This window comes from Salvia splendens, chromosome 1, assembly GCF_004379255.2.
Source record: "Salvia splendens isolate huo1 chromosome 1, SspV2, whole genome shotgun sequence".
NCBI classification, from domain to species: domain Eukaryota; kingdom Viridiplantae; phylum Streptophyta; class Magnoliopsida; order Lamiales; family Lamiaceae; genus Salvia; species Salvia splendens.
Window position 1 is genome coordinate 9,659,075 of NC_056032.1, and position 58,585 is coordinate 9,717,659.

The 58,585-nt window shown below is 38.3% G+C and overlaps 8 protein-coding genes, 1 long non-coding RNA gene, 1 other non-coding gene and 1 pseudogene across 11 annotated transcripts in view; 8 read left to right on the forward strand and 3 right to left on the reverse strand.

Annotated features, from left to right (window-relative positions):
- Positions 1 to 4,016: 4,016 nt before the first annotated feature.
- LOC121780562 (fatty acyl-CoA reductase 3-like) lies at positions 4,017 to 8,619 on the forward strand. Its single transcript, XM_042178507.1, has 11 exons — positions 4,017 to 4,181; positions 4,273 to 4,327; positions 5,285 to 5,333; positions 6,083 to 6,285; positions 6,426 to 6,526; positions 6,604 to 6,802; positions 6,926 to 7,087; positions 7,309 to 7,390; positions 7,904 to 8,188; positions 8,257 to 8,384; positions 8,463 to 8,619. The coding sequence occupies exons 1-11, from the start codon at positions 4,103 to 4,105 to the stop codon at positions 8,617 to 8,619; spliced, it is 1,500 nt and encodes a 499-aa protein (XP_042034441.1). The 5' UTR covers positions 4,017 to 4,102.
- A 1,201-nt stretch (positions 8,620 to 9,820) lies between these two features.
- LOC121795551 (60S acidic ribosomal protein P2A-like) lies at positions 9,821 to 11,633 on the forward strand. The gene is made up of 4 exons (XM_042194092.1): positions 9,821 to 9,976; positions 10,098 to 10,187; positions 11,110 to 11,339; positions 11,453 to 11,633. Exons 2-4 carry the CDS (start codon positions 10,100 to 10,102, stop codon positions 11,477 to 11,479), a joined length of 345 nt encoding a protein of 114 aa, XP_042050026.1. The 5' UTR covers positions 9,821 to 9,976; positions 10,098 to 10,099; the 3' UTR covers positions 11,480 to 11,633.
- A 1,473-nt stretch (positions 11,634 to 13,106) lies between these two features.
- On the forward strand, positions 13,107 to 14,530 carry LOC121781415. Its single transcript, XM_042179369.1, has 3 exons — positions 13,107 to 13,663; positions 13,757 to 13,931; positions 13,991 to 14,530. Exons 1-3 carry the CDS (start codon positions 13,107 to 13,109, stop codon positions 14,528 to 14,530), a joined length of 1,272 nt encoding a protein of 423 aa, XP_042035303.1.
- A 2,509-nt stretch (positions 14,531 to 17,039) lies between these two features.
- On the reverse strand, positions 17,040 to 17,111 carry TRNAG-UCC. The gene has a single exon. It is a non-coding gene; the product is annotated as a tRNA-Gly (tRNA).
- A 4,389-nt stretch (positions 17,112 to 21,500) lies between these two features.
- On the forward strand, positions 21,501 to 27,849 carry LOC121741436 (pleiotropic drug resistance protein 2-like). Of its 2 annotated transcripts, XM_042134198.1 has the most exons (20): positions 21,501 to 21,956; positions 22,026 to 22,146; positions 22,224 to 22,312; positions 22,401 to 22,485; positions 22,651 to 22,941; positions 23,022 to 23,112; positions 23,215 to 24,115; positions 24,218 to 24,378; positions 24,489 to 24,592; positions 24,686 to 24,842; positions 24,933 to 25,010; positions 25,089 to 25,213; positions 25,296 to 25,628; positions 25,710 to 26,000; positions 26,093 to 26,176; positions 26,267 to 26,400; positions 26,478 to 26,705; positions 26,788 to 26,959; positions 27,062 to 27,316; positions 27,395 to 27,849. In XM_042134198.1, exons 1-20 carry the CDS (start codon positions 21,589 to 21,591, stop codon positions 27,665 to 27,667), a joined length of 4,341 nt encoding a protein of 1,446 aa, XP_041990132.1. In that variant the 5' UTR covers positions 21,501 to 21,588; the 3' UTR covers positions 27,668 to 27,849. The 2 variants fall into 2 exon arrangements, with proteins under 2 accessions (XP_041990132.1, XP_041990122.1); XM_042134188.1 differs by having other exon boundaries at positions 27,062 to 27,849.
- Positions 27,850 to 31,606: 3,757 nt separating this feature from the next.
- Positions 31,607 to 31,912, reverse strand: LOC121782242. Its single transcript, XM_042180338.1, has one exon. It carries the CDS (start codon positions 31,910 to 31,912, stop codon positions 31,607 to 31,609), a length of 306 nt encoding a protein of 101 aa, XP_042036272.1.
- Positions 31,913 to 33,502: 1,590 nt separating this feature from the next.
- Positions 33,503 to 34,465, forward strand: LOC121741455. The gene is made up of 2 exons (XM_042134219.1): positions 33,503 to 34,236; positions 34,309 to 34,465. Exons 1-2 carry the CDS (start codon positions 33,561 to 33,563, stop codon positions 34,389 to 34,391), a joined length of 759 nt encoding a protein of 252 aa, XP_041990153.1. The 5' UTR covers positions 33,503 to 33,560; the 3' UTR covers positions 34,392 to 34,465.
- Positions 34,466 to 35,596: 1,131 nt separating this feature from the next.
- On the forward strand, positions 35,597 to 36,433 carry LOC121741447 (annotated as a pseudogene).
- Positions 36,434 to 44,965: 8,532 nt separating this feature from the next.
- LOC121795553 (pentatricopeptide repeat-containing protein At5g13770, chloroplastic-like) lies at positions 44,966 to 46,989 on the forward strand. Its single transcript, XM_042194093.1, has one exon. It carries the CDS (start codon positions 45,063 to 45,065, stop codon positions 46,920 to 46,922), a length of 1,860 nt encoding a protein of 619 aa, XP_042050027.1. The 5' UTR covers positions 44,966 to 45,062; the 3' UTR covers positions 46,923 to 46,989.
- A 10,484-nt stretch (positions 46,990 to 57,473) lies between these two features.
- Positions 57,474 to 58,585, reverse strand: part of LOC121741474 — a 1,819-nt gene continuing 707 nt past the window's right edge. The window contains exon 2 of the long non-coding RNA XR_006037880.1: positions 57,474 to 57,950. This is a non-coding gene — a long non-coding RNA (uncharacterized LOC121741474). The remainder of the gene's footprint in view (positions 57,951 to 58,585) is intronic.
- Positions 57,836 to 58,481, forward strand: LOC121741466 (putative phytosulfokines 6). The gene is made up of 3 exons (XM_042134230.1): positions 57,836 to 57,977; positions 58,044 to 58,117; positions 58,198 to 58,481. Exons 1-3 carry the CDS (start codon positions 57,890 to 57,892, stop codon positions 58,306 to 58,308), a joined length of 273 nt encoding a protein of 90 aa, XP_041990164.1. The 5' UTR covers positions 57,836 to 57,889; the 3' UTR covers positions 58,309 to 58,481.

Genomic DNA, 58,585 nt, shown 5'->3' on the forward strand with positions numbered 1-58,585 from the left:
TATTTTTATCAATCAAGAATATATTTGAATAATAATTTTGTTTATATATATCATACAAAACATGAAGAAAAGTAGAAGACAAATGAAAGTTTTGTATCCCACATTGGAAAAAGATGAATGAATGCTCTAAACATGTAGTTATAAAAGAAAATACTTCAACATATTTTGTCCCACATCGAAAGTGAAACATAAAACATTCAAGGATATCTCTATAAAAGAGAAACATCCAAGAATGATATTTTCCCACATCGAAAGTGTAACATAAAACATTCAAGGATGTCTCTATAAAAGAGAAACAACCAAGAATGATTTTGTCCCACATCGAAAGTGAAACATAAAACATTCAAGGATGTCTCTATAAAAGAGAAACAACCAAGAATGATTTCATAAATTTGCAAGCCCATCAAATATATATGGGCTATTATGAATTTCTTGTATTCATTTATTTGTAAAAGTTGTTTTTAAATATAAAAATCAATTTTTATAAATAAAAAATATAGTTTTTAAATTTCGGTTGAACTGCTGAACCGGCCCGGAACCGGCGGTTCAGGCCAAAACCGGCGTTTTTGAACCGGCTGGTGAACCGGCGGTTTTTTTGAACCGGAACCGGAACCGCCGGGACCCTTGGCTGGCCGGTTCCAGTTCATGCTTATGATGAACCGTGAATCGCCGGTTCGGAACCGTTGGGCATGCCTAATTATATGTACTCCATCCGTCCTACAAAGATTGTCTCACTTTGACTGGACACGAGTTTTAAGAAATGTAATGAAATGTGAGTTGAAAAAGTTATTAGAATGTGAATCCTACTTTTATATATTAGTTTTATAATAAAATGTGAGTAGGAATGAGTTAGTGGAATATGAGTCCACTACCAAAAATGGTAAAAAGTTAAATGAGACAAATTTTATGGGAATGACGAAAATGGAAAAATGGGACAATCTTTATGGGACGGATGGAATACTATTTAGTACTACTATTTTTAAAAAATGATAAGTTTCACATGCTTATAGAAGCACAAATATTCACTTAAAGAGTTGCACACATCAAATTACATATTCGAAAAGTTTCTATTTTCATTTGGATGCTAATCGAATTAAAATTTATTCAAATTCAAATTCAAATTCAAATTCAAATGTATTCAAACCAAATTTATTAGTAATAGTATTTAACAATTGAAATTATTTACAAGTCTTCCTTAAGAAATATCTATGATTGTAGTGTGAGAATTGTGCGATCAGTGATTCAATGGATATAACTAAACAAAGGACACTGAAGTTGAGGTATCAACTGTTACTTAAGACATATCTGTAATTATTATTAGACTAAGGCTAAATGTGGTCCTAAATATATAACATTTTTATGATTTTGGTCATGAACATTACGTTTTGAATTATTCGGTTCCACACCTTTAAAAACGGGCTGGATTTAGTCCTTTTCGGACGGCTCCGTTTAAATTGACGGTCAACGGTTGTTTAAGCTATTTTGACTAAATTAAGGGCAAGATTAATTAGATTTTTTTCTTATGTTTGAAGTACAAATTCTCTCTCAACACAAAATCATCTTCTCTAATTGAAGGCTTGAAGCAAACACAGTGGATCCCTCCACCAGATCGCCGATAACCCAACTCACAAACTCATCTTCAAGCAGCGGCTCAAAGAGGAGGAGCTCATCCTCAACCACCTCTCCCTCAAGGAGACCCAAATCGACGCCACCCGCAAGGAGATCTCCCACCTCTACTGCATCTTCTTCTTCTTCCTCTTCCACTCCACCGCCCTCCTCATCCCCTTCTCCTCTGCCGCCGCACGCCCTAATCTCTGTCGCCCCTCCAGATTCCCCCCCCCCCCCCCCCCTCAGCTCCTTGCTCTTCTCCTTGGGTTTCATCTAGGCCATCCGGTACAAGACTGACTCCGAATCCCATCTCAAAGAAGAAATAAGGCCTGCAAAAAGCAGAGTCTCCTTCCTAGAATCCCCTTCTATATCGTGGTGGTCACGTGCATCCACCTCAGCAGCACCCCCTAGAACTCCAGCATGGCGGCGACAATCGCCACCCTCCTAAGTGATAGCACCCCCTCCCCTTGTATCTCTCTCTCTCTTGAACTCCATAGATTTCCCCAATCTCAGATTTAAATCTGCCCTTTTTCTATCCAAGAATCCTCTTTTATGAGAAGGAATTTTTAACATAAAAGGGAAGGGATTTTGTAGATAGAGAGAGAATGAGGGAAGATGATTCAAATTGGTTTTCGAAATGTAACGAAGAATTACCGTCGCCGGAGGATTTGTGCCGCTATCCCAATCCCTAAGAAAAAAATTAGAAAAAATTAGAAAAAAATTAAATATTTTAATCTAACCATAATCCAGTCAAAATAGCTTAGATGGCTGTTGACCGTTAATTTAAATGGAGCTGTCCGAAAAGGACTAAATTCAGCATGTTTTTAAATTTGTGGGACTAAATAATTCAAAAGGTAATGTTCATGACCAAAATCGTAAAATCGTCATATGTTTAGGCCACATTTGGAGCATTAGCAATGGGGCGCCCTAAGGCGCGCCCTATGCACCGCCACGTCATCATTTTTATCCTCCTACCTCCCACCTGCAGTGGGGCGCCCTAAGGCGTGCCCTATATGTTTTACTATTATTTAGTTAATTAATTTAAATGTTTTCAAATATATAATGCAAACTAATTAAAAAACACAACGAGTAGCTAAAAACCGGCGAAGACTGCATTGATTAACAAAAGTTACATGATTCAAGTTGGCTAATCTACGCAATTCCCAACTCCCGGCGCAACTCATCGATCAACCCCTGGAGGTATTCGGCTATGGCGGGGGTCCGTACACTTCTCGAGGGCCTTGTGCGTCTGCAACAACGTCCGCGCCATCGTGGCTCTTGCCAACCCCACATACGCGGCGGCCGTCTGGCTCGGGGTCGGGACCGGGAGCGGCGATTGGGTGGCGGCGGTCGAGGATGATGTCGCCGTCGCCTTCCCCTTGTTCTTCGCAGCCTTGACGCCTATGGGACGTCGGGAGGACATCGGTGTGCCGGAACTCTCCTCCTCCGTGTACGTCCGGTTGAGGTCCACCGGACGAGTTCTGCTTTCGCTGCTCGTGTAACCACCAGCGGCGGTGGTCTTCGTCCTCTTTGTCGCACGTGTGCAGAATCCCGCTTTGGAACTTCTGCTTGTCCCTCAAGAGCGCCCAGATGCCCAAATGCTTGAAGTCGCCGTACAGGGACTGATACGACAACAACGCTCTATCGCGCACGTCGCTCAAGCTCTCGCCGCTCCCCTGCTCCCTTGCGCACTTCTCGTACTCCGACGCAAACAGGTTGACTTGCTTCTTCACCTGATCCCAGTGCTTGCGGAACTGCTCCCGTTGGCGCTTGCACGTGCTCGGCGTGCCATCGTCCGCAGAGCCCACAATGGTGCCCGATGGCGCGGACGATAGGCCATCGTCCGCGCTTCTTCCGCGCCCGAAGCTTAGGGCGTGGGCGTAGGGCGTGCCATCGAGCGGGCATCCACAATGAAGCCATCGGGCTCGCCCGAGGATGATGGCACGCATCGGGCATTGTGGGTGCTCTTACTCTTATTATTACAGTGTGAAAATGTGTTGGAGAAAAATTTATCATCGTACGAGTAACATGCTGCCGCCTGCCACTTATTGGTTTATACACGTCAGAGTAGATTTGAACAAAAAAACACAGTTAAATAGGCCATCTGTATTGGTGGGGAATTAAGAATTTCATATAATATTGCACTACTAATTACTAAAACGCAAAGGAAAAGAAAAGAAAAGGAATAATAACTGTCCATGTAGGTACTTGTCGTGATTGTAGTAGCCGAACTGCATTGTATTTCTTAATTTCTTGAAATTTATTACTAGTATAAAAGATTAGATTTTGGCAGCATTTATTGGGTAGGTATACATATCAACTGTCGCAGCTACTATTAAAAGAGGCAAGACTTACATGTACAGCTTACCAAATCCTTAATCTTGGCATTAAATTGTTCAACTACGACTCTGTATATAAGGGAGCATCAATTTTCCATATTTGGCACCTCCAAATTTAATTCATTTCAAGCACTTGGTATTCTTTTTTTTTTGCAATGGAAGAAAGTAAAATTATCCAACATTTTGAGGGCAAGACCATTTTAATCACTGGTTCCACTGGCTTTCTAGCAAAGAGTACTCTCTCCCTCCCTCTAGATTATTCTCAATACTTCTTGATTCTAATGTTTCTCTTTTTTATTTGGCTTGGTGATTTAATTTGATTCAGTATTTCTTGAGAAGATTCTTCGGTTGCAACCTAATGTGAAGAAATTATATCTTCTAATGAGAGCATCTCCAATGGTCGGCGTCACCACCGGAGCGCCGATTTTTCGCCCACGCCGGTTTGACGCCGAACCATTGGAACCGGCGTGGGCGAAATCGGCGTCAAAATCGGCGTCGCCATGCCGATTCCCGCGCTGACGCCGGTTCCCACGCCGATCCTCACGGGCGCCATTGTGGCTCCCGGATCGGCGCCAAACCGGCGTCGGATTTAAATATTTTTTTTTTTTCCGCAAAACACAATATATACGCGCGTTGAACCTCATTTTCATTCGCACCACTTGTTTTAACGAGTACTCTCTCTCTACCTTACTTTCTGAGTTCCCAGGATGTCCATTCGGCATCCCCCCTCGGCAGGTCTACCGAGGAGCTCAAATTCTTCGCGCGCCAACAAACGCGCGCTCAAATGGTGAAGACCTTAGCCGACTTCCAAGCGGCGGTGGACCCCGAGGTGAAGGATTTTCTTCGCGTATTGCTCCAGAGCCAGCGTGAAGAACTGGAGGCGATGAGGAGGGACACCGGCGGGAATAGCCGCGGCGTAGGTGGCGACGGAGGCGGCGGCGACGGCAGTGAAGAAGCGTTGGGCGACGACGGAGACGAGGACGGCGGCGATGAGTGATTTTGTTTTACTTTTTTAAATTAATGTACTTTTTACTTTTTGTAATTTTTTTAAATTGTTGTACTTTTTTTTAAAAGTAATGTACTTTTTAAATTTTAATATTATTATTCGAATTTTCCGTATTTGTCTCGTAAATTAAATTATGTATGTTGATACAATTGTAAATTAAATTATATAATTGTTATTAGTGATGTGGATAGGTAGTGTGAAGGCTATTTGATGGCTATTTGATGTCCAGTTGATGTGGCAAGCTGATGTGGCAGGAGAATTGTAGTGCTGATGATGTGGCAGTGTGAAGGCTATTTGACGGCTATTTGACGTCCGCCAGCATTGGAGATGCTCTGAGAGCGAGCCATAAAATATCTGTCCAGCAACGTTTGGAAGAAGAGGTACGAAACCTTTGTTCAGAAGAAATATTTAATTGCAATAAGAGTTACCTGTATGCAGACATCAATTAAATACCTTTTCACCGAATACAAACTTCGATGCATGCAGTGCATGTATACAAGATCCTTTATTTTACTTACTAATGTATGTATTTGAAGTTTTTCATTATTATTTCCTTTAGACCATGATGCAAACTGCATATAAAAAATGACTGAACTAAAATTAGAAAATTAATAATAAGTAGAAAAAATGGTTAATTGTGCTTTTCGTCTTTTAAACGATGTTACAAAATGTTTGTCAGCGTCAACTTCTAGAACTGCATCAGATCAGTATTCATGCATGCACCATAAGTTTAGTTGTTCAAAATTTTATTAGTTTAGTTGGATTTGTAAAACTAGTATATAGGTTATTCTGTTTAATTGTTTTATTCATTAAGAAGTGAGATACGCTAACATGCGCTCTGCGTATACTAGGAGTAAGAGTTAATTAATCACCTTAATTAAAATTTATTCACTCTAATTAATGAAATTTAATGACGCGGAGTCTTTATCTTAAGAAAATAGGGCCTTCGATATGCCCCATCAACAAGTTAATATTACCAATGAAAATATTTTCAGAACTACACTATCATTACATAACTAGACTTCGATAGTTTTTGGAGACATCGTGTAAGAAGTTTTAAACCATTTCTCAAATTTAATTTCTATTATCTGTTAAGATAAATTTAATAATTTAGTTAAATTGTGTGTAGGTTGTGGGAACGGAGCTCTTCGGAGTTCTAAGAAAAGAACTTGGGGGAGATTTCGAGTCAATGATATCCTCAAAAGTTGTTGCAATATCGGGCGATGTTGGTTATGAAAATTTAGGTATAATTGATGTACAACTTCGACACCAAATGTGGCGAGAAATTGATGTTATTGTCAACTCAGCCGCAACTACCAAATTTGATGAGAGGTGCGTGGGATATTTTTAATAAATCGAATTTAATAACGGAATTTTTTAATTAATTAATTTTTTTAATAGTTGAGCTAACTTCCAATAGATACTAGATAGAGTAATAAACTTTGACTCTAGAGTATTATTTTGAAATATAGGTACGATATAGCATATGGAATCAATTCGTTGGGAGCCATGCATGTTCAAGACTTTGGCACTAAATGTTCGAAATTAGAGATGCTTCTTCACGTCTCCACGGGTTCGCTACCTTCCCAAAAATTCCCATTTTTGGCTATAAAAATATAAATGTACTAATTTAGTTTTGAATGCATGTAGCTTATGTGCATGGCACAAAGGTGGGATTGATGCCAGAAAAGCCTTTTCGAATGGGTGAAACACTTCCTGGCGCCAAAATACCATATTTAGATATAGAAGCTGAGAAGTCTGTAATTCAGGAAAGATTAAGGTTTCTTCAAATGCAAAAGTTGTCTGAAAAAGAAATCACTCGAGCTATGAAGGATTTCGGCATCGAAAGGTTTCTTTAATTTCATCTACTGGAACAAAAAAAAACTATCAATTTGACTTTTAAATTTCCAACCAATATTTGAACCCATGAACATATAATATTGAAAATTTGAATTTTGAATTGTATGAGCAGAGCAATGTTGCACGGGTGGCCTAATACATACGTATTCACAAAGGCAATGGGTGAAATGCTGTTGGAGAGATCTAACCAGAATTGCAATGTCGTTATAATTCGTCCCACTATTATTACAAGTACTTTCAAAGATCCATTTCATGGTTGGATCGAAGGTCTAAGGTACCATATACATGTACTTTTCCTGTATTTATATATCTCTATGAACTAGTAATTAGTATTATTTTAATCTAAGAGTCTATGACAGTTTAGCAGTATAATGAAATTGTGAGGATGTTTTTTATACTGCTCTTGAATTCGCATGTAGTTTTATACTATTATTAATTTTGTTCTCCTAACTCTGACTAGAGTTTTTTTTGTTGGTGACCAATATTTGACAACAGAACTTTGGATAGCATCTTCGTTGCTTATGGTAAAGGGAAGATCAAATTCTTCGTAGGTGACCCAGAGTCGGTAGTTGACTTGGTAAGATATATACAGTACTACTATAAAATAGTATAATAGTACTACTGCTTCACAAAAATGTTGTTTCTAAAACGAATTTTATTACCATAAAATTTATCTATTGCAGGGTATAATTTCCCTAGTAGTAACATGAGATCACATCATATCATATCATCATCCGAGTTTTACCTCCACGCCTAATGTCAATAATGACTAACAACTTAGTTAATTTTGTTTATTCTCATTGTTCTACATCAAAACTAACATATTCGAAATTATTATACTCCCTCCGTCCCTACAAATATAGACTAGTTTACCCTATTGGGTCTTCTCCAAAATTATACAAAGTCTAGATATGCAAAGTTTTTAAGCAATTACACATCATTAATAATGTGGACCCTACAACCCACTAACACTACTTTCTTACTTTACCAATCAATTGCACCTTATTAAAACCTGTATCATATACAAGTTTGTCTACTTTTTAGTGACAGAGAGAGTACTAACTATTATTGTTAAAAAAAATAATTACAGGTACCGGGTGACATGGTGGTAAACTGCATGATTGCAGCAATAGCAATAGCATCACATTCAAATTCAATTAGTGAAAAAGAGGGTATAAGAGTATACCAAATAGGCTCGTCGAGGCGTAATCCAGTGAAATACGATAAGCTAAGGTGGTTAATGCATCGTTATTTAAATAATAATCCATTGAGTGATAGCTGCGGGAAACCTGTCAAAATTGGCCCTCCAATTATTATGAATACAATGACCAGCTTTCACAACTATATTTCTTTCCACTATTTGCCATTTGTACAGGTTAGTTATTTCATTTATTTATTATTTTTTACACATAATTAACTAATTATATATGTGTGGTTTTTCAGATGCTTGGACTGGCAAACATGATATGTTGCAACCTTTTTGAAAGTTCATACACCAATGCAAAACGAAGAATCAATCATGCCATGCGACTAGCTGATCTATACAAGCCTTATTTGTTTTCACAAGCAATGTATGTATTCTTCATAAATCCAAATCTCTATTTTTTTGTACTTAGAATTTTAATCACATGTTTATGTTTTATTGGCAGCTTTGATGACAGTAACACTGAGACTTTACGAATGAGAATGAGAGGAAGCAAAATCGACACAGAATTGTTCAACTTTGATCCCAAGTGCATTATGTGGGATGACTACATTTTGAACACACATTTTCTAGGAATAGCCAAATATGTCTTGAACTGCTAGTTGTGTGATTATATATGCATTACACTCTCAACTTGGACAATTTGTATCATTGTTTTCATGTAAGGATAAGTGAATGATATTTTTATTATTTTGGGCTAATACTCCATTTTTAACATGAAAATGATCCACACACCTCACTATTGGTACTATATGTATCTCAAACCATCAATTTTATCCTTTTATTTAAGACACGTTAGTTTTTTCTTGGATGGAACTATTAGCGAGGTTGAAGGATTGGATACAGAAACAAAGCTTGCAAAAGCATGCTACTGACTTGGTTGCAGTGGCAAATCCAAGAATTTCAGATATCAGATCTATTTTTCTTCTATTATATTAATAAAAAATTCATTAAATAACTTTATTGTAGATTAAAATGAATTATTTTAATTTCTAGTGTCACTACTTAAAAAAAGTCACTATATAAAATGGAGAATTATATTTACTTAAGCTAACCCAAAGTTTGAATTATTTCAAGAAACAGAAAAAAACAAAAACAAAATGTGTAATATTTTATATGATTTCAAATATGATTATAAAATAAGAGCCATAAATAATAAAGATATGATGTGCCTCGCAATCAGATCAAAGCTGCACATTTAGTTGAGCATTGCTCGTGCACTGGATCATTTGTTTGCAAGAAAGAGTCAGCTGAATGTTAGGATTGTCGACTGCAACATTAGTGCAGTAAAATGCAGATATTCCAGAATGTGGTAGTGGATCACAAAATTTTCAGCTCATCCAAGTCAAATGGCTGTGATCTGAACATTCCTATATACGCTTTGGAAGAAATTTGAAGAGAATTAATCCGATACTCTGCTTGGAAGCTCAGGTTTGATTTAGATGAATACAACTTGTGTATAAAAATGTCATTTAGCATTGTTGAGGATAGAATAGGATAGATATTATTTCGATTTTAATTGTGTATAGAAATGCCTTTTAACACGCTTGTCAGTCTTATGAATGTAAAAGCATCATATTGTAGTAACTTTGTGCCTGTATAATAGTAATGCATAAAATATTGGTGTATACTCCAACAATAAACCATTACCATATTGTACAAGTTTTAGAATTACTAATAAAAAATAGCATTATAGTAGTAGCGTGGTGTGTCATTTATAAATTTATGGAGTAATCCAGAATTGAAGCACCCGTCCCAAAATGACAAGGCTTTAGAACTACTAAGAGAGAATAATCCCAAACTATCGGCCCAAAACATAAGCCCAATCAACCTGAACCCTAAACATCAAATAACTATCATCGTCTATATAACACAAGCCTGACGTCGGAACTCAAAACCCTAGCTCTACCTCTGAATCTCTGATCCACGCCTCCACCGTCCCGCCCTCAAAATCTCCAGGTAATTCTCATAATTAATCTTCTTCAGTTTAATTTCGATCCTTTTCTTGCTTCAGTGTATATGTATTTTCTTCCTTTGGGATTCCAAGCAATAATTTTCATCTTGTTTGTGATTCTGATAGATATGAAGGTTGTAGCAGCTTACTTGTTGGCTGTGTTGGGTGGCAAAGCCTCCCCCTCCGCCGATGATATTTCCGACATCCTCGGCTCAGGTTGATTTCTACTCTCTTCGTATACATATTTCTCTTTCCTGCAACTCTACTTTCTGGTTCAACCACCGAGTTTCTGAAAAATACTCGTATTTTCCCCACAAAATTACCTATTTACTCCTGGAGTCCTGGAATTGTTTATATTTACATGGCATCTTCGTCTGTTATAGATTTTGGATCTTGTGTTCTTAGCTGTAGATTTTGGAGCTTGTGTTCTTAGCTGTATACTCCCTCCGTCCCAAGGAAGATGACCCCTTCCTAGAACGGCATGAGATTATATGCCGTTTTATTTTGTTTGTTAGGTAGAGAGAGTAAATAAAGTAGAGATCAATGGGTTTCCATTTTCAGTAATGGGTCATCTTGGGTGAGAAACTAAAAAAGAAAGTGGGTCATCTTCAGTGGGACTGAGGGAGTAGATTTTTGTGACAGACTAGATTGACGATTACTCCTCTAATAGCCTAATAGGGGCGTTGTTGAGTTGGAATAGTTTCGTTTGTTCTATTTGCATTCATTAAGGATTCAAGGCATTCAAGGTTTACCGTTCCTTTAAACATTTAAATATAAAATTCCTCCGCAATTTCTCCGTACTAATTGTTGAACGTGTGGTCTCTAAGTAAAAACCATTGATGTGAATCATGATTGTTGCTCACTTTTAATATGGCTATCCTTGTGTATGTCAAGTTGTTCATATTGGGTGAGTGGTGTGGTTATGAAGCCTTCAATGTTTCAGATGTTCTGTTTATGAATTCTGGAGATTTGCACTTGCCAATTAACATTTGTAAACAAAAGCAGTATCAGTACTTATAAAATTGGTATGGGATGTTGTCATTTTTGAAACATTTTTCAAAGAATGGATTTGGGGACTGTGTTAGATGTTGTGTTCCATTTATTGGGATGCTGTAATTATCTATTATTTTTGTTTTAGTTGGAGCTGAGTTTGATCAGGAGAGAGTTGAATTGCTTCTATCCCAAGTTGCCGGCAAAGATATCACTGAGCTGATTGCAGCTGGAAGGGAGAAATTGGCATCTGTACCTTCAGGAGGTGGTGCAATTGCTGTGTCGGCATCATCTGGGGGAGGTGGTGGTGCAGCACCTGCTGCAGCTGCTGAGTCCAAGAAGGAAGAGAAAGTGGAAGAGAAGGAGGAATCTGATGATGTAAGCTGCAAAAACTTGTTAACTTTTTCCAACTACATGGATACATATGGATTCCTTGTTTGCAACTTGCTGGAATTTTCATTCTTGACTAATTTTTACTATTTCTTTTGCAGGATATGGGTTTTGGTCTCTTCGATTAAGAAATTTGCAAACGAAATGCTATGCCAATTATCAGTCTTTTAACTTGTAGTAGAATATGTATTGTTTATGGTTTCGTTTGTTGGAGAAGATTTTGTTTACTTGAAAGAACCAGTTTCACAAGGAAAATATTATACTCTCTATTTTGAATTTCAATTGTTTTTGAATCAATGTACTATGATTCGTATTGGTTCACTTAAAAAGGTGAATATAAAACATATTTACGACCTTAAAAGTAACTGCCCATGCCCTTATTAACTTGGTTTGAAGGAATGGCTTCGCAAATTGAACATAAGTAAATTGTAGGCTTGTATTGTGGTTTGTTGTCATGTAGCTCTCGGCAATTTTAGTTAAATAAATTCATCATCAATGGAGATGTTTTTGTAAAGTTGTCCAATTTGTCAAGTAAATTCCATGTATAAATGAGCTTTCACATGTCTGAACTTATATATTTTGTTATTTTTGTTACGTAATTGTCGTTTATTTTCATTGTTATGATATTAGTTTATGTCATTATTAAACCAAGTTTGTATGTGTTTCCTTCAATAAAACATGGTATTTCAAATCATAAAAAGGGGTCATTTTCGGAGGTAATTCAATTCATTTTTAATTTTGGTCAGCTGGAGACCTTTTTTTTGGGTTTAACCATAGGTGTACCGAATCCGCCTTTAGCAGAATTTGACTACTCCTGCTCATCCGGAGAGATTTTTTAATCAAACAAATATAGAGAATCACGATAAAGAAATAAAGGGCGCTTTAGAACAAAATGATTCATTCCAAAGTTATACTCCTAGCGTTTATCCATTATACCAACCAACATGCCACCATCCATAAAAAATAATACTCCCTCCGTCCCCCAAAATTCGTCCCGGTTTGACCGGGCACGGGTTTTAAGGAGTTATTTGACTTTGTATTAAATGAAGGAGTGTAGTGGAGTTTGGGTCCCACATGGATGTATTTCTTTTATTGTTATTTACATGAGGGGTGATTAAATAATTATTGTGTTTAACTAATTATTGTTATGAAATGATTAATGCGAAATTAACTTGGTTAAATAATTAATGTGATTAATTAATTGTGTGCTTACAAAAGTAATGTGCTTAAAAAATCTGTGATTGCGTAGAAGTAATGCGAAATGAAATTGTGATTACTTAATGTTGTGATTAATTAATGTTGTGATTAAAACTGTAATTACATAAGTATTGTGATAAATTAATGTGGTGATTACAAAATTAATGTGATTAAAAGGCTTAATACGAAAATTACTGTGGTTAAATAAGTAATGTGATTAACAATGAAATTTTTGGGGATATCACCCTGCAAATGTGTAAGCATCCAGTGAAGTGAAAATTCTTCAAAAACACACAAATATGGCTCACATACATTCAACCATGTATCTGTATTTCCAAATTATAGGGCTAGCACCCTATTCCATACATGTTGAGAGGCCATACCTCAACTACCTACTCCAAAGAGGGAAAATCAATTGAAACTAATGGAGGGAACACAATTTACAACACACAATATTGGAGGGAATTTCAAGCTACACATAGCTATAATAGGAGTACATCTAACTACAATTTCACAATTTTTGAACTAGTGCCCTCAGAAAATTTTCATCACTGGGCTATGGAGGAGGAGCCTGCTGGAAGAGACTCTCGTATAATACCAACCAGCAAAAAAAATCTGCTAGCTCAGACACTGCTGCAATGGAGCAAGGCAGGAGTAGTACCACATGGAGCTATTCAAAAGGCAGCAACACAGTTTGGTGTTAGCAGGAAGACAGCCCAGAGAATTTGGGCAGAAGCAAAACTCCAAATTCAGAGTGGAGTACCTGTCAACATAAGAGGCAGAGTTAAGGGATATGAGCACAAAGACAAATTCCAGCTTGATGCTGCAAAGGTAAGAGAGCTGTCAGTTCTTGAGAGATCTAACATTCGTAAGCTTGCTTATAAACTTAATGTAAGCAAGAGCACAGTTGGTAGGTTTGTGAAAAAACAACACCTAAGGCCACACACAAATGCCATTAAGCCTATACTTACCTCTTCAAACAAAGTGGCCAGAATTAGATGGAGTCTAAGCCATATTCAACCACTCATAGCCAATGGTATGCTAAAATATCACCCAATGCACAATGTGGTGCACATAGATGAAAAATGGTTTTACATGACTAAGACTTCAGAAAGGTACTACCTGCTGCCAGGTGAAACAGAGCCATACAGAGCATGTAAGTCAAAGAGGTTCATCACAAAGGTAATGTTTATGTGTGCTGTGTGTAGGCCACATTTTGCAGAAAATGGAGAAGTCATTTTTGATGGAAAAATAGGCATATTTCCATTCACAACTATGGAGCCAGCAAAGAGGAAGTCCAAGAACAGACCAAGAGGCACTATGGAGACAAAGCCAATTCAATCAGTTAACAAGGAAGTAATGAGAGCATGCCTAATTGAGAAGGTACACTTTCTGTTTTCCTTAAGTATACATTCACATAGTAACAGATTGTATATGTGTAGATCATACCAGCAATCAAGGCAAAATGGCCACATAATGTGAGCAAGGAGATTTTCATACAACAAGACAATGCCAAGCCTCATATACACCACAATGATGCTGACTTTCTAGCAGTAGCATCCACAGATGGGTTCAAGTTTCACATCAGGTGCCAACCTCCACAATCCCCAGATTGCAATGTGTTGGATTTGGGATATTTTAGAGCAATCCAATCTCTACAAGATGATAAGGTGGCTAAGGGAGTGGATGAGTTGTTGAGGAATGTGCATAGCTCCTTTGATGAACTTAGCCCATACACACTCAATAATGTTTTCCTTACTCTACAAGGTTGTCTAACTGAGATTCTTAAGGTGCAAGGGTGCAATGGATACAAGACCCCACACATGAATAAAGAGAGGCTAACAAGGATGGGGACACTGCCACAAGCTTTAGAGGTTGAAGAAGGAGTTGTTAAGGCTGCTGTGGCATACCTCCAACTGCCAGAGCATGATGTGAGTACAAATTATGACATCTCAGGTGTCACAGCAGCTGTGGGCTTCTAGTTAATCATGTAGGAAGCATATTTTTTGTCAGTTGGTTGAGTAAGCCTCAGAATTAGGTGTGGCTTATGCTATTCAACTGTTTTTGTCATTTTGTAAAGCCTCCAAACCAATACAGGGGTGGCTTTTAAAATCCTAATCCCTCAGAAAAGTTTCATCATAGGGCAGCCTCCAAACCTGTATAGGGGTGGCTCCTAAGGCAAAATGTCACACATTACAACCTCCTAACCATATAACAGGGGTGACTTGTAATGTGCAAGTGTTTATATCATGAATGTGTATGGTTTTTAAGCTTTAGCCCTCAGATAGCATGTGTGAATCATGGACAGATAAGCCTCCTAACCATAGAACAGGGGTGGCTTATTAATAAGAACAACTCAGCAACAATCAACACAAACAAAATCATCATAGGGACCACACAAGCATCAGCAAACCATAAAGCATCATAACACAGAACACATCAGCCACAGCAAACATGCAAAAGCCTCAGTATGAGCAACACAAGCAGCATAACCATTAATCACAACCAACAACAGTAGCATCATGCATCAACCATGGCATCCAACCCCACAGCCTCCAGTGTACAGCACAACCAGAAACCATAATTCAATCCAAAACCCCAGCCTCCAAAACCATCAATACCCACAACAGCAAGCCTCCAAAGCCATTTTTAGAAACCCTAAATCAACTCAAACCCCCAGCCTCCGACCCCATCTGAACCCCCAGCCTCCAAACCCCAAATCCATCAGCCTCCAAACCCTAAAAAAGCCCCCTGCCTCCAACCCCATCTCAGCCTCCAAAACAAATCATTAGCCGAAATATATGAAATTGAGGGACAACATACTTAGATTAGATCCAAAAACTTAGGCAGCAAGATCGCAAATATTTCTCTCTCAACAGCCGAATACACGATGGGGGAAGCTTGAGGTAAGATGTCAGAGTTGGATGGTGGTGGTGGTGGACCGTAGTAGGGGGTGGCTGGGGGGTGGATCGTAATAGGGGGTGGCTGGGGCGGAGGTGGACCGTAGTATGGGCTTTCAGAGCCATAGGACACAAACATCTCAGGTGGGGGGAGGTTCTCCGGTTCCGTTTCGGGGACAACGGTGTCGGTAAAGGTACCGGTGTGATAGGGGGCGACAATGGGGGGGTATGAAGGCCACAGATGCTCTGGCGTGTCTGGGACGACGATGTCGTCCAGATCGTCGGCCGACAACCCATCCCAGGAGTCGGGATCTCCACCCTCCTCACCAAAATTAGGGTTTCCATGAGACATTAGGACGGAGGCGAAGTTGAGAGAAAATTAGGGTTTTCAATCGGGGCTATAACACAGAATGAATGTCGATGATTTAAATTAGGGAGGCAATGGAGGTGGTTGCGTAGCATTGATGAAGGAGGCGGTGGGGTGGTTGTGCATTGATTAAAGAGGCAGTGGGTGGTTGTGTAGAGTGAAGGAAGCGGTGGAGTAATGAGGGAGACGAAAGGGTTGAATGCAAAATGCATTCACCCGATTGAAGTGGGAAAGGGCCAAAAATGCAAATAACAATAATGTGGAGGAGTTAATAGATATGTCCATTTTTAGTAAGTTTGAAGTGGGACAAATTTTCAGGGACGGACCGAAATGGTAAGTTGGGACAAATTTTCAGGGACGGAGGGAGTATTATTTTGTCATTTTGAAATATCCACATAAAATAATCTCATTTTTTAAAAATAGAAAGTTTCACTCTCATAACTTATTAACTTTTTCTCTCATCTCTTACTTTATCTTTCGTGTCGTCCACAATGGAACTATTTGTTTTTATGGACGGGGGAGTATTGTTTGTAATGGATGTTGGATACCAAATCATCTAATCCTAAACATCCTCCTTAATTTTTATTTTTCTTAAACAAATTGCTTAACCGATTTTGTCATTGCATATATCCTTTGATGCCCTAAATATGATTTGAAAATCTAAATCTACCAAGTACAGTCCCATTTATAAGCCATCAGATTTGAAAATCAATGGTTGGGAAGTTGGGATTTGATTTTGCGAACGGCAATATGATTAAATTTGTGGAGTTATTTTTGACTTCTTGGAAATTGGTAGGATTCGTATCCCATGATCCATGCGATTCATCCTCCATAAAAAATCGAAACTACTCCTCATCTTCCTCACTCTCTCTAGTTTGACACTCTTCACAGATTTTTCCTCTTGAAAACTCTAGGTCGACTTCTTGATGCGGTACAGATATTACATTCCATGGCACGGTCTTAATATTAAATAGAAGAATCCTAGGTCGACAAATTTTCAAGCCAAAAGATCTCACAAATATATAGGAGTAGTACTTTTCCTTCTATTCTTCTTCGAAATGACGAGGGTAAAAAGAGAAAGCAAGTTGTCTTGGATGAAAAAATGTATGCCAATTTCTGTTCTTTGATGTCCATTTTACATCAAATATATAATTGGATTGATAATTCAACGAAATCAGAGCTCTTAAAATACCAAAAACCAAAAAACAAACACCAATCAACATTTGCGTTTGCCGGGAGTCGAACCCGGGTCTATTGCTTGGAAGGCAATTATCCTAACCGTTGGACTACAAACGCTGCATGTTTTAATTTGATTTTTCTTCTATAGGATTACAAAATAAAAAGTGCTAGTACAATTCATTCACTGGCGATCAAAACATGCAAAACTCGAAATGATAATTAAGGAGTTCTTTTCAATGTGAAAAATAGTCGTCTTCGGACACTCATTCAACGGGTCTCCGTGGGAAAATTTTATCTTTTGTTTCTCATTATAAATAACGAACCTAATGTGTTCTCATCCGAAGGTACCACCACTAAAAACTTATCTTTTAGGAACAAAAAAATTGAGACAGTACTACTATCGTTTAGAAATTTTTAAAAACAACTATAATTTAGGACAATAGAAAGCGTCCCTAAGTTGATGGCACATTATCTTAATCCTTCGCTTTTTTTAGGACCCTTCTATTTGTGTTCCCTAATTTTAGTTGAGACACTAACAATAAAGATACTTTACGAAGCGTTGGTGGTATAATTAGGCACACAAATTAGGTGTAGATTTAAATAAATTACTACCAGTACTCCATCCGTCCCAAGGAAGATGACCCCTTCCTTGGGTGGCACAAGATTTTATGTAGCTTTATTTTATGTGTTAAGTGGAGAGAATAAAGTATGAGTGTATAAATAAAATAAAGATAAAAGGAGTTTTTATTTTGTAGTAGTAAGAGTCATTTTAGTTGGAACAAACAAAAATAGAAAGTGTGTCATCTTTGATGGGACGGAGAGAGTATTAACTTATTGCTAGTCTAGACGAAGCGGATAAATAAAGCCCAATAGTATTCATCAGAATTAATGTAAGGACCAACGTCTGAGTTCTTCTTTCCGACTCCGGCCGGCTGCGCCACCTCCGTCTTTGTGAGGTAATTATATTCTATTTTTTTAGTAATCCATACAGCGTTATGATTTGGTTTGCATAATGTCTATGATTTTCGTGATATTTACCCTCTTTTATTCTATGTCGACTATGCACGTTAGTGGAAGTGGATGGGTTGAAATTCAGGCATTCAATTTTCTTACTCTATTAAAGAAGATCAGAGATATTATGCACATTTTTTTATAACAGTGATTTTAGATATGGAACTGGAATGCATGCTTGTCCTTCATTAGAGTCACATTTGCTGCGACCGTAAATTATATGTCTCCAATCGATATATAATGATTGATTTGAAGGGGATATTTAGTTATTAAAATTGGTGTGCAAACTATACCTCATTAAGATAGTAGTAGAAAACAATTGTTTGTCATCAACTTGATTTCCATAATATTAGGTACAGAACAAAACTTGAGTACTCCCAGATAATTATGAAAATAATTATGGGTTTATATATTAATTAAAGAAATCAAGTAGTAGTATTAAATAAAATTTAACCTGTGTTGTAAACCGCGCGCATGTTGGGGTTGGTGTGCCACATAGTTCGAATTTACCGTAAGTAGGGAGCACCCAACACAGGCATTGTGCTTTGGTACAGGAGGGGTGGTGTGGATTACTAATACGTAAGTTGGATGAAGAACGTATATGCTTATACCATATAGTTGCTGAAAGATCATTGTTGTTTAGGTGAGGAGGGAGATATTGGTGAGGAGAAACAGTCAGGTTTATGACAACAGTGGATGAAGATGAATGATGCGACACGTGGGCCATCACTATGGTTTCAACCACCCTCAAATCGTCAAATCTTGGACCAAACCTTCCTTATGCATGCATAGCTTTACGTTGAAAAAGGAAAATAATCCACAAAATTGCTATACCATCTCAATTTTTATGCTACTGACTAAGTTTTGGAGATAGCTAAGTTTCATCGTTTTGGCGCATGAAGACATTCACAACCAGTGATCTATGTCAAAGGGGTACAATTTTATCCCAATTTTTCAATTGTATTTTTAGTTATCAACTACGGATTTGGATCCCATGCTGTGGTAAAATGCACAGCAGGGGATGCTGTGCACATCACCAGTATTGATTGGAATTCAAAAAATTGTATAACTTCATAAAAACAAATGGAGGGTGATGATGTGCACAACAGGGGATCCAAGTCTTATGAACTACTCTATCCGTCTTGCATAAAGAAGTCGGACTCACACTCTATTAAGGTTTTCATGATTGTGTGTTTACCCTTTTTGGAACTGTATAAAATGATTCTATAATCAATTCCCACACTTAAAATCTAAAATTGTAGAATGGCAGAGCAACTAGGTGAGGGATGCAGCTCCGAGAATAGCACGACGTCATAATTTAAAACAAGGCCGGCGGTGGGTCGGAAGTATTAATTTCAAGTATGTAAATATGCAACTCTCTAATTTTGTTCTTTGTTTTTTCTATCAAAATTGTTCGTTTGACCTACAGTCATACGGCCGGCATTAATTGTCGTCATTTGGAAAGCGAGAAAGCAGAATAATAAATCATGTAATAAATACAACACCGAATTGGGATTCTCATTCTCATAAGTAAAGGAATTATACTTTATTTTGTGCCGTTAAACTCAAATGTGACAACCACGTCTTGCAAGGCAATTTTAGCCAACCTGTATTCCTTCTAGAAGGTCTTACTATATCTTACCGTAAATATACCCCTTAAGCTCAACAGAATCTTCCAAATTATTAATTATATACTATATTTATATACACATGATTAAGGCTAGCTAGGTGTAAAAGTGATTGCACCGAAAAAACAATTGAAAATGATATAATTAAGTTTCGTGGTATGAATGAATGCTTCCTCAATCTAGCTGTGTAAATCGTGATATTGTCCAAATAAAAATTATAATCAACATAAAATAACGCAAACGATATTCTTATGGTGATTCTGGAGTTCTGTATATATGTGCATATTGAAGTCAATTATCAAAACATTTGGAGATATTACTCCAAAAAAACACTACCGTAGATTCTCACAACATAATTATATGAAAAAGATCATATCAAATTGCAAAAAGAAAATAAAAATGACTGTGATTTCAATCGATTTATAAATAAGATATAACCAAATGTATTATTAAATGAATACGATTCAATTCGGCCGCGACACTGTATTGGCTTAACAACACCCAGACAAATAAATATTGTCACTCCGGCACTCCCTACAGTTAACGTTATTTAAAATTTGAAGGTGAATATTATAATAGTAATGCAACTAATTATTTGTACAATAAACTATCGCGGGATCCATTTTCCAATACCTAATCATATTAAATCCTTTATAAAACTCAGCCCATGTGACTACCACAAAATCTGGAATATGATCTCTTAATTATATATATATATATAGTTTTATGATATAGTATATTATTAGTTTATCAGAATATTAGTTACAAGTTAATCATTTGACCATAAACACGCTTTAAGCATACTCTTACATTACTTTGAACGTTTCTATGTTATTTAAAATATGTTAACAAATTAAGTAGTTCGTTCCAGGAAAGAGGTGACTTGGCACTCTTTTTAAAATACTACTACTATGAGATGTAAAGATATTATCTTTAATTCTTTAAAAGCACTAACACGTTTTAAACGAAATTAATATCAATTAATTCGTTGTAGATATTTACCCACCATTTGACATTTTGTGAATTTGGACGAATCATAAAAGGTTCCCCTCACATCTGTAAATGCGAACTCATTAACTACTTAATTATTCTGTCTACATAGAACGCAGTTGATGACTTCTATCATCGTTATTAAGATTTAAGAAGATCAATAATTCACAAAGTTGTTTCAACAATAATATGTCGATCCAATCATATTATTTGTTTGATTCCAATTGATCAAATATGGACAAGGATGAAGAATACTAGTAACAGTGAATGTCACGATTTATTTACACTTTCAAATTATTTTAAGAGTCTAGATCGAATTCGTTTGTCATGAACAAATTAAAATGAAGTCATATATAGGGGTCAAAAGCATGTAGAAAAGCCAATGAGAAAAAGGTGCTACTAAACTTATAAAATTAATTCTATTTTTCGTAGAGAAATCAAAATAAGTTGACGAAATCTACATTTGAAATACAATGCCTAGAGCCTAGTGTTTAAGATTTTAAAAATAATACACAGACATTATGAAATAATTATATTGAAATAAGACGACGAAGCGCTTAAAAACAAAAAGCGAACGTGGGAATCTTGAGGTTGCGTTTAAAATAATAGGACAACGTGAAGTAAGAAGTTTGAGTGAGCTGGTAACCACTGTGGCAAACTCTATATTCCAATTCTAGATCGCCACGTCATCGTTAGAACCCTTTTACTCTGAAGCTTACAGTGGCGTGCGAAGCACCATATGACTCCACCGTTAACGTTTTTAACAGCTTTCCATATTTGACCAGACTTAAGCGTTTGGCTACACGCGCACACATGCATGTATATAAATATATGTTCAAAATGCGTGGGATCATCTCTCATTTTTCTCAATCTCAGACTAAAAAATTGCACATCATTTTTCGGTAAATTCGTCTACATTTTTGAAGCTTACTTGTTAAAGAGAAGAAGGTGGAGTAAAGTGGTTGATGGCGGCGGCGTTGGGGAGGGATGATCTGGCGGCGTCGTCGAGCAGCCGGCGGAGCTGGCGGTCTCAGAGCATAAAGGAGATATGGCAGGGGCCGGGCGACGTGTTCACACGGAACAGCACGCGGCGGCAGGACGTGGACGACGAGGCGGAGCTGAGATGGGCGGCGATAGAGCGGCTGCCGACTTACGACCGGCTGAGGAAGGGGATGCTGCAGCAGGTGCTCAGCAACGGGAGAGTGGTGCAGGCCGAGGTGGACGTTACCAACATGGGTGCGCAGGATAAGAAGCAGTTGCTGGATAGCATTCTCAGGGTTGTGGAGGATGATAATGAGAAGTTTCTCCTCAGCCTCAGGAACAGGACTGACAGGTCTCTTCTCCTTCCCCTTCTCTCTCTTCCTCTCATATACATATATCAACTCATTTTTGGTTAAAACAGGGTGGGGATTGAGATTCCTAAGATCGAAGTGAAATTCCAGAATCTGAGTATTGAGGGGGATGCTTTTGTTGGAACAAGAGCACTTCCAACTCTGCTCAACTCAACTCTCAATGCATTTGAGGTACGATCACGTTGACTTTTTGTGAGATCCAAGTCCAACCCCACTACATTACTGAGTTTGGATTAATGATGCAATAGGCTGCAATTGGGATGATTGGGCTCTCTCGGTCAAAGAAAAGGGTTGTTAAGATACTTCAAGATGTTAGTGGTATTGTAAGACCATCAAGGTACTTGCATATCACTTGAATTTCCTTTCCTCTGCCTATCCAATTTCGAACACTATCTCAAATAAGCCATGTCAATACTTGTTTTCAGGATGGCATTGCTTCTGGGACCACCAAGTTCTGGGAAAACAACGTTGCTAAAAGCTCTAGCTGGGAAACCTGATGATGATATGAGGGTATGCTGCTGCACCCTTTTTACTGCTTCTTTCAGATTTCAGTATAAACTGCACATTTTCCATTTCATATGCAAACACTTAGTAGTAGTATTTGTTTAGTTTCAAGATTTATTACCTTTGTCTATCTGTTTGTGGTCTGTTAACTGATCTTGAATTCTTGAACAGGTGACTGGGAAAGTCACCTACTGCGGCCACGAGTTTCATGAATTTGTTCCCCAAAGAACTTGTGCTTACATCAGTCAGAATGATCTCCACTATGGTGAGATGACGGTTCGTGAGACATTGGATTTCTCAGGTAGATGCTTGGGAGTTGGGACGAGGTATGATCTGCTGACTGAGTTGTCAAGAAGAGAGAAAGAAGCTGGCATCAAACCTGATCCTGAGATCGATGCATTCATGAAAGCCACTGCTGTAGTTGGCCAGGAAACGAGCTTGATCACAGACTACTCCCTCAAGGTTTGTTTACATCCTCCATTGTAGTACCTTAAAATGTCATCTCCAATTGAAAAGGCCTAACTTGAATGTTGGCTTTTCAGATTCTTGGATTGGATATCTGCGCGGATATCATGGTTGGAGATGAAATGAGAAGGGGCATTTCTGGTGGACAAAAGAAGCGTGTCACTACCGGTAAGCAGCAGTATTTCTTTCATTGCTTTGACATATTATAGTGCGAGATTTCAAACCAAGACTTCATGTCTCTTAATGGGTTTACGTTTCTGGCAAATGCAGGGGAAATGTTGGTAGGACCAGCAAAAGCATTCTTCATGGATGAGATATCGACTGGATTGGACAGTTCCACCACGTTCCAGATTGTAAAATTCATGAGACAGATGGTTCACATCATGGATGTAACCATGGTGATCTCTCTTTTGCAGCCTGCTCCAGAGACATTCGAGCTTTTTGATGATGTGATCCTCATCTCGGATGGCCAGATAGTCTACCAGGGGCCACGAGAGAATGTTCTCGAATTCTTTGAGTTTATGGGATTCAAATGTCCAGAGAGGAAGGGAGTTGCAGACTTTCTGCAAGAAGTTACTTCTAAAAAGGATCAAGAACAGTACTGGTGCAGAAAGGATCAGCCTTACTGTTATGTATCAGTACCTGAGTTCGTAGAGGGCTACAGCTCATTCCACATTGGGCAACAGCTCGCTGCAGAGCTTCGTGTCCCATATGATAAGACGCGGATGCATCCTGCAGCATTGGTGAAGGAGAAATATGGTATCTCCAACTGGGAGCTCTTCAGGGCCTGCTTCTCGAGGGAATGGCTCTTGATGAAGCGCAGCTCGTTTGTGTACATCTTCAAGACAACACAAATCACAATAATGGCAACCATTGCCTTGACAGTTTTCTTGAGGACTGAAATGAAGACTGGCCAAGTCGAAGATGCTGCTAAGTTTTGGGGTGCATTGTTCTTCAGTCTCATCAACATCATGTTCAATGGGATGCAAGAGCTTGCCATGACTGTTTTCAGGCTTCCTGTGTTCTACAAACAGAGGGACTCTTTGTTCTATCCTGCGTGGGCCTTTGCTTTGCCATTTTGGGCACTCCGGATTCCTCTCTCCGTGCTTGAGTCTGGACTGTGGGTTGCCCTTACATACTACACCATCGGCTTTGCACCTTCTGCAGCTAGGTAAGACATACAAACATCACATGATTTGGATATAATGTAATTGATAAATGGTAGGCCATGCGTTGTTTGGCTAATGCTTGATATGTTGTTACACGATCACAGGTTTTTCAAACAACTCTTGGCGTTCATCGGGGTGCACCAAATGGCTCTCTCTTTGTTCCGTTTCATTGCTGCAGCTGGAAGAACCATGGTTGTTTCCAATGTTCTTGGAAGCTTCGTTTTGCTGCTGGTTTTCGTGCTGGGAGGCTTCATTGTCTCAAAAGGTCCCAAACAACTTATATTGTTTGATGATGAATATAACTGTTTTCAGATATTAGAACTATTTATTTGATGCAAGTGTTATCACTAATGTGATCTTTTTAAAAAATTTCAGATGATATCAAAGATTGGATGATTTGGGGATACTACATATCTCCTATGATGTATGGACAGAATGCTATTGCAATTAATGAGTTTCTTTCTGAGAGATGGAGTACAGTAAGTTTCAAATAATGTTACATAATATTCAAAGAAATATGATTTTCCAAAGCAACACTAGAAAAACTAACCACAACTTTTGATTAATTTCAGCCTACCAATGGCACTGAAAACACAGTTGGAAAGACCCTTTTGAGGGACAGAGGTTTATTTACCACCGAGTCGTGGTACTGGATATGCATCATAGCTCTCTTCTCATTCTCTGTTGTGTTCAACATTTTATTCATCCTCGCCTTGACATACTTGAAACGTAAGCATTTTTGTCCATTTACATCAGACCATTCTTCGAGTAGCTTATGAGGGAGGACGCCTATTCATGTCATTTGGTTATCTTTCTCAGCTATTGGTGATAATAAGGCCATCATAACCGATGACAACAACAAGAGCGGAAAAAAAAATCCAAGTAGTAATGTTGAGGGTATGCAGCTTGTTATTTGTAAGATTTATGAATAAATCATATCATAAACTGTCAAGAAACTAAAAGTGTGTGTTTCAGGTTTGCAAATGGCCATTCGAAACCCTAGCAGAGGCACTAGTGAGCCACAAAGAGGGATGGTTTTGCCATTTGAGCCCCTCTCTCTTACATTCAATCATGTGAACTACTATGTCGACATGCCAGCTGTACGTTCGTCTCAGAAAACCACTGTGTTCTTCTTCATAACAGCGTATTCATTGCTAACTTATGAAACTATTGCTTGTTCAGGAAATGAAAACTCAGGGGGTTGAAGAAGACAGGCTTCAGTTGCTGCGAGATGTTAGTGGTGCTTTCAGGCCGGGCGTGCTGACAGCTTTGGTAGGCGTCAGTGGAGCAGGAAAGACAACGTTGATGGATGTGTTGGCCGGTAGAAAGACTGGAGGCTACATTGAAGGAGATATACATGTCTCGGGCTATGTAAAGAACCAAGAAACATTTGCTCGAGTTAGTGGTTACTGTGAGCAGAACGACATCCATTCTCCTTATGTTACTGTCTATGAGTCACTCCTCTACTCTGCATGGCTGCGTCTATCTGCAGATGTGAAGAAAGAAACTCGAAAGGTGAGTTGCAAAGCATACATAACTCATTGTAGTCGGTAAAAAAGAGCATCGTTATCTGATAGTGATAGCAACTTGTTTCAGATGTTTGTGGAGGAGGTGATGGACTTGGTGGAACTTAACCCTTTGAGGAATGCAATTGTTGGGCTTCCAGGAGTAAATGGCCTTTCGACTGAAAGGAGGAAGAGGCTGACCATTGCTGTCGAGTTAGTAGCCAATCCGTCCATTATATTCATGGATGAGCCCACATCAGGGCTCGATGCACGAGCTGCTGCTATTGTCATGCGTACAGTGAGGAACACGGTGGACACGGGGCGAACAGTTGTTTGCACCATCCATCAACCTAGTATCGATATCTTTGAAGCTTTTGATGAGGTAAAATGATGTTCCTACTTTGTACTATCATGGTATTAATTTCTTCAGAGATGGGTGTATTGATAGATAGTTATGGTGAAACTTGTTTGCAGCTTCTGTTGATGAAGAGAGGAGGGCAAGTTATCTACACTGGACCACTCGGCCGCCACTCTCACAAACTTGTTGAATATTTTGAGGTGCTTTTTTCTGCTTCTCTTAGGCTCACATTACTGTAAAATCCTTTAGTATTTATAGGGATATGTATTGATATATGTTGGATGATGTAGGCCGTGCCTGATGTTCCGAAGATTAAAGAGGGACAGAATCCAGCTACTTGGATGTTGGAGGTCAGCTCTGCTGCTGCTGAAACTCAACTTGGTGTTGATTTTGCAGATATTTATGCCAACTCTGCCCTTTATCAGTAAGTGATGAATGAGACTAGCTTCCTCACATATACACAGATAAGTAACAAGTGAATTTGTTGTTGAAATTTATCAGGAGGAACCAGGAACTGATCAAGGAGCTAAGCAGTCCAGCACCGGGGTCAAAGGACCTCTACTTTCCCACACAATATTCGCAATCCTTCACAACGCAGTGCATTGCTTGTTTCTGGAAGCAGAATCAGTCATACTGGAGGAACTCCGAGTTCAATGCCATTCGTTTCTTTACAACAATCGTCATTGGTGTTATGTTCGGTGTTATCTTCTGGAAGAAAGGGAATCAAATGTAAGCCAAGTTCTATGATCTCAATCACGTCTAGTGATTTTCAGTGCACTTGTTTACCAACAACACAATGTTTTTGCAACAGATATCGGCAGCAGGACTTGCTCAATCTGCTCGGAGCTACTTACTCTGCTGTGCTTTTCCTCGGAGCCACCAATGCCCATGCAGTCCAATCTGTGGTGGCGATTGAGAGAACCGTGTTCTACCGCGAAAGAGCTGCAGGAATGTATTCTGAGCTGCCCTATGCATTTGCACAGGTAATTATAACCTGAAAACAAACTAACATTCTCTGCTTAGTAGTAATATCTTGCATATGTTGTAATCAATATCATCGCGGTGTGTGTGTTGTTGGTGCGCAGGTCGCGATAGAGACGATCTATATCGCCATTCAGACATTTGGCTACTCTCTGATATTGTATGCAATGATCGGATTCCCATGGAATGTGGAGAAATTCTTCTATTTATACTACTTTATATTCATGTGCTTCACCTACTTCTCAATGTACGGCATGATGGTTGTGGCACTGACTCCGGGCTTCCAAATCGCGGCCATTGTCTCCTCATTCTTCCTTAGCTTCTGGAACTTGTTCTCCGGCTTCATGGTCCCACGTCCGGTATGCATGCATTTTCATAACACTCCAAATATATTTACTTGGAATTTTTCACTCAAATATTTGTTGTATCAATGTCAGCTTATCCCAATCTGGTGGAGGTGGTACTACTGGGCTTCTCCGGTTGCCTGGACTATCTACGGCATGTTTGCTTCTCTGTTAGGCGATCTGAAAACCGAAATTGAGCTCCCCGGATCCCTTACAAAGATGAGGGTGAATGATTTCCTTAAAAATAACTTAGGCTATGATTATGATTTTCTAATTCCTGTTGTGATTGCCCATGTTGGTTGGGTTCTGCTCTTCTTCTTCGTCTTTGCCTACGGCATCAAGTATCTCAACTTCCAAAGGAGATGATCAGCTTTTCTTCTCCCCATTGGAAACACTAGGCTGCAGTGTGCATATGTTAGGCTTTTCTTCTCTTGTGTTGTATAGCTTTGCTATTCTTTTTTTGTTTTGGTGTTACCAAATAATGTTCTGTATTTTCTTTTTGTATCACATGGAATCGATTTATTTATCCAAGTTTTGGTATTGATATAGTTTTGCTGCATTCTTGTCATGGTGCGAAGTGAGATGCGGAAAGAGAATAGGAAACTATTTCACAAATATTATTGCCTTCAAAAGTAGGAAGCTTTAGGTTGTGCCCATGAATCCATGATTAAACTTTTTTATGTGATGATTATAAATGACAAGGAAAAGGGACTGCTGATAGCCAAACTAGTTTAGGTAAATTTTTATGGACTACACTTTTTTTTTGTATTTTAGCTATGATTTTCCAGTCATTTTTCTTTATGATGAACCATGGTGACTCAAAGTGAGAAAATGAGACTGAAGAAATTGGAGGAGCTTAGCAAGAACACAGATTCCGTGTACTAAGAAATCTTAACTACTTTCTTCAAGAACCCAATGCTGATTTTTAGATTTTGTTGTGCATCATTCAATTGTTTCAAGATTGTATGAGCCAATGTACTATGGATGTTTTACTTGAAATTTTCTACATTCTTGTACTAGAAGTTTGTTACACAGTCAATCATGGGGCTAGGTCTTACATTCATAATTAATGTGATACAGTTATATATTGATTTTTACATTCATAAGTTAAGTTGTAGATTTGATGAATGGTGATAATTTGGAGAGATGTCATGTTAATATTAAAAATTAATTACAATATCACGAGTGAATCACTTTTTATTTATATTATAAATTGACGGTACAATTGTAACAGACATAGGTGGGGAAGAATATTTTTTCCATATGGATTAATAGACTAACTATAGATATAACTTTTAGCGATACAAAATATTGATAAAAAAAATTTACACGTATGATTTAAAAATAGTGATTCAAATCATTCATTCACAATTAATAGTCATATTTCTTCAGTTTAATCAATCACAAAATTGATTATCTTCTACTAGTATTTTTGTTAGTTTTTCTCAATTAATAGTATTTTTGTTAGTTTTTTCCTAGCGCCAGATGCGCCACCTTCAGTTCAATTTTCGGGTAAATCGGGTTTATAGGGTACTTTACGTTTAAAATAACGTAAATGTACTCATTTTGTTATCTCTTCCATATATGGGAAAAATGCCACCCACATTGGCGTTTTTTATTAGTGAAGACGCCACCCACATTGGCGTTTTACCATTTAGAACCGTATGTCGTCGTATTTTATGTATGTATAGGTAAGTTCAAAAACGCCGATGGGGTTGGCGTTTTAGCTTTTAATTTGGCAATTTTAAAAAAATATGGTATTATTAAAACCCGCCAATGAGGAGGGCGTGTTTGGCATAATCACGCTAATGCGGAAGGCGTGTTTGATGAAGTAGAAACGCCTAGGATATTGGCGTGTTTAAATTAAAACGGCAATTGGAAAAATTCTCGAAACTGAATCCAAATATGTTGAGGCATATAGCAACCACGAGTCTCGGCGTGCGTCTCCCGTGCTCCGGGGCTGCCGGCGGTAGCGGACTGCGGCGGATGTACCACGAGAGAGTGGTGGACCACTACGACAACCCGAGGAACGTCGGGTCATTTGACAAGAATGATCCGAATGTGGGAACGGGTCTCGTTGGAGCGCCGGCGTGTGGTGACGTCATGAAATTGCAGATTAGGGTTGATGAGGAGAGCGGTAAAATCGTGGATGCCTGCTTTAAGACTTTCGGATGTGGTTCCGCTATCGCCTCCTCCTCCGTGGGTATGTCGATTGAATTGAATCGTAAAGTTCTATGCTTTCCGTAATATCACCTAAAAAATTGAATTTATGATTTGACATATTTTGTGGATTGGTTTATTGATAAATTCGGAGCTGGTATTGAGGAATTAAAGATACCGAGCGAGAGAGAGTGGAGTTTGGTATGTTTTAGATTATGTGAATTGACCAAAGAATTGTACAAGAGGAATTTGCTTCTCCATAAAAATGCCAATGAAGGTGGCGTGTTTCAGAAAAGGCATTTTTCAGTAAAAACGCTAACCAGGTGGGCGTCTCTTATAAAAACGCCAATCGGGTGGGCGAGACAATACAGAATGAGTCTTTTCTGTCGGCAAAAATTTGAAGGAAATAAAGAAGAATAAAACGCCAACATGGTAGGCGTTTTTTAGAAAAGACACCTTCCACGCAGGCGTCTATATATGTTAAACATGCCAACACCATAGACGTCTATATCTGTTAAACACGCCAACATAGTTGGCGTTTTTTCACGTAACACGCCAACCAAGTTGGTGTGTTTTAACTTAACTGTATTTGGAGAAAATACGACTAAAATACGACGACATTATAAACGCCAACTATGTTGGCGTTTTTACTTATAGACACGCCAACCACGGTGGCGTTTTTTCCATTTATGGAAGAGATAACAAAATTGATACATTTTCATTATTTTAATGGCAAAGTAGCCTATAAACCCGATTTCCTCTCAATTTTCCCTGCCTGACCAAGTAAGTAACCATACAAGCGGTTTGGGCCTTTGAATACTTCTTTTGTTGGTACCACCAAATAATGCAATTAAATCCCTCCACTGCACTTGGAATCCTATTAATATTTTATAATTAAGGCAATATTTTTACACTAGTATACGTAAATGAATACATATTTAATACATAACATTTATAAATCCTTCTTTTTTTGTTCCTCTTATCAAGCAATATGAGATTAAAAAAAATCGATATAGCTCAATTAATATTTGAACCGAGAATCCTATTACCATCAAACTAGCTACTCAAATCAGAAAGAATGTAGTTAGGACTTAGTACTAAAGGATAGGGACTAAATTAGGAACTAAATGTAGTTTATGGACTACAAATATAAAAAAATGCTGTGAATTAATATGCAAATACAATAATAATGGGCACTAAATAGTTCTCCCATATTGAAATAGAGTTGTTGTATAAGTAATATACTAGATTTAGTTGAAGTTCCACAAATATCATGTGCTATACCTATACATATCCTAATATATATGGAATTGAATTTACGCATGCACGTTGTCGACGGTCGACGAAGTAATAAGATCATGCATGCACAGTAAGGCCGCTGAATACAGCAGTTGCAGCAGTCAAATTTTGTGGTCGGTGAGCAAAATTTCTGGCCACCCCATAAAATAGCCGCAACCTAGGCTGCAGACTGCTTTTTTCTGCTTATTCAGTTTTTTATTTTTATTTATTACTTTTTTAATTTAAATACATTATTTTATCTATAAATATTACTCTAGTAACAATTTATCACCTAGTGGTACTTACTACTTTTCTTCTACATCTCTTAAAATTAGTAGTAGAATGAATAATAGTACTAATTATGATGGTTCACCAATGATGCAAACACGTCAAATCTTGGTGGTTCACCTATGAATTCCATGATTCCGGCAACTCAAAATGTCTTCGTCTCATACTGTCTTTCAATTGGATGATATCACAACAACGCAATAACATGGGATCTCAACGTGAAGGTGAAGACCTCTGCGCCGATGCAATTTTAGCTGTAATGTTTTCAATCTATGTAATAGGATTCTTATTATATGTATTTTGCAATTTATCAGTTTAATAATTCAAAGTTAAAAAAAATAACATGAAAAATGATAAAATTTGGTGAAATGAGCTGTATATATAAATTTTTTTGACTTGGCAATAGAAAAATTGTTGTAGCTGAAAATGGGACTGATTTTGGAGTCCTTATTGTGAAAGCCCTAAAACATGCTTAATATTGCATGGCGTCTAACAGATATTTTAATGTTTCCATAGAAAAGAAAGAAAGTTTGAAGGGGTGGAATTTGCAGAGTTAGTTGGAAGTTGAGGCAGAGTTCCCTAGTCTTGTGTCCATAGATTGAAGTCGAGGATGGGATGATGGTCATTGGTCCAAGTAAAGCCGTTGCAGAGAGCTGGAGGTGTAAGAAGCATCCCTTGGGCCATGCAATCAAGCAGCAGCGGCATGTTATACATGGCCTCCTCGTCCACGAACTCCACCTCATCAATATGCAACCGAGGCCTTTCAATGTCTGATTCCGCCTTGGCACTGGAGAATGAAGTTGAAGTTGAAGTTGAAGTTGAAGTTGAAGTTGAAGTTGAAGTTGAAGTTGAAGTTGAAGTTGGAGTTGGAGCTTCCGAATCCATATGTTTGCAAATATACAACTTTACCTGCGCTGCTCAAATGGGATGTGTGTGTATTGCTTTGTTATGCATGTAGAGTTATATGGCTATATATAGGAGAAGGGAGAGAGGGTTGAATCATTGAATGGGATCCCAGTGTCGAATTTGAGAATGTCTCGGATCAGCACAGGTGGTGGATAATTGATGTGACCAGCGTTGACCTGAGCCAATTACATGTTTTTCTTAGGTCTGTGGCTCTTACGTAAAGCTTGGCTGCACGTGATATATGTTGACTTTGACTTTCAACACCATAAACTAGGACCTTTTCTTCATTTTCTATTTTATTCTTGAATTATATACTCCATATATTTATAAAAAGCTATGAATCGAATTGGCATAGCATGGGCAACATTCGCATTAAGAAATAAGAATAATATAATTTCTATAAGATTGAGAATGAATTTGTAACAATCATTAAATATTCATTTTATTATTACATAGAATAGAAACCATCACTATGGAATATTTACCTTAATGAGGTTACATATTGTTGATCATTGGCAAAGAAAGTGTAAATTGTCTTGTTCGATAGCGATTAATTAAGTATTCAAAAAATTAACTTGGATATGTATAATGAGGATTAATTATTGATCAGATAAACATTCCTTATAAAAGACGGTTGTGTGTCTTTGATCAATTTGTTAACACAAATTAAGTACAAATTATATATATAACCCCAATCGCTAGGAGAGGAATTCAAATTTTGTCGCAATCATATTGAATAAGTCGGCTCCTCTATCATTATCGTAATACGACTGAATTAATCCATTGCAATTTGGTAGACCACGCGCATGGATGAGTAGACCCGATCCAAATGTTTTCATTTTGACTTTTCGGAAGAAAACAAAACTCTTTGTCGATCCCAAATTTAAAATAATAGTAGCAATAAATAAATAAAAATATAGTTAATATAGCTAAAAGCATAAAAAATTGAAATAAATATTTAAATCATTAATGTAAAATATTACTACAGTTTTTTTTTAAAAAAAATCTTTTTATTAACCACCACACATTAACAAAACAAATATTTTACGAATATATACCATGATGAAAAAGTCGATATTCAATTGGTCATATTTATTCCTTAGTCGATACCAAGATGATAAAATGAACACACTTTTTCATTACTTTGTTCACGATCCTTTACTCAATTGCATTAATTTATCTTTGAAAATAGCATGAAAACAGAAGAAGACAATTTGTGCATCAAAAAGAATGAAAAACGAATAAAATCCAAACATTCCAAAGATGAGATCATTGTGGACGATATCTTGAAAGGATTTGAGAAACTCGTATCGGGATGGCTGATGAGTATGAACATCATAATAAAATTGCTATGTAGATTGAGAATACACATGTATATAGATAGTGTTTGAGAGAGAATCCGCCCCAATCACTGCTTAATTTGTCTGCCACTTTATACAAATTTTGAATTCAAAAAAAGAAAGACTGCATTCAGATTTAAACATAGAGGAATTTTTTCCGTTCAACTTTTCTGATTTAATATAAAGGCATTCCCTTTTCAAAGAAGTAAGAATAAGAATAAACTTTCCATTTTTAAACTTTTCATGATCATTCATCAACAGAGCAACAAAACGATATACAAATTAAGATGAAGGGCTTCAAGAAACTCAATCTTTTTCTTCTCCCTATTAACATAGTGATTTTAGCATGCGCATCCCAAGAAATCCCTAACAAGAGCTATTGTGGGAGCATCAAGATTCAACAGCCTTTCATCAATCAAAATTCTTCATCACTTGTAAGCCAACTCATCCTCTGCAAATCCAAGAAGCTCTATTTCAGGACATCAATCGGCCTATTCAAAATCCAGTCAATCAACTACACAAACAAACTCTTCATCATCTCCCACACTTCATCCTCTCCCACATCCCACTTTGTCTCTCCTAGCCGCCTCTCCGCAGGATTCCCTCCAGCTCCCACGGCCTCCAACTCACTGATCCTCTTGAACTGCTCAAATCGCAGCTCAGGCGTAACCCTCACGCCGTGTGACAACGCCACATTAGCAATATATCTGAAACAAGAAGCACAAGAGGTGTCATCATGTTCAGTGATTGATGATGCAGATCAAAAACTCGATCCTAAGCAGATGGGGTGCACGCGTTATAGCCGCGTCTATGCAGCAGCCGGTGGTGGTGGAGAGTTTGAATTGGGAACGACCATCTCTTTCGACATACCTGATCATGTGCCTGATCCATGCAACGAGTGTGAGAAGCCTTATGGAAACTGCGGCGTCGGATTGAGATGCGCTTGCCACCCCAAGAAATGCAGTATGTGTTCTTCCACTACTTAATTATCCATAAATAGTAGTAGTATGTGTTTGCTAATGATTTTTATTACAGGGGATAAGGTGATTTCAGCAGCGGCTCTGAGGCCATATGGTGTTTATCTAGTTTTCTTCATCATTTTCTTACATGGATTTTAAGGTTGTGGGAGTTTTGGACTGACTTTTTGTTATACAGCATGTAATTGAATAGTGCAGACTTAATTTAACTGGAAGTGCCACTTCTTCTGCTTTTTTTGTTACTATGTTTATGTGGCGAATTATGTAGCCGATTTTGTTTTTCAGGTTAAGAAGCTGCTTCTCTTAATCACCAAAATTATTAGTTTTGTGTGTATATCATATAGACTATATAGAGTCCATAAGCTATAATTAAGAAATTTTCTAGTGTAGCATAATAGGTTTTGTAGCAAGTGTCATGGGGTAGGCTAAAAGTATATTTTAATTCTTTGGTTTAGTAGATAAGAGGGTTTAGACTCTTTTTAATTAGCAATCCATTAGTATAATTGCACAAATTAATCTCCATGATCATATTTTTTCATTATGAAAGTTGAATTTTGAACATCAATTTACATACAGAGTCTCCCAAAATATTGCAGATTGAACAGTTTTTGCAGTTAACCAAGTTTTTTTTCCTTAAAATCTGTTGTATATTCCAGTGGATGGTAGTATCAGGGATCAATGATATTACATTTAAGTTACACAAATGTAAAGAAACATTAAAAGTTTCTTGGATTCGGAGGCAGCAAAATCTTGTTTCTCTTGTAAACCACATCATATGAAACAGCACATCAAAGTTGCTACTACAATTTAAGCCTTTTCTTTTTTGTCCAAACTTACTTGAGCATAAATTTTCAGGTTGCTTCTGCAACGTCTCTACCTCTGTTTAGGGTATAGGCAGATTAAGATTGCAAATACCAAGTTCGTTTTATATTTTAAACAAGCTATAGGCAGATTAAGATTGCAAATCAAATGCTAATACGGAGTATATTCTAACATTAATATCTGAAGTAAAATCACTCTTCTTATTCCCTCAACTAGTGCAGATTCAAATACCTTATTATGACTATATAGACGTTAAAGGTTATAAGCACATACTTCCTCCGTCTACTAATTTTATTATAAAATTAATAAAGCATATAAAATTGAGATTCAACTTGTACCATTTTTTTCATTCACTTTTTATTTATTACTCCTATTATTTCTTAAAAGTTAAAACCCATTATTTTTTCATTAACTTTCTATTACTTTTTCTTAAAATTTATGTCAAGTTAAATTGAATCATTTTATTTTATTGTAAATGTGGAGGAGGAATAGATTAGGATTAGAGGAATAGATGATCCTTCCGCATGGCCAATCAAGGCGTCCCGGGAGCCTACAGCGAGGCAGCCGCCGGGAAAGCCTACCCAAAGTGCGAAGCCATCCCCTGCGACCAGTTCGAAGTGGCCTTCCAAGCCGTGGACCGCGCCGTGCTGCCGGTGGAGAACTCGCTGGGAGGCTCGATCCACCGCAACTACGACCTCCTCCTCCGCCACCGCCTCCACATCGTATGAGAAGTCCAGCTCCCCGTGCACCACTGCCTGGCGTGCGGAAGGAGTACCTTCGGCGCGTGATCAGCCACCAGCAGGCGCTCTCCCAGTGTGAACACACGCTCACGCGGATGGGGCTGACCGTGGCGCGTGAGGCCGTCGACGACACGGCCGGCGCGGCAGAGTACATCGCGGCGAACGGGCTGCGCGACACGGAGGCGGAGCTGTACCGGCTGCAGGTGGTGGCGGACGGGATCCAGCAACGTGACGAGGTTCGTGATGCTGGCGAGGGAGCCGATCATACCGCGGACGGATCTGCCCTTCAAGACGAGTATTGTGTTCGCGCACGAGAAGCAAGGCACCAGCGTGCTCTTCAAGGTGCTGTCGGCCTTCGCCTTCAGAAACAGGAACTGCCCCATACGAATCGTCGACGACGCAGACACAGGGGCGACCACCAAACACTTCGAGTACCTATTCTATACAGATTTCGAGGCAACCATGGCGGAGGCGCGTGCACAGAACGCGCTGACCTCTTTCTTGAGAGTGCTGGGCAGCTACCCCATGGATATGACGCCATGGGCCCCTTCCTCTGCTCAAGATTAACTTTTTTTTACTCCTTTTTCATCTTATAAAGGTTAATTAATTACGCTTTTCATCTATCACGTGTGATCTAGTAGTATAAATATTTGATCCTGCGTGTATATAGCAGTATTTTTCTTTCACGAAAAAGTATACCACAATCATCTAAAGCATTAGTGGATCCACGATGCAGTGGGCCATTCTATAGCTCGCTCTATAGTTTTAACTCAATGTTTTAAAAACCAGACCGGCAAGCGAACCGACAACGTTACTGGTTCACAGTTCAACCGGTCCAACCACCGGTCTAACCGTTTTACTATTGCAAATATATATAAAAATATATTAAATTTAGTAAATGATTTACAATTAATAATATATCACAAAACATTAAACCCTATAGATAATTAGTGATGTATAAATATAAATAATATTAAAATTTAGTAAATATATTCAGATATATATATATATTTAATATTAGTTAGTCTAGATAAAAAATTTAATCACATTTGCAAACTCCCATGAAGCGTCGGCTGGAGATCTTCCAACCCAATGAATCAACCACTTAGTCACTGCTTGATTTTGCTATTTAACCATCTTTTTGTCCAGGATAGCTTGAGGTACAACATCATTAATATGGGATATATTGGGTAGATCAGTTACCAGACTTGTTGGTGGAGCAACCAGCTTCAGTTACCAGACTTGTTGGTGGAGCAACCAGCTTCAACAAGGACACATGAAACACATCATGGATGGTGGCCGAGGAAGGTAAGTTCAGCTTGTACGCAACCTTTCCAATTTTATCCAGTATCTGATATGGGCCAAAATACTTCGGTTCAAACTTGTGGTGCTTTCCTCTGATAGATCTTTGTTTATAATCTTGCAACTTCAGTCATACCCATTCTCCTATCTCAAACTCCTTATCACTCATATATTGATCAACTTGCCTTTTCATTCTTTCTGCTGCTTTGTGTACATTTCTCTTGAGTATACTAATAATTTCTTCTCTGTCTCTCAAAGCCAAATCCGCAGCCTCCACATTGGAATCACCAGGTAAATAAGGGACATGTAGAGGATGTGCATAGCCATATAAAGCTTCGAATGGAGTCATCTTGATACTAGAATGGTATGAGGTGTGGTACCAATACTCAGCTAAACCCAACCAGTAAGACCAAGAATGAGGCTTCTCTCCCATAGCACATCTCAAATAACATTGTAGGCACCTGTTAACCACTTCAGATTGACCATCTGTTTCTGGGTGATAAGCAATAGAATAGAGTAATTCAACACCCAACAATGTTAAGAATTCCTTCTAGAAACTGCCCACAAGGATAGCTCCTCTATCACTCCCAACTTTAACTAGCATTCCATGTAATTTAAAAACTAAATCCAAGAACACTTCAGCTACTTTGTTGGATGTAAAAGGATGTGACAAAGCCATAAAGTGTGCATATTTACTGAGCATATCCACCACCAAAGGTATAGTATCATTTCCTTGTAAACTTGAAAGAGCCTCAACAAAATCCGTAGTTAAATCTGTAAAGAGAGCAGTAGGCATTGGAAGCGGTTGTAGCAAACCAGATGGAGAAGTGTTACCTGGTTTATACTTCTGACAGGTAACACAAACTCTCACAAATTCTCTGACCTCTTTTCTCAACATTGGCCAATAGAGCAGGGAAGAAATCCTCTTATAAGTCCCTAATGCTCCAGAATGTCCAGCAAGAGCAGACTCATGGAATATGGATAATATTTGAGCCTTTAATTGTAAATCATTTCCCACCACTAGCTAGCCATTTCTTCTTATTTCTCCGTTATTCCAGCTAAATTTGGGATGAGAATCTTCATTTTGCTATTTCTCTTTCAATAGTTGTTGTACTTGTGGATCATTATTCCAAGACTCTTTAATTTTTGCAATCAGCTCCAGTGGAATTATAAAGGAAGTTAGTGCATAAGTCATCACTTATGGCACTCTAGATAAGGCATCAGCCACTGAGTTTTCAATGCATTTCTTGTATCTTATCTCATAATCAAAGTGCATAAGCTTAGTCATCAAAGGATGTAGTTAATTTCTGCTCTATCATATATTTTAAACTTTGATGATCAGTTAAGATGATGAACTTCTTACTCTACAGATAATGATACCATTTCCTAACTGCCATCAAAATTGCTAGCAATTCTTTTTCATAAACAGATAGATTCTGGTACCTTGGAGATAGAGATTTGCTGATGAAAGTTATAGGATGCTTGTCCTGCATTAGAACTGCCCCAATTCCCACTCATGAAGCATCAGTTTCGACAACAAAATCTTTGGTGAAATCAAGTAAAGCCAATACAGGAGTTGTGATCATAGCAACCTTCAATTTTTCAAAAGCTTCTTGTGCCTCTGCTGTCCACTTGAATACAACACCTATAATCACTTCTATCAGGGGCCTAGACATCACTCTATAGTTATGTACAAATCTCCTGTAGTACCCCGTTAGGCCTAAAAAACTCCTAACTGGCTTAGCCGTTTTAGGTTGTGGCCAATTCTTAACTGCTTCAATTTTTCTTTCATCCGTAGCCACTCCTTTGTCTGATATAATGTGACCGAGGTATTCCACTTCCTTGCACCCAAAAGTACACTTAGATCTCTTGGCTAGAAGGCAATGCTTCTTTATTAATTCCATTACTATTCTCAGATGTTGCTCATGATCCTCTATACTGCTGCTATATATAAGGATATCATCAAAGAAAACCAGAATAAACTTCCTCAAGTGCTCTCTGAAGACCGTATTCATTAAATTTTGAAATGTGGCTAGGGCATTTGTTAAACCAAAAGGCATTACCAAGAATTCATAATGGCCTGAGCGAGTTTTGAAGGTAGTTTTATGTATATCTTCTTGTCTCATCCTCACTTTCCAGTAGCCAGACCTCAAGTCTATTTTGGAGAACCAAGCAGCCTTTCCCAACTCATCAAGAAGCTCTTCTATTACAGGTATATGATACTTATCCTTCACAGTGATTTCATTCAAGGCTCTGTAATCTACACATATTCTCCACGAAGAGTCTTTCTTCTTCACTAATACAATATGACTTGCAAAAGCACCCTCACTATGCCTTATTACTCCAGCTTTCAACATATCATCAATCATAGCATCAATCACATCTTTCTGCTGAGCTGCATATTTATAAGGTCTCATATTCATTGCTTTTGCACCTTCTTTTAGAATGATTTTGTGATCTTGTTCCCTCTGTGGAGGTAATGTCTTTGGTTCCTCAAATAAGTTTGCATATTCCTCCAGAATCATATTAAGATTGGGCCAAATCTCTTCTGTACTGATCTCACAACAACAACTAAAGCCAGTTTCAACCGAGGGCATCCATTGGCTTAGCTTCCTTTCATTCCCAGCTACCTCTTTCTGATTCAGAATGTGTTAGCAGTGAAGTTGCTCAGCTTTTGGTGACCACGTCTCCCCTTGCAACTTCACCTCTACACCATACATTTCAAAAACCATGCTAAGGTTATTGAAATTCCACTTAATTTTTCCTAATGTAGATAACCATTCCTTACCAAGTATGAGATCATAGGTCTCCAAACAGATAATATAGACTTCTGCCTGAAACATAGCTCCTTGAATTTCCCATTCAAGGTTGCTACACTTTTGATTGCATTGCAAAATTTGTCCATTAGCTACTTCCACTGCTTTTGAATTTACTAGAAGAAGCTCACAATTTACTTTCTTAGCCACTTTAGCATTTATGAAATTATGAGGCTACCTGTGTCTATCAGGATTTTCAAGACCTTTTTCTGGCATATTTCTCTAATCCTCATAACTTGAGGTCCATCATTTCCCCAAACTGAATGTAAGGACAGTTGCGATCAGATTTCTCTTCCTCTGCTTCCTCTTCGCTCTCTTCTTGCTCCTCACTCTTCACTACTTCCCCCAGCTCTAGTAACTGTATAACATAGGACCTTCTCTTAACACATTGATGGTTTGAAGTGAATTTTTCAGGACACCAAAAACACTCTTTCTTTGCCCTCTTTTCATCCATTTGTTTTGGTGTTAGATTTGTACTTGCTCTGACCCCTCCCATTCGACTACTATCCTTATTTCCTCCACTCCAATTGCTCAGATTTCCAGTAGGTTTGCTAGTAGCTGTAACTGTCAATGGTTTACTACTTAAGTAATAGCTATTACTTGTTTGTACATTGCTTTGAGCTCCCTTCGACCTTCCCCCAAATCCTTCACAGTAAGCTCTTGCAATTTGGCCAATGAATAAGCCTCTGCTAAACCTTTCGGTCGAAACATTTTCACAGGCATTTGCAACTTATCAATCAATCCAGATAAAAAGAATCTCAATGCTTGATCCTCTCTAATACCTGCTCTCGGATATAATTCATCAAAAGTATCAATATAATCCTGCAGCGTACCTTTTTGTTTGAGATTCCTGAGATCTGCTAATGGATCTTCATACGCATGAGCTCCAAAACGCGTGGCTAAGGACGAGCATTAGCAAGCCCAATCTGCATAGGCCATATCCCCATGTAAACTCTCAAATCCTCGATGCCATTGCAGAGCCTTTCCTTCAAGGTGAATTGCCGCCACTCTTACTTTCTCTTCGTCCGGCACCTTCGCCACTTGAAAAAAATATTCCGCTCTCATCATCCATCCTTCAAATCCATATCCATCGAACTTAGGAAATTCATAGCGTGTAGATCTTCCCCAATCGCTCCTTCCTTCGCTCTAGTTTCCTCCACTACTACCTTCTCCATTATCCATTGCCGATTTGCTCTTTTGATTTTGTAGATTAATCGCAGCAATTGCCTGCGTTAACTCTTCTAATTTTCCTCCTTGAACTTGCATTACTTGCTCCAGAATTTCACCCTTCCTTTGCTCCATCATCTCCATCATCTTCTTCTCCATTTCTGCACCTCGAGTCACCGTCCCGACGTCCGGGGATCGATTGCTCTGAATACCACTTGTTACGACCTTACTACGTGACTTCCCAATCTTAGCTCGTAACACACAAATCCACCACCAATACAATGAATCAAACGATAATCTGCAACACAATTAATGATCAGAATAAGAGGAATTGTATAGATCGTAATCCAAGGAAAATAACAACAACAATGCGTAAGAAAATATAGAGAGAATGCTCTAGATCCACGATCTAAGCACAGCAACAATCACAACACAACACACGCGTAAGCAGGGGCGGAGCTACGGTGGGGCATGGGGTGCCCTTGGGCCCCCCAGCCATTTGCGTTTTTAGTATAATATATATTCAGAAACCATTGCTATAGAATTTGGTAGCGCAGTTGGCAAGTGGTGTCCTTTGGATCATGCTTGCGGGGAGGTGCTGAGTTCAATCCTCACCCACGCCATACTTACATTTTACTATTTGCCCAATGTTAGTAATTCATTTCTTGTCAAATCATCCCAGATGTGCTATATTTACCAAGTGACTTTTAAAGATTATTTTAAAACTTTTACCCAATGCTATATTCTAATTTACTTTTTGTCAAATTGTATTTTAACGATGTGCTATTTTTACCCAATAATTTTACTGTCAAATCATTTTTAAGAGGTGTATTATACTATTTAATCAATGATTTTTAATGATTATAGTTTGAAAGGATGTTATTTGTTCAATGATTTGTAAACATTGTAATATATATTATATTTTAAACTGCTTTGTTATTGGTATTGTAATATAATTAATAGTTTCATAAAAATTTTCTAATATGTACAACTAAGCAATTTGCTTTACTTATGAAAAACTTAATTTTATTAGTAGGTAAAATTCTTTTAAAGGTAATCACAAAATGCTTATATCAATTATTCTTGATTAGATTAAATTTGCTTGATATGCATTTATTTCTTGAGTATTACATATCTGAAAACATACCTTTAATTTTAAGATCTTTTAATTCTAAATGATGAAAAAAGGAAAAACATATAAGGGTCTTACTACGACTAATTTCAATGACAAAACCACCGAGAGATACCTACAACTATTAACAGTGGCAGAGCTAAATTTTTTCTTCTTGGGCCCCCCACCGCAAAATTCCTGGCTCCGCCACTGTGTGTAAGGTGTGATCTCGGTTCCTTTTATACTCTGCTCTCCACACGCTTCCCGTCTCTGTTCCATGTCACCTTGGCTACTAATCACACGCTCACGCGCTTTACACGTCATCGCCACCTCAGCATGTTAGTTAGGATGTCGCATGAGCCAATTATTGATCTAGCAAAGCTTATTGAATCATCTACTACCTTACTATGTTGCATGCATATGTTTAAATGCGGATATAGTCATGCATGCAACACTAAGTGTACTAAGGTGTCAAATGGCGATGTCTACGTGTGCACACACACATCCCTCCATGTAAGTAATTTATAAACACTTCATCGTAATAGCTTATTTTCAAAGTTCTAAGTTCTTGTAGTATTTTTTATTTCAAAATAAAGTAATAGTGCTTAGTTTATCATATTTTCGGTAATTTCATTCACAGGTCCATTGTCTTAGACGAAACACGAATGTTGAACATATTAGTATATTACAATTTTTATAAACCAACTGCATAACACTAAAATTCTCAATGGCACTTATTCATCACATAGTCTGATAGTCATATATACAACATATAAACGAATTCAAAGTTTCAAACACTGTATGCTTTAAATTCGTTATTTCTTTAAAATAAACCTACGATTCTAGAGAAAATAACATTATTGGTTTGTAAATTGATGAGCTATATGTCATTTTTTTTAAATAGCGCATACTAGTCGTTTTTAAAACTGGTCACAAAATAAATATACTTAAAATTTATTTGGATTTTATTGACGACTTTCTTAATCCAGACTGAAACAACGTAAATGCCTCAAATAATCTATATTTGGTATGTGTATACGTAGACATTTCTCTACTTCTTTATATATTTTCGAGAATATAATTGGCGCTTTTTGCTCGATTCTTGTGGATAATGCCTTTTTCTTGGGTCTCCAGTGCGAGGCTATCAACAATATAAATAATTTAGAAGTAGAGAGGTTTTGTACTAAGAGCATCCGCAGCGGTGGCGGTTGGCGCCACCGCCGTCCGTGCCAGCGGCAAGGCGAAGGACCGCCACCGCTGCAACCGCGCCGCTGGCACGGCGCTGCTCGATGTATCGAGCACGTCCGTGCCAGCGGACGCACACGTGGCGGTCTCCCATTCGCCAACGGCATAGCCGTTGGTTTCAAACATTTTTTTATTTTTTATTTTTTAAAAAATCGGATTTTTATTAAAAAAATCGATAAAAAATAAAAAAAAAAAATTTCACTTCCCCAAAAAATTATATCCGTTTATAAACGTTTTTCCCCACTTTTTAATTTTTTTTTTATTTTTTTTACCCCAAAAATACACACTTTCATCTATAAATACCCCCAATTTCACTCCAAAAAATTCACACTTTCACTACACAATTCTCATCATCAATCTCTCATATCCATTTTCATCTTCCTCTCACACCCTACAACACCACTATGTCCGGTAACGACGACAACCCAAGCGGCTCTCACGGTTGGAACCCCGAATGGTTCGGTTCGCAACTTCAAACGCACGAGTCCATGATATTGGGTCTCCAAAAACAATTGGGGTTGGTGCCGCCGGATGCGTAGTCTTCCTCGGGTTATATTAGCCAATAATTATGTAATTTTTAATTTTTAGGAGTTTAATTATGTAATTTTTAATTTTTAGTATTTTAATTATGTAATTTTTAATTTTTAGGATTTTAATTATGTCTTTTTATTTTATTTGTAATTTGTTATTTTTACTGTGGTTTTTTTAATGAATTTTAGTATTATGAAAATGTTTTTGTGTAATTGAATTTTATATTAATTGTGCTCGTCCTTGCGGAAGAGCACAGTTGTGGGTGTTGTGCTCTTGCCAGAGAGCAGGCATGAATAGTACCGCCCGGGCCCACAACCGTGCCGCTGGCAAGAGCACGGTTGTGGATGCTCTAATGCACTTACATTTAGATCATTCATAATAGGCAGAGCCCATCTCACGCCTATTTCTAATTTTCTTCTACTACGTTAGCACCCTATTTATCAGTCCATCTCACGCCATTCTTAGCCTATCCTCAGTCTATCCTCACTATCTCTATAACTTATTTTAATTGTTAATCAAATATAAAATAATAAAAATGAAATAAATAAGAGAAAAAAAACATTAAAAAGAATAAAATAAGCAAAATAAATGAAAATGGAGATCAGCGCGTGCAATAGGTGCCAATCTCGCTAGGCGGCACCTGCTCCTCCTGGCTACCACCTATCCCGCCCTTCGACAGTCCATCTACAATAGGCGCCGATCAGACCACCGATCAAGGGCCGCCGATCGGCACCCTTATTGCAAATGCTCTTATGTTATAAAATGAAAATTAGAGAAATTTGTGTGAATATTATTGTTGCATATTCACACTCACCGCCACATATGTAATATGTTGACCTCCATCAAAATTCTAAGTATACTGCGTCCAATAAATTAAAAAAGAAAAAAATGAAATACACAGGCTCTCTAGTACCCACGTGTCCGCCAACAATTGGCTACATAAACCAGAAGTTGCATGCCATATATCCATCTCGATAAGGTATGGCGAAAAAGAAACAATTTTCAGTATTAATTTTAAAAAGAAAAGCAGTCGCTCCTCTTCAAATTGGCGCCGGAGAAGCTGTAGGCCGCTGCTCCGATGGCCGTGGCCAATTCCATCGACTGGTCACTCGGCGCCACCATCACCAGAAAATCCATCCAATTTTCACACCACTCCACCACCAAAACCAAAATCGGCTTCCGTTTCATCTCCATCCTCTTCCTGAATCTGAATTCAAAATCTTCAAGAGCAGCAAAAACAGATTCATCGGCGGTTCTGGAAGATGACGCGGTGGTCGGCGACGTTCCGGTGATCGAGCTCGCGCTGAAGCTCGAAGAGTTCCAGCATCTCCCCGAAAACGACGCCGACTGCAAAGAACTGAATTCCATAATCTGCAGCTTGTTCAAGGATCCCCAAACCGAGCATCTCGCCTACGATTACTACCGCAAGGCGAAGACGAAGCCAGGCTTCAAACCGCTGAAATACACGATGAAGCTCGCCGTCAGGTACTTGATTCGTACCAAAAATTGGACTCTGTTGCTCTCCTTCTGTCAAGATCTCAGAGAATTCAAAGTTTTGCCTGATAAATCCTCCAGCTCTAGATTGATTACGGCTTGCGTCAAAGCTAGGAAATTTAAAATTCTTAATCATCTTCTCCAGCTCTTCATGGATAGTAATGCAGAGACGGGCGTGTTAGCCTTCGATTCCGCCATGAAAGGCTACAATCAGCTGCATATGTACAGCAGCACCGTTGCTTTGTATCAGACCATGAAATCCGCCGCTCTCAATCTCGATGCCGCGTGTTACTGTCGATTGATGGAGGCCTACTTGAAATTGGGGAATTACGAGAAATCAGTAGCGATCTTCCAAGAGTTGGAGGAGATGAAATTGAACGTGACCGAGTCGTCTTTATTAAATTACTCTCGAATTTATTGCGTTCTCTGCGAGGCGTTAGGAAAATTGAGGAAGCCATTTGAAGCACTGGAGTTTTTCAGAGAAATGGGGATGAAGGGAATCCAAGAAGATCACTCGCACTACTCCACATTGATCAGCTCCTTTGCTAATGCCGGTGAAGTAGAAATGGTGGAGGAGCTGATTCAGGAGGCGGAGAGTAAGAATATGCTGAGAGATCCAGCTCTCTTCTTGAAGCTAGTTTTGAGGTATGTTGAAGAAGGGATGGTGGAGAAGACACTAGACATCGTTGCAATCATGAAACGTGTAAACATAAGAGTCTCGGACTGCATCTTCTGCGCGATTGTGAACGGTTACGTTAAGAAGAGAGGAGGCCGAGCTGCAGTCCAAGTGTATGAGGATCTCGTCGAGCAAGGGCTAGAGCCAGGGCAAGTGACCTACGCCTCTGCCCTATCATCCTACGTTCGTCTCGGGCTGTATCCCAAGGCTGAGATGGTGTTTGCAGAGATGGAGAAGAAAGGGTTCGACAAATGTGTGGTGGCCTACTCCAGCATGGTGGCGGCCTATGCCAAGATGGGGCGAACGCGTGATGCCACGAGGCTGGTGGCGAATATGAAGGAAAGGGGGTGTGAGCCCAATGTGTGGACTTACAACTCTCTCCTGGACATGCATGGGAAGAACTTGGAGTTGAAGATGGTGGACAAGATATGGAAGGAGATGAAAAGGAGGAAGATTGAGCCCGATCGTGTTAGCTACACGACGGTGATCAGCGCGTACCACAAGGCTAGGGAGCTGGAGATGTGCATCAAGTATTATGAGGAGTTCAAGGTGAGTGGGGGGGAGATTGACCGGGCCATGGCCGGAATCATGGTCTCGGTGCTGTCCAAGACCAACCGCATCGATCAGCTGGTTGAGCTACTGCATTTGATCAAGGCTCAGAAGACTAAATTGGATGCTAGATTTTATAGATCGGCTATGAACGCTCTCACAGAAGCAGGGCTTCAAGTTCAAGCAAGATGGCTCCAACAAAACTTTGAATATTCTTGATTTGTTGTGTGTTAGTCCTTTGCACAGATAATATAACATGGTTGATTCAAATAATTGGCTTTGGAGATTTCTTGCTTTCAGTTTGATCCATCTTTATAGTGTGAATTTTAACATGGTACAAGCATGTTAGAATTGTTATACTATACCATAGGTAAAGAAGCTTTATTAAAACGAATTTTACGCACATGGAATGAATACAAGGAGGATAAGACATGGAGTAGTAGAAAAGCATGGGCCAGTGTATGTAAAAGGTTCAATATGCCTCTCTATACTTTTGGTTAAGATCAATTGTACTCCACGATTCACATAAAATAAAAATATAAACCAATTTTGTTATTTTACTTCTTCCCATAAAAATAGAATACTTTTATTTTAGAAAACACTTTTTTCTCTATAATAAGATTGACTCTACTCTCCACTAACAATAAATAAAAACAATACTCCAGTTAATTTTTTTTATCTATCTTATTTTACTAAATCCTTACGAGATTTGAGGGGTTATCCTGACATATTATTAAGGTAAGAAATACAACAATGAATTATTTTTTCAATAAAATTGCCATTAAATTACAGCATGTGGCCTGGGCTGGGGCCTTGGCTTGTCGGCTCTGGGATGAATGGGTCAGGTGCAGTCCCATCGATTCCAGTTTTAGCGTTTGGGCTTGTAATACCTTGCTACCTTATTTGTTCGATGAAAGTAATTGGGCTACATGTTTAATGCGAATATTTGTTGGCCTAAAGAAAGACTAATATTCTGCATAAGATACATGAATATTTGTAGTGATAAACCGTACTTCCTTTGTAATCTCTTTTTAGTAGAGATATTTCTTTTCGACGCGAGAATTAAGAAAAATTGTGTTAAGTGATTAAATAAATGGAGAATAAAGTAAGGAAAAAGTAGAGAGATGAAGAGAATATAAAGTACGAGAGAATAAATGAGTTGCTTCTTTGAAAATAAAGAAAAGAAATGACTTAGCTACAGTTTGACAATCCAAAAAGAAATAATATCTCTGTCCGCGAATAGGAGTCCCATTTTTCCATTTTAGTCCGTCGGCGAATAGGAGTCCCGGTTCATTTTTACCATAAATGGTAATAGGGTCTCACCTTCCACTAACTCATTCCACTCACATTTCATTTAAAACTAATATTTACGAGTGGGACCACTATTCCACTAACTTTTTTCCACCCACTTTTCTTAACATTTCTTAAAACCTGTGCCGCCAATAAATGGGACTCCTAATGGCGGACGGAGGGAGTATGATTCAGCTACAGAGAGAGTACATGAAAGCTATTCAATTTTCATGTAAGTAATGTGATATCAAAAGGTGGACATTATTTGACATTCTTATCGTCATTGTTTGATAACTACAAAGAAGTTGTATCTTACAAGCTCATATTACCGTCTAAAAAGTTGATGTGAATGTTATGCTCTGTTATTTTGAGATGTTACGTTCTTATTTGAATTTTATAATATAAGCATAATAGTTATTTGGGTTTTGTTTCTCTGTCCAGTTATGACTGTCTTCTTCTATTGTATCTATCAACGTACAAAATATTCCAATGTTGAATGAGTCTAACTTGAGGGATTGCTAAGAAAACTATTCTGAAACTTAGGCTCCATGGATCTTTATCTTGCATTAAGAACTGGAAAACTCGTCCTTCTTACACATGTAAGTACCAATCCTTAAAGTTAGACCTATGAAAAATTTTAGATGGTAGTCCCTTAGAGATCGGAGTGTTTTTTCCCAATCCTCAAAGTTAGACCTATGAAAAATTTTAGATGGTAGTCCCTTAGAGATCAGAGTGGTTTTTTCCCAATCCTCAAAGTTAGACCTATGAAAAATTTTAGATGGTAGTCCCTTAGAGATCAGAGTGGTTTTTTTCCCAATCCTCAAAGTTAGACCCTTTCAACGTTGGAGTGTTTTGCCTGTTGGTAGATATAGTAGAAGAAGGCGTTATAATTGAACAAAGAAACAAAACCAAAATAATTGTCATACTCATATAATAAAATTCAAATAAGAAGATAACATGTCGTAGTACTGAGCACAACATTCACAACAACAAGTTTTTAGACAATAATATAAACTTGTAGGTAACAACCATTTTGTAGTGATTAAACATTCATAATAAGATCATATCAAGTAAATGTTTAACTTTAGGCATCATGCTACTAACACAAAAACTAAATAATTGTCATGTATTTTTCATTACACGTACATGTGTATCTTATATACTCTTACTAAATACTCTATCCGTCCATGAAAAACAGACAAGTTTTGTCATTTTGGGCCGTGCACAAAAAAATAGACTAAGTTCAAAAAGAAAAACATTTCAATCAATACTAACCCTACACATCATTCTAAATGTGGACCCACAATCCACTAACACTCATTTCACTAACTATTCCCTCTCTCTCTTACTTTTTCTATTTTTCTCTTATTTTATCAATTATACATTAAAACTCGTGTCATTTACAATTTTGTCTATTAATATTCTTTTAGGACTACTAATATACTCATTAAAATTGGCACTAAAGAAATCTAAACTAGAAATGTTACTTTTCCGACATCGTGCTTCGCAAACATTAATAGTAAATATACAAAAACCTGAGATGCAAAATAATTTGAATTTAAAACTTAAATAGAACTTTAAGCAGAATTTCCATTCACAATTATCATTCACCAAAACTAGTAAAACAACTGAAACAAACATGGATGAACTCTCAATTCGTTCACCAAACAAGTCTCGTATGTATATATACATAAATGGTTGAGCAAATAATTATAATAAAATAAAACCTTGAATTGACAAAACAATTGTTTAACTAATTTGATTTTATATACATAGTCATTCATTCACCCTAAAGAGGCGGCGGCCAATTGATTCTTCATAAAACAACCAATTCAATTCAATTCACGGTATGTTTGCGTGATTAAATATCCACAGCTCCATTCAATTCATCAAAACAGAAGAAATTATCGGCATGCGATAATCAGCAGTATAAACTTTGAATTGAATTACCAATTAGTCATCCAAACCGTTAACAAAATCACAAAATACAAATCTTAGATTTTGTGGAATCACAAAATAAACAAGAAAAAATCTTAATTCTCAAAAAAATATAAATAGAGTGGCTCTAATACCACTTGTTATAATAGTTGAATGCACATTTACATAAAGCTTCCCATGATGATTAACATAGAACAAGAGCATACATTATAAAGCGAAAGCATACCTTAATGCATATGGAATTGAATAGCGGAATGACTATAACCCTAACTTATATTTTTATAAAATATATAATTCTTTATTTTCTATTAATTCCTCATTAAATAGAAAATCACATATGATAATTAATGAATCTCTTTAGTTAGAAAACTGAAAAATAGTCATAAATTTTAAATTAATTATGTGGAAACTCATATTTCCAACAAAATTCAGTAATTAAACGTCAAATGAAAACATACATAACATCTATATGTTATTGTAGAGTAGAAATATCCGATGTCACAAAAAGATTCGGGAAATATACCATGAATTGGTCAATTTAATAACCAAAGATTAACTGGTAGTTTACTTTACCAACCTAACTCTAGAAAGTGATTGGCATAGTGCCAATTGGTGTGGAACTCAAGTTCCAATATGGTATCATGACATTGAAAAGCAGTGCTATATACTTAAATTCTAATCATAAAAGATACACCACATTTTATTTTATAAACTTCTCCACAAAGCATGCAAAATAACCCAATTTATATTAATAATCATGACTTTGTCATATAAACTCCAAGGGCTGCTTACTTATCTTGGAACTAAACCTGTGCACTAGGTTGCTTTTGTGGAGTGTGTGTAACCAATTTCGTTTTTATATCTACATGTAGTGTGGAAAAATACTCACACTCAGACGTGACTGAACTCAAGACCTTTTGCTAAGGATTATTACAGTGTCTCAACTTAGCCAATTGAGTTAACAAAACTACTCTTTGTTTTTCTATCTATTTATAGTTCCAGTATTTCTGAACACAGCAATCTGAGTAGCTCGACTAAAGATGTTAGTGACACCATATATATCATCTAACAAATGATCATAGAATGGAAACATGAGTACTACATAATTAAGTATTTGAAGAATTAAATAGTCAAACAAATTAAATATACTAAATACTAAAGTAGGAGATACTCCAAATCCATCTCTGTTATAGATGCTTACTTTTTTTCATCTAGAATGAGCCACTTTTGGAACCAAATCATAAAAAGAGAATTGTAATCTCCATTACATTGATGTGGTGGTATCTATCTTGATTCTTTAATACAATACATATAGAAGGAAAATATTTTTAATTCAAGGATCGTCAAATTGAAAATAAATATTGAGACTCATTGTAAAAAGAAATAAATTTTTAATGTTGCTTGATTATCTGTACAATCAGAGCATGCCTTGCAAGTTGCAATAATTATAGAAAAATTGACGATAATCATCTTTGCATGCCAAAGAGCATAACATAAATACCACAAAACTGGTATACCTTTGAAGACTGAGAGACCCAAATAAAAGTTCCCATAACATTATTAAATAGAGGGGAAAGTTAGATATGAATGTACAAACCTTAAATATTATTATCAAGAATGATTACTTGATTCCACTTAGGATTGGTGGAGATGCCACTTATGGAAATGACGCATACTAGTGGCAACCAGTCCCATGCAAAAAGGACTCTTGAAGAAAAAAATAGATATAAATATATTAAATATTACAAGAAATTTAAAATAATTAGCTCAATAACCAAGCGAGTACTCGATCATATCAGATACTCCCTCCGTCCCCAAAGAATATGTACTTTGGGTTCGGCACGAGTTTTAATGTAAAATTGATAAAGTAAGAGAGATGTAGAAAGAAAAAATAATTAAAGTATTGTTTGTGGAGAATAGGTCTCAACTCATTAGAGAGAAAATAGTTATCAAAATTGAAAAATGTATATTCTTATGGGACGGAGGGAGTATAAATTTGAAAAGACCATTAATTGGAAACTTGCTTGAACTGCTTTGGTATTTTCTATAGACAAGGGTTTTGGCTTTTAGTTAATATAATCTCTCACCTTTTTACAAGATACCCTTGATCGGAACATGTATTTATACCCCTTGGTATTCTCCAGCTTGCATGATTAACTTAGGAAACCAACTGATGTGAAGAGAGACAAAAATATATTATAAATAAATTTTTAAGCATTGAAATGGGACATTTAAAGGAGAATATAGAATAAATTTGTAAATTTAAAGAAAATAGCATGAATATAAATTTTTTAGGAGTGCATTTGTCCACCAAGGCTCCATGTAGATACGCCTGAGGGCCTACCCATGGGGAGAGGCTAAAGCCCTCAATAAAATTATTTTTTAAACATTCTATCTTATAAATTTTTAAAATTTATCCAAGTTTAATGTAAATTATTGTTTGAAAGCACTTACAAATAATCTAAAACAACCAAAAATATACTTTGAAATAAAATTAAGAATTATAGCCCCTATTGTTTATTTCTTTATTTCTGCATCTGTCTCTAGCTATGCCCATGCTATTCATAACAAAACTTACCGTTCAAATCTAAATTACCAAAACTTGGGCTCTTTTTAAATTAAATTTATTATTTGGTATTTAAAATATTTTATATCAATTAATTAATCAATTTTCCTACTAATTCTGACATATGTAAATTCTTTTTCCAAAAGGTGCCAAAGTTATGAAGTTTTTATGTACTATACTGGAATAAATTTCAATTTGTTAGGTTTTATATAATAAAGCCTTGTTCAGAATATCTCTTGGGAATATATCATCTTTTACTGCACTAGGTACATGGGTTGTGCGCTCGGACCTCGGAGGGTGTACGTGCACAAGCTGTGTGCACCTCTTGTAGCATTTGACAATTTTGCACAAAACAACTATAATTTTTTCTACATGAGTCATCTAATTGAGACGGACAAGATATCCGCGTCCGCATGAAATTCTTTTGAAGAGATTGGTGGCCATGAAATAGTGAATGGAGTTCTCATTTATGTCCCTTTATTTCTTTCAAAACAAATCAAAACTCTTTAAACAATCAATTGCACGATAATTAAGCTAAACCACGTTTATTAGCGTCAAACTAAACTAAAATTTTTAGGTTTAACCCTGAAATGCTTCAAAAGTTTATCAATTGTATAGTAAATGATTACACGCCACCAATATTATATTATACTCCACTATAGTAGATAAAAAGTTGTATGTGTAATCTCTTAATATTTTGAAAGATTAGACCAATAATATACTTAATTTTACGGAATTCCTTTGCATTAAAAATGTCAATTTGAGAGAATTTAGTATTAAGGATAATATTAATTAACCATCGATTTTATCAATCATGAATACACTATAAAAATCTATATATAATGTATAAATTTCGAAGTTGGCTAAATCTCATTATCAGAATATATTTTCTAAAATACTAGTACTATGGAGTAAAACACTAAAACAGTGTTAAAATGTTCAGAGTTTTTATCAGGGGTTAAAAATACCAGTGATATAGTATCAATCATATAAGATGTCAGCTAATTCCAAGCAGGTTGACTTTTGCATAGTTGAAGTGATATTAATTGCACATTTAATTTTGGACATATATATATATATACATATATATATATATATGGACCAGTAGAAGCAAGCACGACAACGACCAAACCAAATCGGTAAATCCTGTATCTTCTGCTTTCTTCAGGATAGCATCCGCCATATCACGTGAATATGTTCTATTGACTTCTCCATCTGTTTTTGTATGTTTTTGTACGTTGCTAATGCTAACTTGATACAACAATGATGCAAAATGAAAAGTCAACTACCTTAAAAATATATTCAACTCATCTTAGAACTCAAATATACTATGTAATGTTAACGATGAACTCAACTTCGCACAAATTCCTCCGTGAGGTCGCGGGAACGTTTGCCCGTCGATCGCACACGACAAGAACCAGGATCAATTCCTCCGTGAAGTCGCGGGAATCTTTGCCCGACGATCAACAACGACAAGAACTAGGGTGGTGAGTTGTTGAAGAAGAAAGTAGCGTAAAAAGTAATTTTATTTCTTGATTGAATAATATGAAAGGTTCCACACATATTTATAATATGTGGGATATAATACCTGCCCGGGTCTGTCCCAAGAGGACGAGGCTGGCTGAGAAACGATCAGCGGTCCACGCAGCGATGGACCCTCCGCCAACCCTAACTGCGGCAGTGAAGTAACCGATGTAGAAGTCGGCCAAACTAGGCGATTCCGCCCCAATTCCACTCGCTCTCCCGGCCAATCCGCGTAGGGTGGATCAGGGTCGAGCCGCGGTGGCTGTTGCGCGGCGGCTGCCCGCCGATCAGATGCATCCATCCTTGCCCCCAACCGTGCGATCGACGCGAGCACATGCTCAAAAAGCTAACGACGGTGTATCCAACGCTCGCGACGACGTTGATTGTGATTCCGCCCCCATGACGACGCCGGCGGTTGTCGTAGCGAGCGGCTCAGTGCGGTACGTCCCCCCATGGTTCGCCATATCAGTGAGTTCAACCACCACCGGTTCGGAGTAACCCCCACCGTCGTGTTGTGCCCAAGGGCTGTCCCACGCCGTCGATTGTCGCCCATCGTGAATTTCATGTCTGTGGTCGGGATTAACCCACGCGGTCGGCTGTCTACCGCGATTGTTCCCGGCGCTGACTCCGTAGCAGTCCCATGGCGACGCTCCAGGTAGGGCAGCGTGCTGCGGGCCAAGGGAGGAGGGTCCGCCGCCAAACCCTAATTGTTGCATCGACGTAACCGCCGTCGCCGACGTCCAGATGGCGGTCTGCCGCCCAGGATCCGCTCTCCCCCGCTGAAAATCCACGTATGGCGGATCTGGTCTCTCTCTCGCTCAATCAGAATAGGGGGGCTTCGGATCGGGCCTTGGCGGTGGCGGAGCAACGGAGTTCCGCCGCTCAGATGCATCTAGCCACGCCTCTATGCGGGCCAGCGATGCTAGTACGTGTTCAAAGGCAAAGGCCGTCGTATCCAGCGCACCGGTTGACGACGATGAAGCCTCCAGCCCGCGGGTGGTTCCGGCGGCCGAACCGACGAGCGGCTCTGCGTGAATTCCAGCCCGATTCGCCATGCTAGATTGAGCTCGCGATGAAAGCACCAGTTGTTAAGGATGTACTCCTTAACCTTGATTAGATTCCTCCGTGACGTCGCGGGAACGCTTGCCCGTCGATCAAGCACGACAAGAATTAGGGTTTGATATTGAAAAAGATAAAAGTTGCGTGAAGTTATTCTATTTCATATGAATGATGATTATGAAATATTCCCACATATTTATAATGTGGAATCCTCAAATAAATAAATCTAGTCTAATCTTAACTAACTAAGCAAAATATACGGTAAAGATATTAATTATTTATTAATATATGGGAGATATGGAAGATATGTCTCGTATCAACTCCCCCACGGTTGAAATCCACCTTGTCATCAAGGTGGAAACTACGAAGACACGACTAGAGTTGAAAGCCAAAAATTGTTGAGAGACGTCTCCTCCTGGATCAAACGCCCAACGAACAGCTGGACGTCTACCTTCATCATCTAGATTTGCCAACGGATCGACTTTGAACTTGTTCTGGAACTCTATCATCCCTTCCAAAATCACGATCTCGTCCTCCTCGCTCCACAGTACACGATTAACGGAGATGCTGTGATTTTTATCCATTTTCTCCATTAAAGACTTGACCACAAATTCTCTTCTGAACAGCTTCTTGTAAGCAGCAACGTCCCAGATTTCCACATCTCCAGATAATTTCCCGACTAATAACAGAGCCTCATGAACAGGGTGAAAATCCATGCTAGTCATGGACGAGCCTATATCCAAAACCCGTTCGACCGTGCTAGGAAATTCAATAGGAGGTCCATTTCGAGAAGCTTGACAACGGGTGGAAATAACCGTCTGCGAGACCTCCTCCTCGTTTACATGTTCTGTTGACTTTACATCGACAAAGAGCCTACTCTCCCCAGCTAAAGCACCAAGTGCATCCGCCCCTGAAATTGAATCAAATACAACGAGAGGACCTTGGTCGGATAGAGCTTCATGGTTCCTTATTGTAACGAGGGGATCAGTTGACGAGTCTCTCTCGAGAGGCCCGGGATCCGCGGCGGGCTTGGATTTAGCCTTCCTGTTTGATTTCGGAGTCTCTTCGACTGGCTTCGCGGCGAGTGGCCTGACTTCCGAAGCGTCGGACTCAGACTCCGTTTCAGATCCGGAGTCGTCTTCGTCGAACGAGCTGGAAAGGGGGTTTCTTATTGTTCCTTCACTTGAGGCGGATTCTGGAGAAGCCAAATCAAATCCATCACTCTGTTTCTACTGAAACTGATCCTTAATTCCTACCGCCCCTATCTTCAGATTCTCATCGACATGAACCCTAATCGCCCGCAAATTCGCTGCATCAGATCCGTCAAAATGCGGGGCTTTCATCTTCTCGTAACGTGCCTGCTCCTGACGAAATTGATCATAACTGGGTGTGTCAGAATAGCCTGCTCCGTCATGTCGACCCCATGCGTTGTCCCACGCAGACATGTGTCACCCAGACCTATTCTCCAGCCTATGAGTGGGATTGTCCCACGCCGTCGGTTGTCTGCCAAGATAATGATCAAAGTGTGGCTGATCCAGACGCCCATGATCAAAATGCTGCAAGTGAGAATAGGGACCCTCTTCTCGCCGGCCCCATGCATTCTCCGACTCCGGCACGTGTCTTTCGGCTCGATTGTCCATTTTATGGGCGGGATTGTCCCACGCCGTCGTCTGTCTGCCGTGAGTCATCCCCGCGCTGACCTCGTAGCGGTCCCACGCAGAACCTCCATGTACGCCCTTCGATTGCAGCCCATGTGAGATGTCGCTGCCAAACCCTAATGGCGACCTGGACGAAATCGCCGTCGCCTACGTCAATACCGCACTCAGCCGACCAGAATCCTCTTTCCCACGCTGCCACTCCGCATATGGTGGATCCGGGTCAGGTCGCGGCGGTGGTTGCGCGACTGCCGCGCGTCGCTCCGTCACTTCACGCCTTGCCTCCAACCTCGCCAACGAAGCAAGAACGTGCTCGAACGCCAGCGCTGGAGTATCCAACGCTGGAGTCGACACAGATCGTGACTCCCCCCCAACGATGACACCGGCGGCAGTCCCCGTCATCGGTTCCGTGCGTCCAGTCGCACGATTCGACATTAAAATTGAGCTCGACAGTGAAAGCACCAGTTGTTAAGGATGAACTACTTAACCTCGCACAAATTCCTCCGTGAGGTCGCGGGAACGTTTGCCCGTCGATCGCACACGACAAGAACTAGGATCAATTCCTCCGTGAAGTCGCGGGAATCTTTGCCCGACGATCAACAACGACAAGAACTAGGGTGGTGAGTTGTTGAAGAAAAAAGTAGCGTAAAAAGTAATTTTATTTCTTGATTGAATAATATGAAAGGTTTCATAACATGTGGGATATGATAATATCTTAACAATAAAGTGTATCGAATCTAATAAGATCATAAGCCACAAATATGGTAAATCAATCATTTCAAATACATCAGCACTCTTAACGATTTTACAATCATACCTAATTTTTTTCTGGCAAATTCTGCCATGACCAAAATTCAACACACATATACACTGCATCTTTCTTGTACATTGACATCATATTTCGTCTATCATAATATGCCCAAAATTTGACAGTCATTATAAAGTATAAACTGTAGAAAAAAAATGAAAAAATGAAGAGTGATGAGATAAGGATAGTTGAGTGCGGTTTGCATGTATTTAACTATTTATATTATTAGGCATATATGCTCTCTTCCACCTTCCAACTCCCAAAAATATCATCCTCTCCTCTTCTCTCCTCTCCTCTCTCACTACCCCCTTAAAACTTAAATCCACACCTTTTCTTCAATTCAACCATGAACTCTAATTTTCATAAACTCCTACTCATTCTCCTTGTTTTCTCTACCGCCACCGCATCTGCAAGAAAAATTGCTTCAACAAAAGGTACTTGCCTCATTTACTTGGTTTTTCCGACTATTTTTTAACTATACCATTCGAATCTTTGTGCAGCAGCAGGAGAAGTGGATCAACAAATCAAGGGTGAGGAATCGGATTCGAAGATTGCAAGTGATGATTCTTTTAATGTAAGCTCGTGTGATATCATATGGTGTGTTTAATATTGCTGATTAGATAATGAAATTATTGAATAAGTTTTGGATGGCAGAAGTTGATGGGGATGGAGGACTGTGGAAATGGAGAGTCAGAGTGTTTGATGAGAAGGGCTGTTTCGGAGGCCCATTTGGATTATATCTACACTGAGAAGAAGGGCAACTAGTGCTTTTCAATTTCAAAAATGTGTGTAATTGTGTTATTGGAAGTGGTGCTACATAACAAGTACTCCTAGTATTTAGTTTCATTTTCTAGTGCCATGTTATGGATGATATTCATATATGTATCATCAATTTATTCAATCATAAATAAATTTAATAGTACTGTACTGTGTGTTTACATAAGCCTGGCCGTCCTCATCTTTCCTCTTTCTTTGTTTCAAACTTTAAATTGATAATATAGTTTGCCGGTTCTTTCATTACAGTAAAATACTCAAATACTTC

What these genes read in the sequence shown, in the direction of transcription:
- LOC121781415 (XM_042179369.1), top strand. Translation starts at nt 13,107, where the DNA reads ATGGAGGAGGAGCCTGCTGGAAGAGACTCTCGTATAATACCAACCAGC. An exon ending in ATGACTAAGACTTCAGAAAG is followed by an intron (nt 13,664 to 13,756) that starts GTACTACCTGCT and finishes TGCTGTGTGTAG; the next exon opens with GCCACATTTTGCAGAAAATG. An exon ending in GAGCATGCCTAATTGAGAAG is followed by an intron (nt 13,932 to 13,990) that starts GTACACTTTCTG and finishes GTATATGTGTAG; the next exon opens with ATCATACCAGCAATCAAGGC.
- LOC121795553 (XM_042194093.1), top strand. Translation starts at nt 45,063, where the DNA reads ATGGCCGTGGCCAATTCCATCGACTGGTCACTCGGCGCCACCATCACC.
- LOC121795551 (XM_042194092.1), top strand. Translation starts at nt 10,100, where the DNA reads ATGAAGGTTGTAGCAGCTTACTTGTTGGCTGTGTTGGGTGGCAAAGCC. An exon ending in TTCCGACATCCTCGGCTCAG is followed by an intron (nt 10,188 to 11,109) that starts GTTGATTTCTAC and finishes TTTTTGTTTTAG; the next exon opens with TTGGAGCTGAGTTTGATCAG. An exon ending in AGAAGGAGGAATCTGATGAT is followed by an intron (nt 11,340 to 11,452) that starts GTAAGCTGCAAA and finishes TTTCTTTTGCAG; the next exon opens with GATATGGGTTTTGGTCTCTT.
- LOC121782242 (XM_042180338.1), bottom strand. Translation starts at nt 31,912, where the DNA reads ATGGATTCGGAAGCTCCAACTCCAACTTCAACTTCAACTTCAACTTCA.
- LOC121780562 (XM_042178507.1), top strand. Translation starts at nt 4,103, where the DNA reads ATGGAAGAAAGTAAAATTATCCAACATTTTGAGGGCAAGACCATTTTA. An exon ending in CACTGGCTTTCTAGCAAAGA is followed by an intron (nt 4,182 to 4,272) that starts GTACTCTCTCCC and finishes AATTTGATTCAG; the next exon opens with TATTTCTTGAGAAGATTCTT. An exon ending in ACTATTTGCCATTTGTACAG is followed by an intron (nt 8,189 to 8,256) that starts GTTAGTTATTTC and finishes GTGGTTTTTCAG; the next exon opens with ATGCTTGGACTGGCAAACAT.
- LOC121741455 (XM_042134219.1), top strand. Translation starts at nt 33,561, where the DNA reads ATGAAGGGCTTCAAGAAACTCAATCTTTTTCTTCTCCCTATTAACATA. An exon ending in TTGCCACCCCAAGAAATGCA is followed by an intron (nt 34,237 to 34,308) that starts GTATGTGTTCTT and finishes TTTTTATTACAG; the next exon opens with GGGATAAGGTGATTTCAGCA.
- LOC121741436 (XM_042134188.1), top strand. Translation starts at nt 21,589, where the DNA reads ATGGCGGCGGCGTTGGGGAGGGATGATCTGGCGGCGTCGTCGAGCAGC. An exon ending in TCACAGACTACTCCCTCAAG is followed by an intron (nt 22,942 to 23,021) that starts GTTTGTTTACAT and finishes TTGGCTTTTCAG; the next exon opens with ATTCTTGGATTGGATATCTG. An exon ending in TGAAGAAAGAAACTCGAAAG is followed by an intron (nt 25,629 to 25,709) that starts GTGAGTTGCAAA and finishes AACTTGTTTCAG; the next exon opens with ATGTTTGTGGAGGAGGTGAT.
- LOC121741466 (XM_042134230.1), top strand. Translation starts at nt 57,890, where the DNA reads ATGAACTCTAATTTTCATAAACTCCTACTCATTCTCCTTGTTTTCTCT. An exon ending in AAAAATTGCTTCAACAAAAG is followed by an intron (nt 57,978 to 58,043) that starts GTACTTGCCTCA and finishes ATCTTTGTGCAG; the next exon opens with CAGCAGGAGAAGTGGATCAA. An exon ending in CAAGTGATGATTCTTTTAAT is followed by an intron (nt 58,118 to 58,197) that starts GTAAGCTCGTGT and finishes TTTGGATGGCAG; the next exon opens with AAGTTGATGGGGATGGAGGA.